This window comes from Cibotium barometz, chromosome 5, assembly GCF_041138505.1.
Source record: "Cibotium barometz isolate CiBa-2024 chromosome 5, ASM4113850v1, whole genome shotgun sequence".
NCBI lineage: Eukaryota > Viridiplantae > Streptophyta > Polypodiopsida > Cyatheales > Cibotiaceae > Cibotium > Cibotium barometz.
In genome coordinates, this window is record NC_141050.1 from 14520804 (window position 1) to 14592892 (window position 72089).

The 72089-nt window shown below is 41.3% G+C and overlaps 2 protein-coding genes across 3 annotated transcripts; both read right to left on the reverse strand.

Moving 5' to 3' along the window:
• Positions 1-8536: 8536 nt before the first annotated feature.
• On the reverse strand, positions 8537-35891 carry LOC147638095 (putative protein phosphatase 2C 59). Of its 2 annotated transcripts, none has more exons than XM_086797993.1 (9): positions 35621-35891; positions 35060-35260; positions 32695-32822; positions 32500-32598; positions 32249-32407; positions 31589-31675; positions 31395-31486; positions 9163-9237; positions 8537-9077 (listed from the first exon to the last, which is right to left on the reverse strand). In XM_086797993.1, the coding sequence occupies exons 2-9, from the start codon at positions 35113-35115 to the stop codon at positions 8943-8945; spliced, it is 831 nt and encodes a 276-aa protein (XP_086654119.1). In that variant the 5' UTR covers positions 35116-35260; positions 35621-35891; the 3' UTR covers positions 8537-8942. The 2 variants fall into 2 exon arrangements, with proteins under 2 accessions (XP_086654119.1, XP_086654120.1); XM_086797994.1 differs by having other exon boundaries at positions 32695-34502; positions 35621-35759.
• Positions 35892-50536: 14645 nt separating this feature from the next.
• On the reverse strand, positions 50537-52709 carry LOC147638096 (aquaporin NIP1-1-like). The gene is made up of 5 exons (XM_086794878.1): positions 52405-52709; positions 52094-52321; positions 51456-51656; positions 51040-51104; positions 50537-50899 (listed from the first exon to the last, which is right to left on the reverse strand). The coding sequence occupies exons 1-5, from the start codon at positions 52534-52536 to the stop codon at positions 50674-50676; spliced, it is 852 nt and encodes a 283-aa protein (XP_086651004.1). The 5' UTR covers positions 52537-52709; the 3' UTR covers positions 50537-50673.
• Between the last annotated feature and the right edge of the window lie 19380 nt (positions 52710-72089).

Consider the following 72089-nt stretch of genomic DNA (forward strand, 5'->3'; position numbering starts at 1 on the left):
TTTTGACACCTGAAAACGATGTTGGAATCTACACCCATCTTGAAGCAACCCAAATATGAGCTAATCTTTCATGTCTTTGTGGATACATCACATGTGGCCATTGGCAGTGCATTGATGCAAGAAGGACAAAAAGGTTGGTATCAGCAGCGAGTATAATACGTAGCAAAATATTGGCAAAGGTAGAGAGAAACTACTTCACCACAGCTCTAGAAGGAAGCATCGGAGATCAACTACTCCATCAAGAAGTTCAGGCATTTATTACCTGTTGGTGGGAAAGCTGTTTGAAGTTCATGTGGATCACAAGGCACTACTAGACCTTGGTGAACAAGCCAAATTTAGTGAGAAAGTTGGCAAGGTGGATGTTGTTATTGTAGGAATTTACTTTCATCATCAAGCACATGTTATGGAAAGAAGATGCGGTGGCAGACTTCCTTTCCAAACTGGAGTCTGGTGAAGCCTCTATGGGAGTAGAAGATGATTTTGTAGATGCACATCTATTCTTAATAGACCAAGATGAGAGCAACTGGTATGATGATGAAATGCTGCAATTCCAGACAAATCTCTGTTTTTTAGAAAAAAAGAAAAGAGATTATAGAAAAAAGATGGTCTTGAGGAGCAAGTCATTTATGAGGATAGTAGGTTCACTGTACAAAATGGTCATAGACCAAATATTAATAAGATGGTTCGGGATCATAGTAGTAAGTAGTCCTAGCCAAATCACATCAAGGAATAAGTGGGAGTCACTTCTTTGGAGACATAATAGGAAAGATAGTATTTCAAGCTAGACTGCGGTGGCCCACCGCCCTTAAGGATGCTCACAAATTCATAAAGAAATGTGACGTGCCTGAGAGTGGGACAGCCCAATGTGATTAATCGATAGGATGCCTCACCAACCCATCTTGCCTCTAGAACGATTCCAAAAGTGGGGCTTAGACTTTGTGGGACTATTCAAACCTGCAGTCGGCCACCAAGTTGGGAAAAGAAGCTCATGGAGTGATCCAGATTATGCAAGAACGATCATACCACTCATATCAAGCTAGCAATATTGCCAATGATAGAGCTAGAAGAAAAAATAACTAACTTCACTAGTGTAGAGAAGGTGACAAACTATGAAACATCAATTTCAAAAGTTATGGTAAAGCTAAGAGGCCAAACCATACCACATGTCATTCTAGATGGAGGATCCAAAGTGAATATACTGTCGAAAAGTTGAATTGTGAGAGGAGAGGAGATAGAAATAGTAGGATGTGTCTTCCTTGTGGTATTTATGGTACTCAAAATGGAAGAAATATCTAGAGCTTACCTAATGTTTTTGGGAAGACCCTAGCTAAGGAGTGAAAAGATTAAGCATAACTGGGAGATAGGCCGGATCACCATTTGAAAGGGCAAAAAGAAGATGAGAGTCTCTATCAAAGGCAAGGATAGACTGAACGTGGCAACTAGACCCCTCTATGCTGAAAGATTAAATTGCTTGGAAGATGTGGAGGATGATGAAGAAGACCAAATCCTTTAAACCGGATCCATTATCACTATTTGAAGTAGATGTGGAAAATCTGGATCCCTTATCACTATTTGAGGTAGAGTGCATAGGATCATTCAAAAGAATGATGCCAAGGTATTGACAGTATAGCCTTGGCACAAGGAAACAAAGATAAAAGTTAAAGGGGAGAAGCCCAAAGACTTGCTACTAGAGGAAGAAGAGGCCAGGCTGGTAGTCCCGGAAGAAGAAAACAAAGACAAAAAACAAAAATAATGAACTCATTGAAATCAATCTAGGTGATAAGAATGAGCCCAAGATTATCAAATTAAGTGCAAACCTAGGGCAAAGATAAATTGACAAAACTACTTACAACATATAAGGAAGTATTTGCCTAGAACTACACAAGTATAAAGGGCATTGATCCAAGCTTCTATCAACACAAGATCAACCTTAAAGAAGATGTAATATCTATCAAGAAAAATAGGTACATGATGAACCCAAATCATACAAGACAAGGAGGCAATGGACAAGTTACTCAAGGTGGGGTTCATTTATCCCATTGACAAAGCAGAATGGTTATCACCCATTGTAATAGTACCAAAGAAGAATGGGAAGCTAAGAGTTTGTATTGATTATAGAAAATTAAATGCAGCCACAAATGTAGATCCCTTTTTGCTACCATTTATAGGGACTCACTGTGCTGGATGGGCTTGGCGGAAAGACCGGGACAAAGTGGAAGTGATTGTAAAGTTACAAGCACCAAGGAGCATCAAGGCTTAGTCCATATTTTTGGGGCAAATCAAGTAGCATAGTAGGTTCCTGAGATTTATAGCATGTGTTGCAACACCATTGTACTACCTAACTATAAGGAATATGGATTATACATGGTCTAGAGGATGTTAGGAAGTATTTTGAAATCTGAAGAAGATGTTGGAATCTGCACCCATCCTGTAGCAACCCAACTATGAGCTAATCTTTCATATATTTGTGGATGCATCAATGCATTGATGTGAGAAGCACAAAAAAGGTTGGTTTCGGCGAGTGTATTATGCAGCAAAAGACTAGCAAAGGTAAAGAGGAACTACTCCACCGCGGCTCTAGAAGGAAGCATTAGGGATCATCTACTCCATCAAGAAGTTCATGCATTTATTACCTATTGGGAAAGCTGTTTGAATTTCATGTGGATCACAAGTTACTACTATACCATTCCATAAGTGGTGCTTGGACTTTGTGGGACCATTCAAACCTACAACCTAGAAAATAGGAAAACAAATACATCTTGGTGGCCATAGATTATTGCACCAAATGGTTGCAGGCAAAGGCAATGAGGGATTACAAGGTAGAATTAGTGTTGCTGAGTTCCTATATGAGATCATCATGACAATTTTTGGATGCCCAATTGAGCTAGTAAGTGATCAAGGCACCCACTTCCTAAATGAGGTGATGATGGAGAACTTAATAGAACATCACATGATCACGCACAAAAATTCCATAGTATACTATCCATAGACAAATGGCAAGGCTGAGTCAACCAACAAGATCCTAAAAGGAATTATGATCAAGACAATGAATGAGAACATGACTTACTAGGACAGAAAACTACACTCTACATTATGGGCAATTTATGGAAGGCAGCATACTATTGTAAGCACATGTCTTGTGCAAATATACCTATGTGGATAAGAGGCCTGAAGCATGGAAAAACATTATGGGATGTGCATAGCTCTTGGTGGATAGAATTTGATATGACTAATTGTGTTTTTAAAGAGTGAACTGGTTATGAGAGGAGAATTTGATATGACTAATTGTGTTTTTAAAGAGTGAATTGGTTATGAGGAGGATTTTATGTTGGGGCTTGCAGGATGTTAAATAGTACTTGTTACTATACGAGGCCATTACATGATAAGGAGAGATTATTGCAAACTATAAATTTTGTAGGAAGAACCAATAAAATGTGGTGCGATTGGTTTGATTATCACCAAAAGGATGATAATGAGAATCATGATAAATATAGTAAACTGCAAAAGAAGCACTCCTCTAAGAACAAGCCTCAATGTCATGACATTTAAGAAGCTTGTTGGTCAAGCTTAATATGGTTAAATTAATCATTTTCTCACAAAGCTTTTTAGGTCAAAAATTTAACATGTCACCATATTATTTGTATTATTTTAAAATTTCATAAAATCCTTGTACAAAGCCAATATTCCATGGTTTTGTTGTTGATGGAGAAGATAAAATTTCATAAAATCCTTGTACTACAAAGCCAATATTCCATGGTTTTGATGTTGATGGAGAAGATAAAATTGAGAAAAGATGTTCTACTTTTCACTAACTTGAATACCACACATTAGGCACAATTTAGACTTTAAAAAAGGCCCTCCAAGAAGATCCATGCCATCAACTTCCTAGAAAAAAGGAGACCATGGTGAATCTTATATATCTTACATCAAAATTCCCACATGTGACGTATTGTTGGAAAGACCATGGTGAATCTTATATCTCTTACATCAAAATTCCCACATGTGACGTATTGTTGCAATCTAGATTCTTAATCTACCACCCTTGACAAATTTGGAGTTGATATGCTCAAGTTATGCCTTCCTCAAACAACAGACTGTAGATTCTAACAATTGTGCTATCCATGTAGCATGGATGTCATAATAGTTGGAATTTGAGTGGGGAAGCGGTAACTTGAGCATGTCAACTCCAGATTTGTCAGAGATGGTAGATTTAGAATCTACATTTCAAGGGCTTTCCAACTGTATGTCACATGTGGGGTTTTGACATAAGATACAAAAGGTTCACTATGGTCCCCTTTTTCCTAGCAAAGTGATAACATAGCTCTTCTTAGAGGGCCCTTTTTTAGCCTAAATTTTGCCTAACAGATCTCTCAATGTATGGACCATAATAATAACCCAAAGAAAGAGAGAGATCTAAATCAAGAGCAAGGAAGGAGATGAGTTAGAGAATGACATTGCATACACACTACATACATAAATACACACATACACATATATATACATACATACGTATAAATATGCATATGTACACACACACACACACACATATATATATACATACATACATGCATACGTGTGTATATACATATGTACATTGTACATGTGTGTGTATGTGCGTCTGTAACATATGTATGTATATATGAATGTATGTACATATACATGCATATACATACATATGTATGTGTGTGTGTGTGTGTGTATGCAGATATATATATATATATATATATTATACATATGTATGTGTGTGTGTGTGTGTGTGTGTGTGTGTAAATTTGTATATAGATATATGTATATATATATATGTGTGTTTAAATATACATATTTATATGCACACACATATATATACATATTTACATGTGTGTGTGTTATACACACACACACACACATAAGATCCTTCTTTCCATACCCTAATGTAACTGAGGCATTATTATGTGAAGTGCACTTTCTGGTGAGAGAATATAATTTTTCAAGAAGAAGTGCATTTAATAAGAGACACTTGGGAGTCTGAGGAAAGTAATAATTAAAAAATTCAAACTTAAGCTAATGGTCAAGTTTCCATTATTTACTGCTTATCCATGTGCACGTGCACTCCCCTGGCACATTGGAGTTACAAAGAGAAAAAAAATGTTAGAAAAACTTCTTTAAAATATAATTGAGTTATTTCTAAGAGATTTAAAATAATAATAATAATAATTCATAAAATATGCTAGGGTGAGTGAGCATTAACCTTGGCAAAAAAATGTACGTAGAGAAAAGTGCACACTTTAATTGAACTAAGGTTGAATGGATAAAAATCTAAAGTCTAGGGTTAGATGGTAAAATGCAAACGTTAGGAGTAAAATGCAAACCTTAGGAGCAATTTATGGGAAATAACATAAATATTAAATGAAGAGGTAAGCAACTAATAGATAACTGCAGCCGTGCATAAATGTAGATAACTGCATGCGTGCATAAATGTAGGAGTTAACTTGTTGTATGAGTAGATGCATGTGGGAGTGGTTGGGGTGCATGGAAAATGAGAGTATGCATAAAGTCTAAGGTTAAGTTGTGTGGGATATTGTGGACTACCAACCTTGAGTTAACTAGGGGAGCTTGTGGAGCGGTTAGTCATCATTTTCAACTATATAAAAGCCCCTCTTCCATGAGAAAACCATTAATTTTTCTCTTGAGAAAAGCGAGTACTTTTGTATAGATTTCAATGTTACACATACGCTTTAGTCATATGATTGCAATACCTAGGCTTCAAGTACATATTTAGGCTAAAAAAAGGTGACAATTGGGACTTGTACAAGCTTTTGGGATCATTAAGAAAACTCATGGGCTTTTGTGGAGGAGAAGGCTTCAATTTTCTGCATATAAGATATTGCATCACCCTTAAAAGATCTTTTTAAAGGTACAAATAGACCTTTAGGTTAAATTTTGTAATTTCTTTCATTTCTTACAATTTTAATTGTTAATTCGATGAGAAATTCATTATAGATTAAATCAAATTCATAGGCCCTCATTTTTTGCACATCCCCCAAAAACAAAGTGCTCTAAGACCCAAAAATTGAGCTTCTAGCATAAGGAAAATTAAATATATGCCTAACCATGTGGATATCTTAATAAATTAAAAAAAATTGTTGCATAGTATAATAGTGAAAATAAAGATTATAATGAGTTGACCCAAGATCTAGGGAGAATTAATATTTAATTAATTTGTGAATAGCCTTAGGTTAAATAATCCTAGAGAAAATTAGCTTAGGTGCACTAGTATGCATAAATGAGATGTACTCAAGTTTGAGATAAATTTAGGATTAGTATGTGGGAGATTAGAGCAGTTAGATATAATTTAGAAATACCCCATAAATAGACAAAGATAAGGAGTGCTTAATGGTGGAGAGAGAGAGAGAGAGAGAGAGAGTAGTAGAGAGATAGAGAAGGAGTGATTAATGGTGTAGAGAGAGATAAAGTATCACTCAAACTTATTAGTAGCATTTAAAATTGTTAGGTTTGAAAATTTAGAATCTCTCTTATGAAAATTTAAGGTGTAATTTACATAGATAGGTTAGAATTCTAGAGAAAGCATATTCTAGAAGTGATGTAGAGAGAGACTACTTATTTACATGCATTAGATGTGCATGAGTAAATTAGAGGCAATGCTAATCTACAACCTTAGCATAAAATTAAAAAGAATAAAAGTCAATTTATGGGAAGTAGGATGGATATTTAATGAATGGATAAACCTCTACAAAGACTATATATTTTTAGAGAGACAATTCTAATTGCTCCATAAATCAAGGGCATTAGAAGCACATTATCTATACCACGAAAGCGCTTTCATAAATCAAGGGCATTAGAAGCACATTATCTATACCACGAAAGCGCAAGCCATATCCTAATTCTTTTTTAGAAAAGAAATTATAAAGAAAAAACCCTATGTGCATTAATGTGCATGAATTAGAATAGGAATTGGAATATTAAGACCAAATCTATAAAGTAAGGATCATAAGTGTTCAAATTAAAGAGACAAAATCCTTAAGCTTGTGGAAGAATTGTCAATTTACCGACTAGAAGAAATGAACCCAATCAAATGAGAAATCTGAAGTTGGGATTGGTCTAGATATTCTAAGAAGATGAAAAAGGCTCCTAACTCTATGTATATAAGTGTGCACTAAAGAATGATTAAAAGGTCTTCAAAATCACGATAAAACCCCAGATAAGAGAAATAAGTCGATGACCTAAGAAAGACCCTCTTTGTACACGCGAAGGATTCTACTTTAAAGGTCAGTTAAATGATTTAGAACTCATAATCTCCTAAAAGTAAAAACTGTAATTTTTTAGAGAGAAATTCCTAAATGCTCCATAAATCAAAGGCATTGAAAACACATTATCTAGTCCAATAAGTGAGCCAAATCCTAATTCTTTTTTAAAAGAGAAAACCCTATGTGTGTTAACATGCATAAATTAAATACTCCTAAGTGATTAGTCTCAAGTCATAGAATAGGAATTTGAAAGATTAATACCAAATCCAGAGAACGTAAAGATAAGTATCCAGATATCCTCAAAAGTTGATGTTAATCCATCAAGAGTTCTAGTGAAGATTGCAATTTATACCATAGAAAGTTAGCTCAACACCAAATGCTCATTGTAATAGGGCTTTATATAGATGTTTAAATTGGTGTTTACATTTAAGTTTATTATTCTATTCACACACACACATACATATATAAAAACACACATGTGGCGCCCGCATACCTACATATTTAGCTAGTATGACGAGCATTCTAGTAACAGTTCCAAGTTCCAACAAGCACTTTGGTGCTGTCGATAATTAAATTACCACATTGAATTAGAGCATGCACTTTCCAAAATTAGCTTTGCAACATAATATGGATCCATCAAAAGTAGCAACGAAGATTGCCATTTATACCATAGAAAATTAGCGGCCACATGCCCATGATTAGCACCATGTAAAGTATCCAAGAAAAAGTGTAACATATGTTATTGTGTTCTTGGGAAGGGAATCCAGCAAATAAAATAAATCATGCCTTTTTACGAAGACACAGAAAATACCCGCGGTAGGGTCGTTGATAGCTGGGGCTGACTGCTACCTTTCAATGAGCTCATTGACTTTGCCTTATTTACCACTATTTCGAATTTGTTATGTACATGCGATGCTGCCCGTCTGGGGGTGTGCGCGGGGGGGTAAACGGGAAACGTGATCGAAATTCCCTCAAACTAGGTCACACAGACGTGTGAAAATTGGCTTGCAAATGTCACTGACAACCGGAGAGTCGACACTTGGAAGGGTGGCTTGTTATGTCCCCACTGGGATTAATGGAAAAATAGGCCACCACTTGTTTTAGCTGCAATTTGTTTTCCAGACACTCTGCGAAAGCACACACAGCTGAAGAAGAGAGTCAAGGAGGGTTTCTTTTATTTTGACCCTCGGAAAGACTAAATGCAAGAAAACTAGTCCAAGAGATCAACCCCATGCCATCACAAGTGATGTACAACGTCGCATGTGAAGCGTCACAGACTTCTGAGGCCCCACTTCGGCACATAAATACGTGACTTTACTCCAATAAGCCATGCCAACATTGGAAGGCTACAAGTAAAACAAAGAATCTGTACCTATACAATGATAATTTGCCAAGTCCCCCTGACAGCACAAAAAAAGTGCAATGCCATACAGTTTAAAGCGCACAATGCTGGACTCCTGCCCAGCTTTTATGATAACCAACACATGAAGATGAAATTTTGGTTGACATCAATCCCGGACAAGAACCTCCCTTATACTTTGCATTGAAAACACTAACTAGTTAATTATGATGGTCAGCTAAGTGATCGACTACAATAACTGGCAAATCCTTTCCCATTCTCAGAAAAGGCAGGTCTAAATATTCCAGTAAACTGTCTGATAACAGACAATTCGGCACGTATGAATGTTTCCTCAATCTTCAAGCCACATCATTACGGAAACGTACAACCACACAAGTAATGTTATCTGCACTTCCCCTGCTCAAGGCCTCAGCCGTCAATCTTATCGCTGCCTCTTCAGCATTTGGAATGGATTGAACCATGGAAACGGCATCCTGAATGAGCAACGGTGATGTATGAGAAAAAAATTTCCAAAACACTGCATTGTTACTCAAATGAACCCACTAGTGTTACTCGTACCTGATTGGATATAACATCCCACAAACCATCACTAGCAAGTACTAGAAATTCAACCTCTTCATTGATAGTCTCCTCCTTCAGTACAATTGATCCTGAGTTAGCCTTTTAACTATTTAAATGTAAAGTTTCTTCAATCTGATCAGTAATATAAACCTATTTCTCTGCAATGATGCATGTGCAAGCACTTGAACGACCACCCTTATGAGGATTCATTTTGTGTGTGGCAAGAAAGACTGCACAAAGGTAAAGTTACAGCTACATTCACAGAGAAAAAATGAATTGATTCTTCTTTTTAAAACAAACCTACATTTCCTGCAGCTTCGCTGAAGACTGATTTGGGTTGGCCAGATTTCAATCCCCTCCCATCACCCTCCAATGAATGAAAATTTGTCTGCTGGTTATATTCATTGCAAGGGATGGAGCCCCGAGTATGCCCACGGCAGGGCTAGAGCAAAGTGGGCCTTCATTGAGGGCAGGATCAGTGAGCACCTGGCTTGCATTCGGCCACACACGGATTGCGGCTACTCTCCTTCCAAAAACCCTCAGTGGAGAGGGTACATCGAGCAGCTCACACTCTTCCCGTGCATATTTATGCAGATTCTCTCTTGGAACGCTGCCCCACTTCCGTGCCAGAGGAGGGGTTCTTCTCCAGGAGATTCAGAGAGCCTGTATCAGGGGATCAGTGGCTCCTACAGGAGCACATACTATGCAGCAATGCAGGAATATCTTGCTGGGCCACAGCCTCACTTGGCCCAGCCTCAATTTTTGGTCGCCCGCTTTTGGTCCAGAGGGGAACCACGGGGGTGTTTCCATCTCAATCAATGAGCAGTTGCTCCCTTCAGTTCTGAACACGGGCATCATGGTTGCTCACTTTTTGGTCGCCCGCTTTAGGTCCAGAGGGGAACCGGGGGGTGTTTCCATCTCAATCAATGAGCGGTTGCTCCCTTCAGTTCTGAACATAGGCATCATGGTTCAGGGTCTCTCAGTGGGAGGACTGGGTGGGCCTCCTAAATATTTATGCCCCCAACAAGGCTGAGAGCAAGAGATGAACCTGCACACAAGCCTAGCCTCAGGCTACAGGAGCAGACCCCAGATAGCTCGAGGCTGGAGTCCCACATGGAGACTGCCACACAGAGATACGCTCAACAGAGAAGCAGAGGGTGGAGTTCATGTACCCCGCCCATGCTTCCTTCTCTCGTCCAAGGCATACAACACCATCACGCAGGATTCCTTCAAGCTTACAGGCCCCCACCACTGCCATTATGAGGTCAACAGGCTGAAGAGTCTAGATGGCACCATTGAGTCAGATCCCCCTCAACTGTGGGCCATTGCCACATATTTCTGCAGAGAGCTTCTCAGTCACCTCATCCCCAGATCTTGGCTGCAAGAGAGAGTGGGCAGCACACACGAGAGGTGGTGCTCCAGCGGACTGCAGAGATTTTAGAGCTCCCCTTTCTTGAGAGAGGAGCTGAGCGACGCCCTCCAAGCCCTACCTCACGGCGAATGCCCCGACCTGCCTACAAAATCCTCACCAAAGGCATCGGCCGCTGCCTGCAGCCTCACCTCTCAGATCTGATTCATGGCAGGCTTTATCCAGGATATACGCATTTTGGATAACATCTTCATTTTTTCAGAGGCAACCACCACTGCCCGCTTTTGCAAGAGGATTTGGTTGGACTACTCTTAAACCTTGAGAAAGCCTACGACAAGAGGATTGGGCTTTCCTCGAGGGCACCATTTTTAGGATGGGATTACCAGCCTTCCTGCCCAGAGATTGCAAATGATACCACCACCTACCTCTCTGGAAAGGAGGGGAATCTTCAGAGATTTGTGCACGCCATCGACGTCTGCAGCATGACGTCAGGAGCTCAGATCAACTGGCACAAGTCATGTGGTTTTTGGGTTGGAACCTCACCCAACGGATGGACTCTCAATCTCCCTCTTCCTTCATCACTGGGACCATAAAGAAGCTTCTTCCGAATGCTCAGAAGAAGAGGGGCAAGCTGCTATTCTATAATCCCTACCTGACATCGCAAATATCTGACCGGGTGCCGTTGGGAATCCACTGAAAAGAACTCAGCTGGTCTGTCGAATCAAAGAATGGTCCCGTGTGAGGTTTCCACAGTTTTCTCCATTGTCCATTCCCATTTTTCTCAGTCCTGGGGGTGCTGTTTTTCCCTGGCCGACTTGTAGGCCAGGAGGGGCCACATTTATTGTAAAGCTTTTATAGCTTTATTAACATGATTAAGACTTAATTAATAAACATAAGACAAATGCTGATAGAAAGATTGAGTTGTTTGCATTGAGACAGGGGCCTTTCTTAAATAGAGGCCGAAAGGTTACAATTGAAGAGACACATCCCTGGGAAGGGGTGTGGCTCTTGAGTCAACGGTTATGTCCTTTGGACTTAGGGGTGTGTCTTTTAATGAATAGACATGTCCTTTGTTAGTGACTCATGCAGGTGTCCTTTCACTTAATAAGGGATTAAGGAGTAATTAAGGAGAGTTTAAGAGAGTTAGTCACAATCGTGACATTCCCTCCCACTTAAAATAAGCCTCAGGAGTAGTTGTTGAGACTCTAGAAGAAGGGAAATTATTGAATTGCTTCTGCATCCAAAGCTCTCCATGTCATGGCATTATTGTTGACCATAACAATCTTGCATATACCAAACTGAATATTAACTGCATCTGCAACTTGTCTCATCTTTACCAAAAGCATGAGAATCATATCTGTAACTTGAGTAGAACTTTTGTTAACATCATTGGTAACTTCGAGCTTTGTCCAAGAAAAGACTAAATCTTTATTTGCCTTTAGAGAAACCATAAGCAAACTGTCTTGAATCTCCAATATCAAGGATTGTGTCACCAAACTTTGCATTTGGTTAGTGACCATCATTTGGAAATCTCAAAGGGATTCCATTGGCTTGTCTAGAACACGGATGTCTTCAAGGGTTGTCGTAGATGAAGAAGAAATATCTTCCATATGCTTTTCTTTGCTTAGAAAGTTGTTCTCGGAACAAGTTACGTCCAAAGATTCATTTGCAGCGATTGAAGTCATGCTGCAAGAGTCTGCGTCTGATTTATCCTTTGCACCATTGAAGGTAAGGACTGGAGTCTTCATTTTTGAAAAAGAATCATCATTCACCACGGCATCAGGTATCTGGTCAGAGGCAAAGACTCCATTTTGCACGGGCGGTGACGAGGGTATCGCTTCTGCCTGGGTCACGGCAAGAAAAGGAGTTGTGGACATTGTATTTGTCACACATGTACAAGAATCTTCTGAATCTTCAACTTTCTCGGCAAGTATTAAGGCTTCCAATGTAGAAGGGGGAGGTTGAGGTTGTTTGCGCCTCTTAGACCTCTCTTGCACAACGTGAGAATGAGTAAGTCTTCAACACTGCCACCAAGAGCTTGCAAGGACTTGAATGTAGGGCATTGCTCGCGAGGGGAAACTTGTCCAATGTCGCGACATTCACGACCGAGTACTTGACTAGGGTCGGACACACGTGCCACTAAGTAAGTCCATCTTGATATGGTTGATTTCTTTCCAAGATGTGATCCTTTGGAAGCTTCATGTTGCTGCTTCTGTTGATAGTGATTCAAAGATGGATCTTTCTCATAACTGTTGTAATGCCGAGAATGTTTGCGACGAGCATGCAGAGGCTCGAACGAAGGTATTTCATGTCTGGTGGTCTCTACAGAACTGTGCTGAGGACAAGAAACCTGTTGTGGGTGTTGTACGCCGAGAAGTTGCTTGCCGAGAGCTTGAGGAGGCTTTGGCTCACCATGGATCAAGTGTGACGAAAAGGTTGCTAGAGAAGGCTTCAAGAGTAGTTGAAATGCCTTCATTTTGATTGCGCTAGTAAGAACCATTCAATGGAACATGTGCTACCACGAGCATACGCGCCAAAGAAACCTCGGAAATAGACAAGGTAGCCGGAGAAGTGTGAAAGGTAGTCAACATGCATGCCAAGAAAGCCATTGCCGGAGACAAGAGGGGCGTACATGAAGAGGGCGGCCTCTTGACAGCGGGGGGGGGGGGGGGGGGGGGGGGGGGGGGTGGTTGCCGAATCTTCAACGGAAAGGGGTGCCGGTTCACACTAGCGCACGCTTGTTTGTTTTTTTTTTTATTAGAGAGAGACCCACGTGTCAATATGATGTAATAATAATACTGTGTTTTTTGATGGTGTAAAGGTGACGGCCTGGATCGCGTAGCCGACTGGAGGAAAAGGTGCCCCGTTTCAAAGGGGTGCCGCCAGCGACTAAGCGAAGAGGTGAAGGGCGCTACTCTAAGCAAGCAAGGGCTCACGCCTGCCAACACTGCCATGCTGACCCTCCAAGACATTAAGTGAGTGCCCGTAGGTGTACCGCCGCGGGTGGAACTCGTCTGTAGGGCGGCCAGGCACAGAGGTCGAAGGGCAACAAGGACCCGTCTAGGCACGAGGCGCGAGGGCAGTGACTTCGGGTGCGCGAGGCGCGTTCACGGGAGGGGGACGGCTGCAGGAACTCCATCGGGTTGGGACAGGGAAAAAAAAATTCAACGAGGCTTAATCTTTAGGCATCTGCTGCGGATGAGAAGATCTTTCCTCCGCCTCCATACAACACCGGGGGTGAGGGTGCGTAGAGTTGACGCCGGTAGCGTAGCACGCACTACATAACCGGCTGGTCCAAAAAAAACTTTGCTCTGATACCACTGTAAAGCTTTTATAGCTTTATTAACATGATTAAGACTTAATTAATAAACATAAGACAAATACTGATAGAAAGATTGAGTTGTTTGCATTGAGACAGGGGCCTTTCTTAAATAGAGGCCGAAAGGGTACAAGTGAAGAGACACATCCTTGGGAAGGGGTGTGGCTCTTGAGTCAACGGTTATGTCCTTTGGACTTAGGGGTGTATCTTTTAATGAATAGACATGTCCTTTGATAGTGACCCATGTGTAAGGGTGTGACCCTTCATAGGTGTCCTTTCAGTTAATAAGGGATTAAGGAGTAATTAAGGAGAGTTTAAGAGAGTTAGTCACAATCGTGACATTTATTGCTGGCCGAACAGGTATTTTTCTGGTCGTGGGCAGGCCGACTGGATTTATTCCTAGTCGTGGGCCATATTGGGGCTGTCAACCTGTTTTAGACAGGGCTGACTGCAGCCCCAGCCCATATATATTGGGGCCCTTGCACCCCCCCCCCCCCCCAGTTTTGTACTGGATATACTTGCGTACATAGCAAAGTTTCCAGTGCTTATCTCTTGTACAGCACTTCTGCGTTGTAACGTGCGGAAGCTCTGGGTAGTCTTCTTTCAACCCTAAACACTCTTGAAAACCTTCTGATGCAAAACGCACCATCTGCTGATGCAAAAACGCAGGTAGAGAGAGAGTAGAGAGAGAGAGAGAGAGAGAGAGAAGTGCTGGAATTTCAATATATACTATGGTACAAAAAGGTACATATCCTTGCAGCATGGCTGCCTTCATAAAAAGGTTGCTAACCCTAAATTCTGTCCCCTATGGGACCTCTAAGTGACTCACACCCCTAGTGGGAGTGAATGACTCAAACATTGAGCAAGGGGCCCTTTTATAGGCCTTGGGATAAATGATGAATTGGCCGACTGCTGGTCGGCCAGTTACAGCTTCATAAAAGTCCCTAAAATGCAGCCGACTGGATCTGGTTGTTGTCTTTGATGCGCCTGCTGCCAGCACCTTCTGTCCTGCAGCCGACAGTCCTTTGGTCATGCTGATGTCAGCCTCCATGCAGCCGACAGCCTTCTGATCCATGCTATGCTCCATTTTCACCTCAGATGAGTCACCTGAAGCTCCTACCTTCTGGTTCTACTGGTTCATAATCTTTTCTGCTTGCCTCTTCTGGATCTAGCCCTAGAAATGTCCATGGCATCTGTGATGCACATGACATCCCCCTCTGCTAAACTTGATGACGGGAATCCAACCTGCTCTTGGATGACTGTCATCATCCCAATCCTCTTCCGAAGTCCCTCTGTCATCATCCATCCCTGGCAAACCTTTTTTCTCTGAAAATCCGGTCTGTTCTCCAAACCACTCTGTCTCTGATGAAGATCTATGCATCTGGTCTTCCTCTAGTCCACAATCCATTCCTGCCCTGACTCTGAACACCGTCTTGGTCTTCGTTCCTGGAACTGATTCTGGCACTCTCACATCACCCTTGGAGGATCAACCTCCCTTGGGACCGTTCCCTTAGAACCCATCTGGCTCACGGAACTGCCATCCCCATCTGGCACTGTGGAACACCACCAACAAACCTCCTGGGAGTTCTTCCCGATCTGTGTTCCCGCCTTGGGCTTCGAATCCGTGTACTTTCCTGTACCTTGGACATGTACACCATCATCTGGGACTGAATCAGTGTTTAGCTTGGCTGGGCCTGATGCTCTGATACCAATGGAACGCGCGGAAGCTCTGGGTAGTCTTCTTTCAGCCCTAAACACTCTTGAAAACCTTCTGATGCAAAACGCACCATCTGCTGATGCAAAAACGCAGGTAGAGAGAGAGTAGAGAGAGAGAGAGAGAGAGAGAAGTGCTGGAATTTCAGTATATACTATGGTACAAAAAGGTACATATCCTTGCAGCCATGGGCTGCCTTCATAAAAAGGTTGCTAACCCTAAATTCTGTCCCCTATGGGACCTCTAAGTGACTCACACCCCTAGTGGGAGTGAATGACTCAAACATTGAGCAAGGGGGCCCTTTTATAGGCCTTGGGATAAATGATGAACTGGCCGACTGCTGGTCGGCCAGTTACAGCTTCATAAAAGTCCCTAAAATGCAGCCGACTGGATCTGGTTGTTGTCTTTGATGCGCCTGCTGCCAGCACCTTCTGTCCTGCAGCCGACAGTCCTTTGGTCATGCTGATGTCAGCCTCCATGCAGCCGACAGCCTTCTGATCCATGCTATGCTCCATTTTCACCTCAGATGAGTCACCTGAAGCTCCTACCTTCTGGTTCTACTGGTTCATAATCTTTTTCTGCTTGCCTCTTCTGGATCTAGCCCTAGAAATGTCCATGGCATCTGTGATGCACATGACATCCCCCTCTGCTAAACTTGATGACGGGAATCCAACCTGCTCTTGGATGACTGTCATCATCCCAATCCTCTTCCGAAGTCCCTCTGTCATCATCCATCCCTGGCAAACCTTTTTTCTCTGAAAATCCGGTCTGTTCTCCAAACCACTCTGTCTCTGATGAAGATCTATGCATCTGGTCTTCCTCTAGTCCACAATCCATTTCCTGCCCTGACTCTGAACACCGTCTTGGTCTTCGTTCCTGGAACTGATTCTGGCACTCTCACATCACCCTTGGAGGATCAACCTCCCTTGGGACCGTTCCCTTAGAACCCATCTGGCTCACGGAACTGCCATCCCCATCTGGCACTGTGGAACACCACCAACAAACCTCCTGGGAGTTCTTCCCGATCTGTGTTCCCGCCTTGGGCTTCGAATCCGTGTACTTTCCTGTACCTTGGACATGTACACCATCATCTGGGACTGAATCAGTGTTTAGCTTGGCTGGGCCTGATGCTCTGATACCAATGTAACGCGCGGAAGCTCTGGGTAGTCTTCTTTCAGCCCTAAACACTCTTGAAAACCTTCTGATGCAAAACGCACCATCTGCTGATGCAAAAACGCAGGTAGAGAGAGAGTAGAGAGAGAGAGAGAGAGAGAGAGAGAAGTGCTGGAATTTCAGTATATACTATGGTACAAAAAGGTACATATCCTTGCAGCCATGGGCTGCCTTCATAAAAAGGTTGCTAACCCTAAATTCTGTCCCCTATGGGACCTCTAAGTGACTCACACCCCTAGTGGGAGTGAATGACTCAAACATTGAGCAAGGGGGCCCTTTTATAGGCCTTGGGATAAATGATGAACTGGCCGACTGCTGGTCGGCCAGTTACAGCTTCATAAAAGTCCCTAAAATGCAGCCGACTGGATCTGGTTGTTGTCTTTGATGCGCCTGCTGCCAGCACCTTCTGTCCTGCAGCCGACAGTCCTTTGGTCATGCTGATGTCAGCCTCCATGCAGCCGACAGCCTTCTGATCCATGCTATGCTCCATTTTCACCTCAGATGAGTCACCTGAAGCTCCTACCTTCTGGTTCTACTGGTTCATAATCTTTTTCTGCTTGCCTCTTCTGGATCTAGCCCTAGAAATGTCCATGGCATCTGTGATGCACATGACATCCCCCTCTGCTAAACTTGATGACGGGAATCCAACCTGCTCTTGGATGACTGTCATCATCCCAATCCTCTTCCGAAGTCCCTCTGTCATCATCCATCCCTGGCAAACCTTTTTTCTCTGAAAATCCGGTCTGTTCTCCAAACCACTCTGTCTCTGATGAAGATCTATGCATCTGGTCTTCCTCTAGTCCACAATCCATTCCTGCCCTGACTCTGAACACCGTCTTGGTCTTCGTTCCTGGAACTGATTCTGGCACTCTCACATCACCCTTGGAGGATCAACCTCCCTTGGGACCGTTCCCTTAGAACCCATCTGGCTCACGGAACTGCCATCCCCATCTGGCACTGTGGAACACCACCAACAAACCTCCTGGGAGTTCTTCCCGATCTGTGTTCCCGCCTTGGGCTTCGAATCCGTGTACTTTCCTGTACCTTGGACATGTACACCATCATCTGGGACTGAATCAATGTTTAGCTTGGCTGGGCCTGATGCTCTGATACCAATGTAACGCGCGGAAGCTCTGGGTAGTCGTCTTTCAGCCCTAAACACTCTTGAAAACCTTCTGATGCAAAACGCACCATCTGATGCAAAAACGCAGGTAGAGAGAGAGTAGAGAGAGAGAGAGAGAGAGAGAGAAGTGCTGGAATTTCAGTATATACTATGGTACAAAAAGGTACATATCCTTGCAGCCATGGGCTGCCTTCATAAAAAGGTTGCTAACCCTAAATTCTGTCCCCTATGGGACCTCTAAGTGACTCACACCCCTAGTGGGAGTGAATGACTCAAACATTGAGCAAGGGGGCCCTTTTATAGGCCTTGGGATAAATGATGAACTGGCCGACTGCTGGTCGGCCAGTTACAGCTTCATAAAAGTCCCTAAAATGCAGCCGACTGGATCTGGTTGTTGTCTTTGATGCGCCTGCTGCCAGCACCTTCTGTCCTGCAGCCGACAGTCCTTTGGTCATGCTGATGTCAGCCTCCATGCAGCCGACAGCCTTCTGATCCATGCTATGCTCCATTTTCACCTCAGATGAGTCACCTGAAGCTCCTACCTTCTGGTTCTACTGGTTCATAATCTTTTTCTGCTTGCCTCTTCTGGATCTAGCCCTAGAAATGTCCATGGCATCTGTGATGCACATGACATCCCCCTCTGCTAAACTTGATGACGGGAATCCAACCTGCTCTTGGATGACTGTCATCATCCCAATCCTCTTCCGAAGTCCCTCTGTCATCATCCATCCCTGGCAAACCTTTTTTCTCTGAAAATCCGGTCTGTTCTCCAAACCACTCTGTCTCTGATGAAGATCTATGCATCTGGTCTTCCTCTAGTCCACAATCCATTCCTGCCCTGACTCTGAACACCGTCTTGGTCTTCGTTCCTGGAACTGATTCTGGCACTCTCACATCACCCTTGGAGGATCAACCTCCCTTGGGACCGTTCCCTTAGAACCCATCTGGCTCACGGAACTGCCATCCCCATCTGGCACTGTGGAACACCACCAACAAACCTCCTGGGAGTTCTTCCCGATCTGTGTTCCCGCCTTGGGCTTCGAATCCGTACTTTCCTGTACCTTGGACATGTACACCATCATCTGGGACTGAATCAGTGTTTAGCTTGGCTGGGCCTGATGCTCTGATACCAATGTAACGCGCGGAAGCTCTGGGTAGTCTTCTTTCAGCCCTAAACACTCTTGAAAACCTTCTGATGCAAAACGCACCATCTGATGCAAAAACGCAGGTAGAGAGAGAGTAGAGAGAGAGAGAGAGAGAGAGAGAGAGAGAGAGAGAGAGAGAAGTGCTGGAATTTCAGTATATACTATGGTACAAAAAGGTACATATCCTTGCAGCCATGGGCTGCCTTCATAAAAAGGTTGCTAACCCTAAATTCTGTCCCCTATGGGACCTCTAAGTGACTCACACCCCTAGTGGGAGTGAATGACTCAAACATTGAGCAAGGGGGCCCTTTTATAGGCCTTGGGATAAATGATGAACTGGCCGACTGCTGGTCGGCCAGTTACAGCTTCATAAAAGTCCCTAAAATGCAGCCGACTGGATCTGGTTGTTGTCTTTGATGTGCCTGCTGCCAGCACCTTCTGTCCTGCAGCCGACAGTCCTTTGGTCATGCTGATGTCAGCCTCCATGCAGCCGACAGCCTTCTGATCCATGCTATGCTCCATTTCCACCTCAGATGAGTCACCTGAAGCTCCTACCTTCTGGTTCTACTGGTTCATAATCTTTTTCTGCTTGCCTCTTCTGGATCTAGCCCTAGAAATGTCCATGGCATCTGTGATGCACATGACATGCGTTTTCTGCTCTCTGTGCTGAGTCTCATTTTCCCTGCTCATTCCAACATGGTATCAAGATTCAGAGCCCCAGGTGGCTTGAAGGTTTGGAGACCGTGAGAGCTTGCAGGGTTGCTGATTGGAGAGTACTTGGGCTGTACGGGATGTGGATAATCAGGTAGAAGGCGGGCGTCATTGTTGGACAGCCACCTTGCAAGAGAACGCAACCTCTTCTTCATTTTTTTAATCCCCACCCACCCTCCCTTCACAAGACCACATGAACCCCCAAGATGACAAAGAAACATGGGAAGATCCCCACCCTCCTGACGTTCCTAGTGGACCGACACTTGGACGGGAACAACAATGGCATCTGGAAGGTAATGATGGAGTCTATTTTGGAGTCTTCTGATTTGGCTGATTTCATCATGGTTGGAGTTCCAAGGCCAGATTCAGAGGAGGAGAAATTTTCAGTGTCAACTAAGAAAGAGCAAGAGATCCAAGCAAAGATGTGGGATCGTGTCAATGCCCGTGTGCGTTCTTTCATCTTCCTCAATTGGACACCCCAAGTGATCAATCATATCAAACACACGACACTGGCTCGAGGGATTTGGCAGCACTTGCCTCTTTGTACAATCGGGTATCACCCATGAAGAGAATTTCCTTGGAAGTGCACATAAAGTGATGAATCATGCAAAGTCTTTGACGATGCGAGAGCACATCAACGAGCTCCATGCTCTTCAGCACGAGGCTCTTCAAACACGGAAGAAGATACCATCAGAGGACATGGCCATCACCCTGTTGTCTCATCTATCCCCTCAGTACTCAACTTTCTATTCTTCTTTGATCACCAGTGGGAGGCTCAGGACCATTACTTGGGAGAAGCTTGTGCCGATGGTTTTGGACCAGAAGGAGCAGTTTTTGAACCCTCCACAAGGCGGAGGTTCTGAGGCTTTGACTGGCCAACAGTTGAAAGGCAACAACAACACCACCACCAAAGGGAAGTCTTCACAATCGAAGTCTTTTGAGAAGGAGCCTGACTCGGATCGCGATGCCTTGAAGGCCAAACAGACCTGTAACCATTGTGGCCAGTAGGGTCATTATTGGAAGAAATGTCCTTGGCGGAGCACAAAGAAAGGTGAAGATTCCTCAGCCCGCCCGTGTGAGGTTTCTATAGTTTTCTCCATTGTCCATTCCCATTTTTCTCAGTCGTGGGGGTGTTGTTTTTCTCTGGCCGACTTGTAGGCCAAGAGGGGCCACATTTATTGCTGGCCGACTAGGTATTTTTCTCGTCATGGGCTAGCCAACTTGCCTACTGCTGGCCAATTGGCTTTATTCCTAGTCGTGGGCCATATTGGGGCTGTCAGCCTGTTTTAGACAAGGCCAACTGCAGCCCCAACCCATATATATTGGGGCCCTTGCCCCCCCCCCACAGTTTTGTACCAGCTATACATGTGTATATAGCAAAGTTTCCAGTGCTCATCTCTTGTACAGCACTTCTGCATTTTCTGCTCTGTGTGTTCAGTCTCATTTCCGCTGCTCATTGTGACACTCCTTTGGTACGAGGCCAATCTCCATGAGGTCCTAGTGATGAACGAAGAGGGAAATCGAGAGTGTTCGATCCTCCTCCCTGTTTGGCCACAGGGTCCTCTAGCATGTTAAAGTCCCCTTCCATGCACCAAAAATCTGTCTGAGGGAGCTCCCACCACGCTTGAATCCATAAACCCATCCCCCTTAATGCCTTGTTGGGGGCATAAATGTTGAGGAGGCCCACCCAATCCTCCCAGTGAGAGACCCTGAACCATGGTGCCTATGTCAGAATTGAAGGGAGCAACCGCTCATTGATTGAGATGGAAACACCCCTTGGTTCCCTCTTCCTTCATCACTGGGACCTCATGGAGACTGGCCTCGTTCCAAAGGTGGTCTTAGAGGGGCTCATTCACTTGGCCCCCCACCACGATCTTTGGCAACGCCTACAAAATCCTCACCAAAGGCATCAATTGCTGCCTGCAACCTCACCTCTCAGATCTGATTCATGGCAGGCTTTATCCAGGTTATGCGCATCTTGGATAGCATCTTCATTTTTTGAGAGGCAACCACCACGGCCCGCTTTTGCAGGAGGATTTGGTTGGACTACCCTTGAACCTTGAGAAGGCCTACAACAAGAGGATTGGGCTTTCCTCAAGGGCACCATGCTTAGGATGGGATTGCCGGCCTTCCTGTTCAAAGATTGCAAATGATACCACCACCTACCTCTCTAGAAAGGAGGGGAATCTTCAGAGATTTGCACACGCCATCGAGGTCTTCAACATGACGTCGGGAGCTCAGATCAACTGGCACAAGTCATGTGGTTTTTAGGTTGGAACTTCACCCACCCTGACTTGGAGACCAGCTGAGTTCTTTTCAGTGGATTCCCAACGACAACCCAATCAGATATTTGGGATGTCAGGTAGGGATTATAGAATAGCAGCTTGCCCCTCTTCTTCTGAGCATTCGGAAGAAGCTTCTTTACTAGAGCACCACACGTCTCTCCCCTCGCTTCCAAGTGGTGATGCCTCACATAGGTGCAAAGGCTAATCCAGAACTCTCTCGTCAAGGAAAAATGCCCGTCCTACGAAGGCCAATGTGGGTTGGAGAGTTAATATTCAGCCCCATCATCATGGTGGGTTGAGCAGTCCAGCTATTCAGTGCAAAGCCCTCTTGGGCAAGTTGATCTTAGAGGCCTTCAGCAAGGGGGTGGGCCTTGGAAGGCTTTCCTCATCGCTCGGATATCACCCTGCGCGCCACTCTTGGTGGACCCTAGACCCCCTAGTGTGCAGTGGATCTTCACAGAGGCCCAAGCCCGCGGACTCAGCTCCACCTTCGAAGACCACTTCGCTACCAGTTTGATCGGAGGTTGGGGTCACCTCAAGCTAGCCCTCACCCAGTCCTCGGACGAGGAGAGACTTCACCAGCCCTTGATTTGGAACCCCCTCTTCACGGTGCTCACTCACACATTGCATGGGGGCCCCTCAGCACTGGTTCCACTTAGTCGATGGGCGAGTGGGACAAATTCAAGAGGCTCCCCCCAAAGACTCAAGACACATGCTTCACAGTGATCCAAGGTCACGATCAAATTACCCTCGTCATCGACTCTCCCGGAGTGGCTCGGTGCTTTCACTTCACATTATTTCCCTCTAGCAGTTCTCAATTCTCATGGGAGGCCAACACTTATCTTCTCGGTTGGTTCTCAGGGCCAACTAACCCTCTCCCTCACAGAGGACTACAATGGTGGCTCTCTTTAGTAGGTGTGGATTCTTGGTTTTGATGATCAACAGTGGCACATTGACCCTCCTCCAGCCAAGGTGACCCACGATGGGTCTTAACGTTGGAGAGCCGACTTCTAACTGGAGTCCAATGGGGATCCAAGCAAGTGGGAGTGGCAAGACCCCTTCAACCCAGAGAGCCCAATCACACCCTTCTTCGATTACTCGGCGAGGATGGGTCATGGGATCCAGATCCACATACATGAGATTGATGGCACCTTGGCAACAACAGACCATTGGGCATCCAAGGGCATCTCTTCCACTTGGCATTATAGGCCCCGCCGGTTTGGCTCTCCTCCCCCCCCCCCCCCCCCCCTCCCTTGTATGAGATAGTTTCCCTCTAAGAGCAACCAGCCGCAAAGGGAAACACCCCTCCCCCAACTGTATTTTTCCCCTTTGAGGGTGCTGAGCATATACATCTAGCCTTGGGGCTGCCATTTTTTTAACTCATAGAAGGATCTTTTTCTTCGCGGGGGGGTGGAGGCGGGGGCGGGGGAGATGTTAACAAGCATGTATCCTCTTTTAAGCTTTCTCCATATGCCTACAAATGCAGCTTCACCATGAAAGAGTGCACAGAGCGGAAGCAAGATAAGCACTAGAGTGTACTGATCTAAGATGTGCGAGAGAGAGAGAGAGAGAGAGAGAGAGAGAGAGAGAGTAACTAAGCTGAATATACTGCAATGAAAGCAATCCTGAGCAAGAGACATAGAGTCTCATAAGTGAGGGATACGAAAGATGACAAAACTATTGAAAAGTGAAGAGGCTAGCCCACCTATATATAGGACATGAGGGGCGAGGGGCTGGCCGACTCGAACAAAAGAACTGGCTGACTGGAGGAGCATCACCCGACCTAGGAAAAACACCAAGAAAATGGGAAAAAATAGGGTGAAAATAGGACAACCAAGGGCCATAAAAGGAATCAAATGTGGACACAATACATGGACAAAATATGGGGATGAATATGCTAACACCCCCTCTCAGCACCATACGCTGAACAAACTCCGAGAAGCTGAAGATAAGGAGCCAAGGAAGCCTGAGACACCGGCTTGGTGAACAAATCTACTGCATTCTCTACTAAAGGACAATACTCCAAACGCAAATCTCCAACAAAAACCCGTTCACGAACATAGTGATACTGAATCTCAATGTATTTCGTACGAGCATGAAACACAAGGTTCTTGGCAATGGCGATGCAACTCTGATTGTCACACCAAAGTGTTAGCACATTCATCCCCAGTTTCTGCCCATTTCTGGTGTCCTTTTGGTCCCATTTGTATGGCTTTTGATTGTGGGCTGGCCACCCCTATTTTACATATTTTTCTGGGATTTTTCCTAGCCCTTTTGGTATTTTACCAGTCGGCCAGCTCATATGCTCCAGTCGGCCAGCATATGCAGCTCCAGTCGGCCAGCCCTCCTCACCTATAAATAGGTGGGGCTGGCCTCTCATTTCTCATTATTCAGTCGTGTACATATTTTGCTCCCTCACTTATGAGACTAACAGTGTCTCTTGCTTGGGACTTTTGGTTCAGTATATTCAGCATAGTTTGCTCCATATCTCTCTCTCTTGCACTCTCTGTTCAGCACATTCTAGTGCCACTCTGCTTCCGCTCTGTGCACTCTTTCATGGTATCATCGCTCCCGGTTTAGCAACCTTACTGCTGCCCCAGATTCAGCCCTGTTTTCAGCACCTACTCCTCTGCGTTTTCTTCCAGATTCATAGCTTTTGCTGCTGCGTTTTCTGGACAGCACCCTGCAGGTCGCTTTTCCTTCAGATTGGCTTCACCAATTCAGCCATCTGGCTCTTGTTGATCAGCGTTTCACTGCCCACTTGGAGATTGGACTGCAGGCGGCCTGTTTTCTACAGGACAGCACTTGCTCACTACTGTGTTTTCCTCTCCAGTGGCCCTTTCCCTTTGCAGAGGGGGCTTGTGGTGTTGCAGGCTTTGGTGGCACTCTTGGTACCTGTGGAGGACACCTTTTCTTCAGAGATCGTGCATTTTCTTGAGGAGAGCCCAAGCTACTGTCTTTGTTGTTGCCTTTCCCTCTTGCACCCTCTTACAGCATATTCTCGGGTGCTGTCCAGCCTCTTAGGGCTGCGTTTTGGTGGACGGAAAGACCCTATATCAGCGTTTTCTGATTTGGACAGTTTTATCTTATGAGGGTTAGTTCTCTTGATTGGATCAATGATGACAACTTCAGATTTGGCTCCCGTACCACTCTCTTGTTATTTCCTTGATGAGGCAGACAAGTTGGATGGTGGTAACTTTCAGTCATGGAAGTTGCAGGTTACTTCTATTCTCAGGGAGTATGGTTTGATGGAGTTTCTCTCGCAAGAATCGGTGCTTGCCGGACCTTGCCTCTGTGGAGGATGTGTGTCGGTGGAGGAAGACTGACGGACAGATCTATGGCTTTCTCCTCCTGAATTGTCAAGATTCGGTTCTTCGACACTTCATCTATGCTCTTGATGAAGCTTCTACCTTCTATGTGTGGCAGTTGCTTTGTGACTTGTATGGTGATGCCACTGATCGGCAGATGCTTTCTGCTTTTGGGTGTTGTGCAACCAGTGATTTTGTGGATACTTCTTTTGGAGATGTTCCTGCAGCGAAGGATATTGGGCCAGTTTTGCTCATTGCATCTGAGGAGTTTGTTTCTCCTCTTGCCCTACCTTCAGTTTCTGTGCATACTTCTCCTTGCCAGGATGATATCTCTGGTAATGTTTTTGAGGAAGACAGTGGGCTATCTTTGCTCACAATTTCTGAGGGGGATTTTTCTCCTATTGCTTCGTCTCCGATTCTTTCGTCAACCAGTGACCAGGATGTGTTGCTGGTGACTGGTCCTTTTGCCTTCTATGGAGGAGCCGGGTACTACTACTTCAATTACCACTATAGTGAATGTTCCTACTTCCCTTACTCTCTGTGTGAGGATTTTGGATTGTGGTCAGGTGTGTCCGTGACCGTGCCTGGGGCACAGTGGTACTTCCAGGGATTGAAGGATTGGGATTTGGATTTGGTTGGGCCTGTGGAGTCCCGACATCAGTTTTCAGAGGGGCAGTTGAGTTCTTACATCTGGCGATGCCGACCTTCGAGGAGGGTGCTATTATACAGCATTTGACTACTCTTGGTACAGAGTTAGAGCAGATGGACTCTAATTCTTTTGAGGGTATTATCTTCTTGGAGCTACAGGCTTCTAGGGATTCCTGTGACACTGTGTTTATATTTGGGTTTGGCACCGATATTTGGAGCAGCACGATGCAACCTTCATGGTTGATTTCTTCTAGAAGAACATTGTACCTCGCAGCTTGTTCTGTTACTTCTGTAGCTGAGTTGCTGTGGAGATTGCTTGTGGAGCTTTCCTGGTACCTGTTGTTGCTGCTTTCTTTTGTCTTTGACAGAGGACGACTTCTTCGGCTTCTCGGAGTTATGTTCACCATCTGGTGCTAAGAGGGGGTGTTAGCACATTCATCCCCAGTTTCTACCCATTTCTGGTGTCCTTTTAGTCCCATTCGTATGGCCCTTGATTGTGAGCTGGCCACCCCTAATTTACATATTTTTCTCGGATTTTTCCTAGCCCTTTTGGTATTTTACCAGTCGGCCAACTCATATGCTCCAGTCGGCCAGCATATTCAGCTCAAGTCGGTCAGCCCTCCTCACCTATAAATAGGTGGGGCTGGCCTCTCATTTCTCATTATTCAGTCTTGTACATATTTTGCTCCCTCACTTATGAGACTAGCAGTGTCTCTTGCTTGGGATTGTTTTGGTTCAGTATATTCAGCATAGTTTGCTCCATATCTCTCTCTCTCTCTCTCTCTCTCTCTCTCTCTCTCTCTCTCTCTCTCTCTCTCTTGCACTCTCTGTTCAGCACATTCTAGTGCCGCTCTGCTTCCGCTCTGCGCACTCTTTCACAAAGAAGAGTAGATCTGGTAGGAGGAAAGCCAAGTTCTCCCAATAATCTCAGCAACCAAATCGCCTCACATGCAACATAACGAACTGCATGATACTCCGCCTCTGTAGGAGGAAAGCCAAGTTCTCCCAATAATCTCAGCAACCAAATCGCCTCACATGCAACATAACGAACTGCATGATACTCCGCCTCTGTAGAGGAAAGTGCCACAGTAGTCTGTATTTTACTGCTCCATAAAATGGCTCTTGACCCAAGTGAAAAAAACACAACCAGTGGTCGAACGCTGAGTATATCTAGATCTCTAGCCCAATCTAAATCAAACCATCCAAGAAGAGTGCACCCTTGGCCATCGAAGATGCCAAAGTCCAAAGTACCACACAAACACTGAAGCACTCTAAGATCACACCGCCAATGCTACTGACAGGGTTTGGATGTGAAAGAACTCAATAAGCTGACTCCAAAACAAATGTCCGATCAGGAGTAGGTCAACCATACCAAACAACCGACGAGAACCCAATATTGTCCCTGATCAATCCCTGAAGAAGTATCAAGAAGAGAAAGCTTCTCACTAGTATCCATAGGAGAAGATACTAGTCTACACCCAGTCATCTGAAACCTGTCAAGAATCTCCCGTATGTACTTCTGCTGAGAGAAAAAAATACCCTGAGGGATCTGCCAAATCTTAAAGCCAAGAAAATAGTGCAGAAGGCCAAGATACAGCCGTCATCTCAAACTTTGTCTCCAAAGCATCCATGACTGAACGGATCCTCCCAGAATAAGAACCTATAAAGATGAGGTCATCAACATAGACCACAATGATAACAATTAACCCCTTCTCAAGGAGGATATAAAGGTTCAAATCTGCATGAGAACAACGCATGCCAAGCTTCTGAAAGAACTTATCAATCCGCTGGTGCCAAGCCCGCGAAGCTTGCTTCAAACCATACAAAGCTTTCTTCAGCCAGTACACTTGGTCATGTCTGCCTGGAGACTGGAACCTCAAATCCCGATGGCTGATCAACATACACTCCTTGTGTAAGCTCTCCATCCAGGAAAGCTGACTTGACGTCCATCTGGAATACGGGCCATCTATGATGTCTTGCAAGAGCAAGAACGGTTCGAATGGTAGTCATCTGGGCCGTCTGAGCGAAAGTCTCATCAAACTCAACTCCAGGGCGCTGAGCATAGCCCTTGGCAACCAACCTCGCCTTGTGCTTGTCCAAGCTGCTATCAACTCGGTACTTCATTTTGAAGATCCACTGCACACCAATCACCTTACGTTGCTGTGGCCTAGGCACCAAAATCCAAGTGCCATCCCTTTCAATAGCATCTAGCTCTGCCTGCATAGCACGACGCCAAGGCTCGTGTGAAAGAGCCTCGTCCACAGAAGTGGCATCAGAAGGACCATGAATAATAGGACATACCCCTCATGAATTTGTTTTCCTGAAACTCTGGAAGATCGCCTGAGAGAACCAAGCGGAGGAGCAAAAGGAAACTCTCATAACCCAAAATCACGAACTGTCTGAACATACCATCCAAGCACCGGTCTGCTCGAACTCACTAGAGGAGGAGTAGAGTCATCATCATCCGACTGAGAATCCACAACTGGAGGTGTAACAGAAGTAGGGGGAAGAGAAGGAGGAGGCAGAGGAGGAGGAGGAGGAGGAGGAGGTGGTGGACCTCAGATGATGCAGGAGTCTCGTCGAACACCACATCACGGCTCACAACAACTTTGTCGGCCTGCTGATCATATAGACGATATGCCTTGGACACAAAACTATATCCGAGAAAAGTCATGTGCGGAGACTTCAAGTCCAACTTGGAGCAATGCTCGCCTAACAGCCAAATACCCGCAAATGATCAACAGAGAGCTTCTCACCATGAAAAGCCTCATAAGGAGTTTTATCTAGAAGAGCAACAATAGGAGACCTATTCTGAATATAGACAACAGTGAATGCCGCCTCAGTCCAGAAACGTCGAGGTAAAGAAGAATGCTCAAGCATAGCATGGGTGATCTCCATGATGGTCCTATTCTTCCTCTCCGCAACTCCATTTTGTGGAGTATATACTGTAGTAAGCTATCTCCGAATACCATGATCCTTGCAATATTGCTGAAACTCCTAGGATGTAAACTCATCCCCTCTGTCAGTCCTGAGAATCTTGACCGAAGAACCGGTCTCTTTTTCCACCTCAACCCTCCAATCACAAAAGTGCTGAAAAGCCTCATCCTTGGACTTCAAAAAGAAAAACCAAGTAAATCTGAAGAAGTCATCCACCATCACGAGCATGTACAACGCCTTTCTCAAAGACACAGCACTCATAGGACCACATAAGTCTACATGAACAAGACCAAGTGATGTCGAAAATCTACATCGCCTCCTTCAGAAAGGCGACTTGGTGTTGCTTCCCTTGTAAACAAGAGGAACAAACAGAAGATGGAGCCTTGATGGTCGGTAAACCCTCAACCAAAACATCCTTCGAAGCTCGCTGTAGAAGATGATAACTCAAATGGCCAAACCAAGCATACCAAAGAGCTGAAGAAGAATTGGTAGAGAGTAAAGCGGTCAACTTATACAAGCCACTATCCTCGACTCCATGAGCCAAGATACTACCAGTCTCCTTATCACAAATAGTAATCTCATAACAAGAGAAGATCACCTCCGCACCCTGAGCTGTAAGAGCACTCACTTACAAAAGATTAAATGCCAAATCTGGAATGTATAGAACGTCAGAGAAGTACCTCTTGTCATCGGAGGAGTGGAAGATGAGGATGGTGCCACATCCATGAATTGGCATGGAAGAAGAATCGGCCAAAGTGATATTGCTTGTCCTGGCAGTAAAGCCGTCAAACCAATCTCGAACGAGCACCGGATAATAGAAGAATACCATCTTCCTTCTTGGTCTGAGACACCGCTGTAGAGGTAGAGTCCTTTGCTTCTTCATCCCGCTTCTTCTTGTAACATTGGAGCTGTTTATGACCCTTCTTGCCACAGTAGTGACACTCCACGTCCTTGTTTTTAGAAGATTTTTTTTTGTCTTTGTCTTTATCTTTGTCGTTATCCTTTAAGTTCTTGTCAGAACCCCCTTTCCCTTCCATCAGAACCACCAGAGGTGCCAGTCCGCTCCTCAAAGCAAGACTCAATCTACATAATGGAGGAAAGAACTTCCTCCCAAGTGACTGGAATAGAACGAGGAGAAGAAACAAGAGATTGAAAGAAAGTATCAAACCTCTCTGGAAGCTTGGAGAGGAGCCGAATAGCCATATCCTATGTAGAGATATCCTTGCCACATACAGCAAGCTCGTCCCGGAGATCTTTCATCTTCGAGATGAATGTAGATAAAGGTGGAAAGGCAGAAACTTACAAATTCATAAGGTGCTTTTCCAAAGCCAAAATCCGACCCGAAGACTTAATCTCGTAAAGATCTGCAAATGCCTTCCAAACTTCATGTGCAACATCTATTGTACGCACATGAGAGAACAGAATCTTGACAATTCAACATCAGAAAGGAGAAAACACGACGATCATTCGCCTACCAAACATTAACCTGTGCTTGAGTCACACCAACGGTAGAAAGGGTGGGAGGGGTGGCATTGGCAACTGTAACAAGCCAGTCCTAGAGATCCACTCCACGTAAGACTGATTTCACCTTCACCTTCCATAAAGTATAGTTGGAGCCATCCAACTTTGCAGACTCATAGAACATATGAAGAGTAGTTGGGGCAGCCATCACTAAAACTCGGGCTCAATCTCAGAAGAAAAAATGCACACCTCAGAAGAAGGAAGTGTTCTCCACAGGTACCGGATGCCACCAAGCCTCAAATCAGCAAACCGACTGCTGCAAATAACCTGTAGATGAAGAAACGCAGCACAAACAGTACTGCTGCCCTGAAACAGAGCAGGCTGACAACTGTACATGAGTCCCAAGGGTCAAATCTGACGAAGATTGACCACAAACCTGCAATGGTGAAGCGCCTAGAAGACCAGCAACAGAACTGAGAAAGAAGAGAAGATGATGAAAACAGGGCAGAAACTGGGGGAGCAAAGTAAACTCTGAACCTAGAGCTCTGATACCATGAAAGAGTGCTCAGAGTGGAAGTAAGATAAGCACTAGAGTGTGCTGATCTGAGATGTGCAAGAGAGAGAGAGACATGAAGCAACTAAGCTGAATATACAGCAATGAAAGCAATCCCGAGCAAGAGACATAAGGGTCTCATAAGTGAGGGATACAAAAGATGACAAAACTACTGAAAAGTGAAGAGGCTAGCCCACCTATATATAGGTCAATCAGGGGCTGGCAGACTGGAACAAAAGAACTGGCCGACTCGACAAAAGGACCCGGCTGACTGGAGGAGCATCACCCGACCTGGGAAAAATACCAAGAAAATGAGGAAAAATAGGGTGAAAATAGGAGTGGCCAGCCCACAACCAAGGGCCATAAAAGGGATCAAATGTGGACACAATACATGGGCAGAATATGGGGATGAATATGCTAACACACCATTCTCGTTGCATTCAGTAATTTGGCACTCTAAGAATTGGATATCCCAATTCTTACCTGGAGTTCCGGATCTGCTACTATGTATTGCTTTAATAATCTATCTCCAAAAGCACGTGATACAGCCAAGACCCCTCCAACTCTCCAAGTGCCTGCACTCAACTACGGTGTAAGGCTGATGCTTGAATGTAATGCCTGTACCATGACTAAGATGGACGAAATAAATTCAACACTGAATATAAAACACAGAATACCTGCCCACATCACAACTCCTCCAGCTTTTTCAATGCGCTGCCGTTCATCCTTCCTGTTAGGTTTGTGATCACTGGACAGGGCGACAGCTGCAAGGACAACAAAAATTGTAAGGCTTTGACTCCACCTCCCTAAGCCGTCCATTGTGCATCTGCTGCAGAAATGATGTATACAAAATAGCCTACCTAAATACAAATTCATTTTGAAACCTCTCATTACAACATGTGGCAACAGCATAAAAAAACAAATCTACGAAATCCGTTGCAGATAGGCCTGGCTTAAGCAATAATTTGGTCCTGAATACACAGCTCTAATTCTAATATTAACCAGCTGGCTGGCAACATTAAGTGAAATCATCTTACCTGTTTATACACAACTCTAATCTAATATTTACCGAGTTGGATTTGCCCTCTCTTTAATTACTGAAATTTGCATTCGTAAAACTAGGATCACAGAAAGACATTCTGTCCTTGTTCTAAACTTTTTTGCACGCTTCATGCCACATTACATCACTAGCACCCAAGAAAACAAAGAAATACATAGAAAAGCCGAAGAAGCACAACTAATCTTCACTATTAGAGCTAAAGTTTTAAGAAAAACTTCACATTTCATCCAAAAACAATCAGGCAAAGAAATCATCCTGCTAAAAGATTTTCTGTTACCTTTGCCAGCCCTGCAAATAACAGCTCTGGAATCACCCACATTGGCAACGATTAAACGGTCTCCCACTAAAACAGCAGTCGATGCCGTCGATCCGGCATCTCTCTGCTGACTATTCTCAGCTTTCAAAAACTCAGAGTCCGTTTGTTGATAAGTTTCAACTACAAGAATAAACTTTGTTAGAGCAACAGGAGCAGCAGAGTTTGGATGACATGACGCGAGAGTAATTCAAACTTCTTTCACGATGACCTACTTATAGCACTTCTTGTGTCGGTAATAAACAAAGGATGCTTTATCAGATTTTTCAGAAGGTTACTTCGCACATAGTCTGCAGCACGAGAGCCACCATGACCTGAAAGGCAGGACATGCACTTATACATCAGACTAGACAATGCCACTGAAATTGAAAAGTTTCTCTCTAGATGCAAATTTGTGCACCGCTGCATACCATCAAAAACACCAAAAAGGCCAACAGTATGATCGCCAACTTGAGCAAATCGAGCCTCATAAAAATCTTCCATGGAAGCCCTCTTTCCACGCAAGCTTGAATATCCATAGCTACACTTTACATCCTCACTGATGAAATAACAGAAAACCTTGAATTAAACCATTCCTTAAAACCCTACAAGCAATAAATTTCTTGCATTGGATGGAGACCGAGGACTGAAAAGCTATAAACAAACAATGTTTTCTGGTTTTCTTTATTCAAGCTCACTTCAGTGCAAACATTACAATATTTCAATTCACCAATAAAGAGGCCCATGAATCCATGGGGAAGATACCCATGTGTGTATCAAGAATTATTTAAAAGGGTATCGTTATCAAATAGCCACAAAAGAAAAATAAAAAAGCTTGTGCATACAAAAATTTCTTTGAAAACAAGTACAAGGCTTGAAGCACAAATTACATGGTAAGAGAATAACAATAAAAACGAAATTGATACAACACGTGGTTTTAAACTCCAAACTGCTGTGCGGTGGCTGGACTTAAACCACAAGGATGAAGGCTCTATGCTAAAAGGAGCTACAATGCAGCTCTCATTGTAGGTGGAAAACTAACTGATAGATGGTTTAAGCTCTCCAAATAGCCTCTAAAAGCTATTGCCAGTCACTAAGCACAACAAATTCAGAACGACCATTCCACGATCGACATGTTCCACCATGTAGACCTCTATGAACCTAATCAGCTCATACGCTATGATCCTGGATCTCAATGTGTCTTGTGCACCAATTTTTTGCAGCACCCATGCACCCTAGTCATCCCACACTACAACACCATTGACTACTAATCTGCTACTTGATGTTCGATCTTCTTAAAATCCATCTCAACCACAATACCTTGCAAGCTGCAAGGCATTTTGTCTTGACTCCATCTTCTTAAACGAGAGTGCCACATTAGGTTGTTTCTCACTAATTCAAGATCTACATGCTAAACTAAGTGTGAAAAATCTTCCATCTCTTGGCCCTTAATAAAGAGACTAATCAAAACACGAACTACAAAGACATCTCACATGCAAATGCACATATCAAAATGCAATTTGTTAACGAGAGCGTGGCCCAGAGCTCTCACACACATAACACCAATCTTTTAGTCCACATATGGAAGTATAAGGTTAGTTGCATGCCCACACACCCCTCTTTGAGATTTTCCAGCATCCTCGAAATCCGCATACATTTTCATATGCATGAATCCAAACAATATGCTCAAGCATAAAAAAATTCCACAGTGACAATGTTTCATTTCCAAGCAACACACAAACGCAACATACATCATGGCAGATAATTTTATCAAGGAAAATCTCCAACTTTCAAAAAGCTTTGGGACGTGAGAAACTTCTTAGATGCACACATCTGGTGACATTCCAACTCGTAACCTTCCATAAGAACATAGCTAAGTCGCCCTATTGAGATGGGGCCGGCAATCTCAGCCCCACTCCAATTGGTTCCATGAAGTTTCATTTCTCAGGGCGTTATCAAAGTCCTAGTCCTCCAAGTTTGTTGCTCAGAACGTAGCCCCAACAGACCATATAAAATACCAATAAACATAGATGAGGCATGCCCGAGGTATCTCCCTATTCGCCAACCACACAAGAGTGCTCTTATCCTAGGATGAAGTCCCGATACAAACTTTTGCAACAAACTTTTGCATTCATTCTCGAATTGAAATCTCCAAGAAGGAAATCTCCAAAGCTTGGCAGCATAAGAAGATAGCGATTCCCTCATTTAAAGTGAGCCAACCACTCCTTCAAGCTTCCACCTGTTCCTTTGAAATTGATTGACAAGGATTAAGGATTATTGATCAAAGTAAAACAAATTCAACAATATTTCAAGGCATAGAGAGAAGGCTAAGTCAAAAACCTCCAGCCTCTTACTACATGATTGAAAAAAAAAAAACTAAAGATGCATTGAAAATAAACATTGATCCTTGTATTGCCCACCATATTATTAAGTATTATATTTTGCTTACTTTACTTGGTCATGGTCCTCCATGCATTATGCATCACTGCCAAACCATAATCAAAGTTTCCAAAGAATGACATTATATGGCAAAGTATTGAGACAAAGGGAATTTGCTTGAAGTGTCATCAGGCATTACAAGTCTTTGAAGATTAAGGCATGTAGGACAGCCACCAAATATAAGGTAAGATTACAAGTTCCTCCCATGCCATGTCTGGAATTCCTAGAAAGAGTTCTTTGCACATTCTTTATGGACAAAGTACTTTGTTTTATCATGAGTGGCACTATCACGTTTTATGAGTACCTCATAAGTCAACAGTTCAAAGCCAAGAAAGTTGTTAAAAAGATCAAGTGTACCTCTGACCCCCACCGCTTGCCTCGCTGTTTCGCTGGTCACTGGCGTAAGCACTCATTGTGCTGTTGAAAATGCAACTACAGAAAATGGCACAACAGCATTTCACAGCCGGCTGACAAGTGTAGCCTCAGTTTCAGATGCTGAGGAGTGAACAATGCCTACTATTCTGCAATGTTGTAGGCTCAAAATGGTTCATATGTGATCTGAAAAGTTTCACATGCTTTTTATATTAGATTTTACAGAACTGAATGCAAGGAAAATTGGTAGAGCACGGAACACTGCAAGGAAGGTTCAGCTAGCCAGATCACAGGCACCGAGCTGCAGTAAAGTGAAGGTAAGGCCATAAAGTAGATCAAACAGAGAACAGATGAAGTGATGAAGATCGCAATGCTGGGAATAACAAAAAGGCATTGAAAAGCTTCAGATCCATGAAGAAGCCTAGGAAAGAAGGCATCCTGAGAAAGACAGTAGACAACTGCAAACCCAAGCACGCTCCCTCCGACAGCCACAGGAATTCTGGAAGTTTGGAGAGCAAAAGAGAGAAGGAAGCCTTGAGGACGTACCTGACAAAGGGCCAGCGGTCCGAGAAACCTTATCCCTAACCCTAAATTTTGCTTGTGCACAGAGCTGCGGCCTGCAGGAACGATTCACAGCTGTGAACGCCGAGAAAGTGTTGAGACTATGCTAAGTAGGGACCCTCCTATCCGTCCGATCTCACGCCATCCAACGGCTCGCGCCGAGCAAAGTTCTGCCGTTCATCTGCCGGAGATTCTACGGTCAACACCGTGAGCTGTTCACATGTTGCTCCATTTTCTGTCAACAACTTTTGACACAAGAAAAGTTTCCACCTCTCCCTTTTAACGCAAGAAAAGTTTCCACCTCTCCCTTTTAACACAAGAAAAGTTCCACCTCGTGGATATGCATAGTTGGGGCAACATGGATGGCACATGTGGTGTGGTCTTCCTCCCTCTAGCTCTCCCTTTTAACACAAGAAAAGTTCCACCTCGTGGATATGCATAGTTGGGGCAAGCATAGTTATGCACGGTCAACATGGATGGCACATGTGGTGTGGTCTTCCTCCCTCTAGCATGGACAGCAAAACACGAGCCAAATGTTGAGCATCATCCCTCTCCCTTCCCCCTCTGTTTTTCTTAAGTTAAATTGGCTCTAGGTTGAAGCTAACCTATCTTTTCTAGAACCACATGGACCTCCAACCCTATTCAATTGCATCAAAAAGTTGATAGAGAACACATTTCAATCAAAAAATCCAAGCTCTCCACGTGAAATTGCTTAAGGGGGCTTTACACATCTCGTGGGTGGAAACTACTTCATGAATCATCTTCCATGAAAAATACATCTTTTCGGCTTGTATTTCATAGTTTCCTTATAAAAGACTACCCTATAAAACTTTTAATCTCGGTTTGTATTTCATGGTTGCCTTATAAGTTTTATATAAGACTAGCCCATAAAACTTTAATCTCGGTTTGTATTTCATGGTTTCCTTATAAGTTTTCTACAAGACTAGCCCATAAAACTTTCTATCTCGACGTGCTACCCTTAAAGCAACGTTCAATCAAAATGTTATGGTTTGTCAAATGGTGCTTTTTTATTCGAGTGTGCTTTCTCAATAATGAAAAGTGATTCTTTGGGCAAGGTTGTCCAATAATGAAAATTGATTCTTTGGGCTCAACACTTGACTTGTTGGCAAAGCCGCTCTTGTGTGTAAAGACTAGGATGAAGTTCCACCCATTCCTATAGAGTTCGTCTCAAGTCAAGGTGGCCATTTTCCCTTCAACGAGATGGTGTGTAAACACATGCAAATTAGCTATTTTTTATCATTTAGGATCCCTAAGACGCACTTCTATTGGCTCTTTTATAGTAAATCGATTTAAATATTATATTTTATTTGCATAACGAGTAGTCAAGTACATTGCGCATTTGTAGTAAAACCGATTTAAATATTCTCTTGTATGTACATAACGAGTAGTCAAGTACATTGCACATTTGAGCATATGCTAATAAGACTCAACCATTATAGTTATTTCATCAATGAAAAATGCAACCATCACCACATCCCCTTTGTTATGTGCTCCATCCATGCTTTGCATCGATGGCTTCCATCTTCACTCTTCATCTTCTTGAATCTCGCCGCTTAGAATTCTCCACTCTTCATCTTCTTGAATCTTAGCCGCCAATTCTTCATGAAAATGTTCTAAACCGGGTCTATCATCCAATGTTACTTTAAAGTTTGACTCACTGGGTATGCTCATGGAGACGAGAAAAGTTTCCATAACAGCACGATAATCCATGTTGTCAAATTTAGATGCTAGCTCATGGACATTTTCACTCAAGATTCTTATTGCCTCCTTCACAAACAAGCCTGCATAATGGAATGGTTAGCGGTGGCTTCCTTGTCTTCACTGTGAAATTGTGAAGAACACCCCAAAAAATATTTGTCTTTATCTCTTTTCCAAATTGATTCACGTCCATTCACGTCCATCTCCTTGCTTAGTGAGGTACCTCCTCCTCATCTTCATTTTCCCTTACCTCGTTATGTTGTCTTAGGTTGCCCATGCTATCCAAACGTGTCACAATAGATGCGACTTCAATGGCTTTACCCACCTTTGTTCTTCAATATTCTTTGTCCAATCCAACTATCAAAGACTATATTGGGATATCTACCACCTTTATGCTTCAATCTTCTTTTTAGTCCAACTATGAGATGGTATTGGGATATCTACTAGAAGTTGACATCCTAGCAAACGGAAGTAGCACTTCTTGCACGGGGCAGGGTCCCTCACTCGAGGCCTCGCCCACGGATATCCAGACAAGAGACTAATCCCTCGGTTCTTCCAAAACCAAACACGGAAAAACTTCCCTCACCCGGAAAGCACAGGCGATTCCTCCAGGATATTTTTACTCTAACGCAAACAATAAACAAACATAAGGATGGAGTAATCATTTTTTGAGCTTTGCTTAAGGCTATAATCGTCATGCTTATAGGAAGTATTATTAGTAAGAATGAGACCTTAGTCCTTGTTTGTCCCCATCTAGATACAGTATATATGACTCAAATGTGTACACATCCCTATACATACATGTCCCATGCATGCCACCATTGTTGGCCATTATCAATATTCCATATAACTGTACATCTAGGTGAGAATTGGTTGGATGAGGGGATAGTTTCATTGGCCTAACTACCCCCACAATTAGCAACGATGTGAGGTTGTCGTGGTTCATGTTATTGAGATATTGGTTCTATTAAGATGATGATGGTGATGATGATGACCAGAAGGTCGAGTAGCACACTAATGCTAACTAACCACTTATAGCTAACAACACAACTCCACTAGTGCCAACTAATCACTTATAGCTAACCAATGTAACTCCACCACACCCAAGATTTATTATGTGGAGATGGCATCTCCACGAACCTTATCATCCCAAGACTTACAACCAATGCAATAGTCGCCCAAGACCACCCATCCTCCCTAGGTGCGTGGATAAAGGGGGCAACTTTGAATGTTTGCATGTCTAGTTTTTATTAACATTTGTCACTTGAATGGATCATCACGTGAAAGTTATTACAAGCTGAATTTCTAGAGACCAAGCGCTTCTCTGCTACATTAACTACCCCAAAAAAAAGTCCCATTAATTGTTGGGGTCTTCTTTACTCCATCAACTGGTGAAAAAAAATAGCATGTCCGTGTAGCAAGCTTGATGTATAGGGAGAATGAACATTACAACTCTTCTAGGTGCAAGCCATTGGTATGAAGTTTGGACGGATGGGAGAGTCCCTATTCATCACAGTCAACAACCAAACTCAATACTCTCACATCTCTACTTCTCAGTGGTTCATGTAGGCTGCAGCTCTGTGTAGAAGCAAAATTCAAGGTTAGGGATAGGATTTTGTGGACCAAAAGTTAGGGTTAGGGATAGGATTTCATGGGGACCAAACTATGGTGTTAGCCCTTTCTCAAGTAAGTCCTCATGGCTTCCTTCTCTCTTTTCCTCTCCAAACTTCCAAAATTCCAGAGTCACCTTAGTGCCATTGGCACGACCTTATACTATATTATAGCCTTTAAGGCTTGCGTCTTAGGTACTTAGCTACTTTCTTTGAGGTTGAAGCTTGAGCTTCCTACTTGGTAGTCTTGGATGTTCCCTTAGCTGCTACCCTTGTCTTGGCTTGGAGAGCCTTGTGATGTTGTGATGGTATTAAGGGCAACTATATGAATAAGTCCTCTTTATACATTCAACAAGTTAAGGCTCGTCGAAGTGGTCATTGATGCTTCTACCATTTGTTACTCTATTGGGACAATCCTTTATAGCATGGTCAAATCTACACCATAAACATAAAGAATAACATTGGGATTTGGCATGGAATTTGGAATGCTTGGAGCACTCTTGGGATTTGGTGCAAGGTCTTTATGAGGACACTGTGCAATATGGTATGGGCCTTTGTATCAAAAGCATTGCATCAGGGCTTATGTGTATTATGAAGTTCTCTTGCTCTGTCTTGCACCATAGCTTAAAACAGAGAGGCATAGTCTATCACTAGAGCCTGTTCATGATACCCACAAGGATCACACTGATACTTGTACAAGTCTTGCTTTCTTAATACTCGTAGCTCTCTTATCCTTGGGTTTTTGTTTCTACAGGTAGTGTTATTGAGTATTGATACATTGGTGTGGTTGTTAGAGGAACCAGCTAAGGTGGTAGTACCACAAGTGGATATGGCGATAGTGGAAGTTTATACATACCTCTCAATAAAGGCTTTTAGTAAGCAGGCAATAGAGCTTGTGTTGGTTGAGGAATGATTAGTGGATTGGCAACGCTAGTGGTTAATGGTTGCCTTGGCATGGGAAGCATCTGTCGTGGTACACTATAGTCTACCTTGTTGGGTTTCCTTGGTACCGACAATGAGTTGTTGTATCATGGATCCAAGGTGCTAGCAATGAGCATAATACTGTTGTTGCATAAGCCTCAACCGATAATGAGCTATTGTATCATGGATCCAAGGTGCTAGCAATGAGCATAATACTGTTGTTGCATAAGCCTCAACCGATAATGAGCTATTGTATCATGGATCCAAGGTGCTATGAATGAGCACAATACTATTGCTGCATAGGCCTTAGCCATGGACATGCATACTTGTATTGTTTTGGTAACAAAACAATACAATGAGCACAATACTATTGTTGCATAGGCCTCAACCAATGGACACGCATACTTGTATTGTTTCGGCAACAAATCGTACACCAAACCATATCTCTTCATGGAAATAAGTGAGGATCTCTAGCTTGATGAGCTGGCATGGGATGGCTCTACTACTGCTTGCCTATCATATTTTACCAACTCATCCATGCTCATGTCCTTGACTAGGATATGAGCATGGACGGGCAAAGAGAAATAGGGAATGCAAGGAAGGGGAAAGAGTCAACGATAAGGACTACTCATTGTTGACCGTCCAACGAAATCTGTGGGCACTATAGTGGGGCCTAAAGAACTGCCTGCGTCGGATGCAGCCACACGACACAATGGATGACAACGCACATGCGCATACATTGTAATCATATGTACTTTCTTGTAACAGTCTTGCAACAGAATATTCTTATATAACAGAAAGGCCAATGGCGGGACAAGAAAGAGATTCCCTCTGACTTAATAAAGTAGGAAGTAGATAGGAGTAAGGAGACAAATATAGTAGAATTATACGAGTTTAAAAAGCACAGTAATACATAATGCCTGAGTATTATTCATTGTGTATTTTGTGAGTGAGCAAGTGAGAGAGTAAGCATCTGTGTTTTTTGTGTGTTATCTGATTAGTGTGTGAGTCTGTGAGTTCCAAACCCATTGGGCTTAGGCATTGATAGATCTATTTTTAATCAATAAGCGATTGTGTTGTTTGTCGGATTAACCACCGACACTTTGGCAATCCTGCTGCATTGACTCTCACCATTTTTTCACTAAGGCAGAATTATGGCGCAGCACTCCAACAAGGGAGAGGCACTTCTTGTAGAATCTATAGCAAGGAAACTTCTTTCCAACTCAATGCATCATCCACTGCTGCTGCACAGCAACACCCCCCGCTTGGCTTGGCAAATGCTTCCCCTCTCCCCAACATCAATTAGAACCGAATGGCTAACCAAGTAGGAAACAAGTACCCCACCTACAAGGGTAAGAAGGCTAAAGACCCTAACACACGCCACAAAGTTCGAGGCTGTGTGGAAAGTGAATCACACTCGCACAAATGCTTCGGATGAAAGAAAGAGCAGGCCACATTCGACGGAGACATGCGAACTATATGGGTATCCCAGTGTGAAGCGGACCACTTCCTCACAATCCAGGCTACATTCGAAGATATACTGACTGAATGGGTGTCCCACTATGAACCGGACCACTTACTCACCTTCCAAAAGCTGAAGGAGGCATTCCTTCATAAGATTTCGAATTGTCAAAACTAACTTTGAACTTCAAAATAAGCTAAGAAGTATGAAACAGAAGATGCTGCCAGTTGAAGACTATGTAGCCAAGTTTTGCACTCTCCATGTAAGGCTATCTCTAGCAAATAGACCATCAGAAACAGTTCTTGCAGACTGGTTCCTACATGGTCTAAACAAGAAATTGAGGCCAACAGTAGTCGCCAACCAACATCGGCACCAAAGGGTTCGACGAGCTTGTGGAAGCAGTCAAGCGTGAGTAGAACGAAATATGGGCTTGGAGAAGAAGTTCAAGAAAAAAAAGGCAAGAAGTATGACTGTTTAGATAGTGACGAAGCGAGTCCAAATCAGAAGACTCAGAATTTGAGTCAAAAGCTAAGGAGGAGACCAAGCGGTGTAGTAAGAAGGGCAAATGCAAGGGCAAAGTGGACGAAGTAGATGTCCTAGCTAAGAAGGTTATGGAGAATCTCGTCGTGGGCTCTAGAAAGGCCTCCAACTCATCTGACTACAGAACATGTGTTTAAAGAGCTGAATCAGTAAACAAGAAGCAATAATGAGGCGGAGTCCTCATGCTTGATGGAAAAGAGACAACAGCAAAAGACAAAAGAATCTTCTCAATGAAACAACAAGCCACAAGAGAAGGTGGAAAAATATGACATGGAAGGATCTGAAAGGTTTAAAACTGAACATATCACTTAATAGACTCCTGTCCTTAGTGCTCAACTACAGGAGGAAGTTGTTGAGCAATCTACTAGGTCTCAAGAAACAAGACAACAGCTTGTCTGATTCCTCCAGCCGTGAGTCAAAAGTCGATTGTAAGTTAGTCGAGACAATAGAAATACCAGGAATGATGATGATGTACCCCAAATAATAGTGTGATGAGATAAAGGGGAAGCGGATCCAAGAAGCAATATTGGATGGTAGCTCAGGAGTCAATATATTGTTAGAATCTATAACAATAGAACTACGCCTCACAAAATATGACCCAACTCCATTTGCTGTGAAGATGGTGAATCAAAGCCGACCCTTAGGATTTTTCCGAGGGAAACACATTCAGGTTACTGGCTATGAATTCCCAATTATATTTCCAGTTCTCCAAATGGAGAATGAGGGATCATATCCAATGCTACTCTAGCAATCCATTAGACTGTAAGAGGAGGAGCTCATGGAGCTTAATTTGGGAACTAAGGCACACCTTAGATGGTAAAGATCAATGCAAAACTAGAACAGACAATGAAAAAGAAACTTTAAGAACTCTTGACCTAGTACAAACATGTCTTTGCTAGGAGTTGTACATATATGCTTGGCATTGACCCAAGTTTCTATCGGCACAAGATAAATCTGAAAGAGATGTAGACTTGATCATGCAGTAAAGGTACATAATGAATCCCAACTATGCCAAGCAAGTCAAGGAGGAGACTAACAAATTATAAGCGTTAGGATTCATCCACCCAATTGAGAAAGCAACTTGGTTGAGCCCAATAGTGATTATGCTAAAGAAAAATGGGAAGCTAAGAGTATGTGTAGATTATAGAAAACTAAATACACCTACCATACCCAATCCATTTCCATTGCCTTTAATGTCCCCTTGCATTTTTCTGAGAGCAAACCCTCAACAAGGAGGACTGGTAATAAATATATCCTTGTATCAACAAACTACTACACTAAATGGGTGGAGGCAAAAGCTCTCAGGGATAATTCAGCCTCAATTCACGCATAGCCAAATTCTTGTATGAGAATGTCATGACAAGGTTTGGATGTCCAGTGGTGGAGAGTGGAGCTAGTAAGTGATCAAGGAGGACACTTCGTCGCGGTGAAGTGATTTAGAAGTTGACTCAGTAACATATGCATTAGGCAACTCTCATTTTTTCCCCTCAAGGATTTCCACACCTTCTCTCTCTAGAAAAATGGGCTCATTGTGAAATTTTTCCAAATCAATTCAAAGTTGCAAAGAATGCACATTTGGAATCTACTCATCGAGACCTTTCCAATGATATATAGCATGATGGGAAATCTTGATTATTCAAGAAGTCCCCAAATAGTGAGAGGAAACTGTTTGAACCGACCAATGTGAGAGGAAATTGTTTGAACCCACCAATGTGAGAAAAATTAAGTTTGGCTATTTTTAGATAGGCTCTTGTCCTTCCTTCAAGGTTTCTACTTCTCAATTCTCCAACACATTAGCTTTCTTCCTTATGCTTTTTGCTTCAATTTTGGCTCCATCACTAGTCTGCTTTCTTAGCCATTTATATGCTTTCATCAACATTTGTGGAGTAACTCTAGCTTGACTACAATCTTTGATATTGCTTTTCTCTCAACTTCTACTCATCACTATTCCATTGTTTTTGCATTCCCCTGTATATACACTATGTATACTTGGGCTTTGAATGCTACGTTACAATATATATATATATATATATATATATATATATATATATATATAATATGTATGTATATTTGGGATCTTTTGTATTCGTGTGCGTGTGTGCTTTCATGCCGCCGCCGCCATCAATAGCCAAAGCAGGTTTTGAACCCAGCACCTCATGCTTGGGACTTCAACACCTTATTGCTAGGCTATGTCGCCCCATTGGCAATATTTCTATTATTTTTTTGCATTCCCCTAGATACACTATTTCTATTGTTTTTTTACATTCCCCTATATACACTATGAATACTGTAGCATTATATGGTAGTGATGTGGTGAATACACTTGGGACCGCCGAGGCACTTTTTCCCTCACTAGGAGGTTTTTTCCCTCGTGCGTATGTACACCCTCTTATCTACTCATTTTGGGGTGTGTACTTATCTTTTGTATCTGGCACACATTTGTTCATTCTAATCTAGTGAGTTTGTGTGCTCTCAAGCTTCTCTATCTTGTGTGTGTGCATTGCTGCAACCCTAACCCTAATTCCAACAATTGGTATCAGAGCTAGCTTCCTTGACACTTGATCTAGTAGTCTGCCTCCCTCCTCTCACGACCTTATTTTTTTTGTCTCCGATTGAGATACCATCTTAGGAGAAGAAGGTGTATATTGTAGTGTTATGTATACAAAGTATATTAAAATTTTAGGGTGGTCCGCGGCGGGATTCAGGCACGTTTTGGGCACCGTAAGGTTTTTACAGACGTTCTAGAGATGCGTCATTTTGGATTGATTTTGCTCGATTTTGGGTGTTTGGGCTGTGTAGCGGCAAAGATTTGGTGTGCAGCAGCATCTGGCAGTGTCTTCAACAACATCAACTATCATACTTTTGCCAGTAACACTCTATTCTCTACTTTTTCATACACTTTACAGGTGATTTAGTCAGTTGGCAACCATCCAAGGTTGCTTTTAGTGAATACTGTGAGTACTTACAATGTGTTGAAAGATTTTGTATTTGGTAGAAAGTCATGGCTGGCAGTAGTGATGTATTCAACATATTGTCTGTTGTGAGGACAAACTTGATGCCAGACTAACCATCCATTGTGCTCCTATATGATGAGGCATGTTTTGGTTTGCTAAAGGCCTTTGAAATGTGGTCAGTGGTAGTGAAACTCGTCCTAACTCACAACTACCAGTGAAACCTAGTGATGTAGGTACATCTGAAGTAGAATCTGATACAAATGTGGCTCCTCCACATGCACCACCAGTACCTCCCACTACTGCTCAAACGAGATGGGATGGAAGAGATGCATAGACACATGCATTGCTTGCACTTTCTGTGAAAAACGAAGAATTATTCCTCATATTCGGTCATGTAAGGCTTCAAAATAGGCATGGGATGCACTTGCTGCATTATACCAAGTGCGCAACAATGAAGTACGTGTTGCATATCTCCACAAACAGTTGAAGTCTGAGCACATGAATGAGAGAGACTCAATGGACAACTTCTTGACCAAGATCAAAGATTTTAAGGAGTAGCTTGCTAGTGTGGATGAGATATATCCTGATAGTACATTGGTGCGCCCACAGTTCTCAATGCATTCCCAGATTCTTATCAGAGTTTTGCCTCTACCCTTAGACTCATGATGAAGGGAAATCCAAATGCCCTTACATTTGATGAGCTACTTTCAATACTCTTGCAAGAAGAGCAGTCTAGGCAAAACATATCTAATATGCGAGTTGGTGACCAAGCTTTTTTTGCCAATCAGAAAGGCAAAGGTAAAGCTTTTTCGCATGGTGGCTATAAGCCAAAATCAAAATCCTCAGATAAGGATGTAGAGAAAGAAGGTGATAAGCTGAGTATAGGCTAGCTTTTACAGCTACAGTTGAGTGTGTGTGGCTCATACGTCTTATGGTGGTTGATTTGGGTATTGGACAATTAGCACTACGATTTTCACTGACAGCCAGAGCGCATTAGTAGTTATGAGGAACCCAGTGTTTCATGCTCACACTAAGCACATTGATGTGCATTACCACTTTATCAGGGAAAGACTCTCTGCAGCCGGCGGGTAGAGATCAGCTTGGCCTATGTGCCTACACATGAGAACATGGCAGATTTATTCATGAAGGCTCTTCCTCGTGAAAAGTTCAAAGCTTTTCGTAAAGCTTTGGGCACTGCCTTTTCAGGAATGATCGGCCATACCCTATACATGTTCACATTATCACTCTAGGGGGGATTTGTAGCATTATATGGTAGTGATGTGTGTGAACACACTTAGGACCGCTGGGGCACTTTTTCCCTCACTAGGAGGTTTTCCCCCCCATGCGTATGTACACCCTCTTATCTACTCATTTTGGGGTATGTACTTATCTTTTGTATCTGGCACATATTTGTTCATTCTAATCTAGTGAGTTTGTGTGTTCTCAAGCTTCTTTATCTTGTGTGTGTGCATTGTTGCAACCCTAACTCTAATTCCAACAAATACTTGGGTTTTGAATTCTACATTATAATATTTTTATCTAGTTAAAGATAAATGACATTTGGGGTGCCCACCCATCTTAGGGGGAGGTGATGATCTTAGGAGTTAAAGGCTTTGTAAGCTATAGCAAAGGAACAACTTTCTCAACCCTAACAACACCTTGGAGGCTAGTGGGTTGCCTTGACTAGTGGTTGAATGGAGAGAGCCTTTTCCTTCCAACAACTGGCAAGTTGATGCTATGGCATCATAAGAGCATTTGTTCAAACTTAGGGTTTTAAATAGTACTTTGATCAATTCAAGAGAAGGTTATAAGTGTAGTAGCATCCTAGAAACTCCACCTTGTGGCTCCTTAGAGGGGGGTTTTTGGGGCCATCAAAATCTTGGTAGATTTCGCCACCTTTCTATTAGGATTAGCTAGATAACTTATGGTGCTTTTTATGCCTTCGTCTTGGATGGTTTAGCCAAAGATGAAATCCTTAATATCAACTCCCATCTTAGTTAGTGGTATTGTCTATGCTTTTTATTGGACTTAGGGCATGGAGCAAACACTTTTTCTTGGGAAAACATATCCATAAATTGCCTTTATAGAATCCTTGAGCTCTAAGAAGTCTTTTGGGAATGCAGTGGGAGCCCTATGTTACATAGGGATTTAATCTTATGGGGCCCTACTCAGAGCTGTTTTTCTTCTTTTGTGGGCACGTTTTTGGTAAGTAGCCCTTGGTGATGGGATTATACTCTTCTTAGGTTCTAAGCACACTCTTGGGTATCGAATTTTTAGTGAGAAAGACTACCCCAACACTCATCCTTTGATGATTGGAAGATACATTGGTGTGCTAGGGAGGCCCATGTTTCACATGAGAATAGATTAGAATGGTGCTAGTGTCAACTAGATCTAATCACATTTGTTGTGTGTTCCTTTTGAGAAAATTCCAACTTGAGGTGTCAGCTAGGTTAACTATTGTTTTGGTCTTGGGTATTTCTTAAAGGTTGTCTTTGTGCACAAATATCTACACACTTGGGTCTCTATGGCCCCTTTAAGCCTTTCTTCGGCAAGTAGCACCTCGAGGCCAACCTTGCATTTCTTAGCTTTCGGTGCTATTTTCTCTCTTGTTTCTTATTGATTTGAAAAAGTATATCCTAATCTATAGGTTTGTAGTAGCATCTAAGTTTTCAACCATTGATGTAACCTTCCATTTTAACTATATCTAGGTTTTTAATCCTTACAATTCCTATCTCAGACACTCTGAAAAGGAACCAAGGCCTATGCACTAAAGCTTTTGTTTGTTAATTTTGATAATGTATATGAGTACCATATACATTATCTGTGAGTTTCAATGATAATGTATATAAGTACCATATACATTATCTGTTAGTTTCAATGATAATGTATATGAGTAGTTTTGATAAACTTTATGATATCTCCAAAGAGTATAGAGGCCACCATAATATTGCTTGAAGACCCTTGCAAGTAGTATAATCTATTGTAAAGTGTCGTCTTGGCATTCTAGAGAAGAATGCTAAATGAAAATGACAAGAAATTCATTATGAACACACTTTCTTAGGATATTGTCTTAGCCTCTATTGTAAAGCATTCTAGCTATTAACTCATAAGGGGTGGCCTTTTTAGAATCAAGGAGTCCAATTCGATCCCCTTTTAAGAACAAATCTAGCTCAAAACCAACTCATATGACATATCATTTTAAGCTTTTGTCAAAACCAGCTCATATGACATATCATTAGAAAGCTCTTGAAGAGTATGTTCTAAATCCACATTCTCCGACAACTTTGGATTTGGTATGCTAAAGATACACCCAAAAATATATTCAAAAGAAAAGTTCCAAAGTAACAGGATTTTCCCAAACTCCCTAATATGTTCTACCTAAGAATGTATTCCATCCTTGTTTATGGAAAGGAAAGCACCATTAGCAAGGTAGTGGGTGATTTTTTTTCTCTACCTAAGTACATAGTCAAGGTTAAATAATGGAGAATCGAGCATATCCTCTAAACCCAAGGGAATTTTCTTGTTGGATATTTTTGAACAATATTCTTGAAAGGTAGTGATCTATGTGTACATGCACAAATCCTTTACTAACAATGATCAAGAAGTCGAATTCCATAAGAATTAGCAACAATCTAATGATACACCCTATTATGCTTCTTTACAAAGTAGAGAAATGCTAGATGGCTAGAAAGATTAAAAATTTGGCTAAAGGTAATGATAATACTTCTTAATAACTAAACCTTTTTTTTAAATAGTTGTGTAGTTACATTCAATGTCTGGCAAATCTCATTGGGAATACAAGTTCTTCTCACCAAGCTACACTAGCATGCATCCAATAGTAAAAGATGAATTGTGAATGTGGATGTGAAATGCTATGTCCTGTCTAGGTGTCATTAAAATAGGTGTGCTTTCTAATACCTTCTTTAGTTTACCATGTTCCCATTGGTATTATTTGTTTAAAATATTAAGTGATGTTGGGAGGAGTGCTACGTGACCCTCAAACGATGTATGAGCTGCATAAAATATAAACTAGTTTTCAAAGGTTGAAAGGAAGCCCAAATATGAAGACACATGTACCTGAAATGAAGGCTAAAAGAAGGCACCTAGAAGAAAGGTGACAAATGGCCCAAGTGGGTGGGAGGTGGTCTTCAAATCTAGGCATGATTAGGGGATGTCTTAATCAAAATTAGGAGTCACAATTGGTGGCTAATGGAGATGTACTCAAACCTATATAAAGACCCTCTATCTAATGGATTATCATATGAGATTTTTGCTAAATGTCTTCTTGTTATGCTCTAGTTTTGTCATTAGTTTTATCATTAGTCTTAATCTCTTTCTTGCATTTCTATTATGTCAAGGTGTTGATGCTAACCTATTTCTACACACCCTAATCCTATCTATATAGGTATGAAATTCAACTTGATATCAGAGCCACCCAACATCCCTTGATCATCTATACATCCTAGGACAACCCTAGTTACCAAAATCATTAGCATCCTAATTAGCCATGAATCCAAATTTTTTCCTCTTTTCCCAAGCTAACAAATCATTAAAAATCAAGGTGCTTGGGCACATCTACTATAAAAGGAGATGTATCTACATCATCTTCAGTAGCTCTAAGGCATCAAAGGAGGGAAGCATTGAGCAAGTTGAAGCTTCCAAAACCATCCTAGAAAGCGGAAGTGAAAATTAGCAATAGAGGGCAAAATTCTTGATTTTCTCATCTTGCAAGGTTTTGACTCATGAGTTCATCATATATGATGTGGACAATATACATGTTGATTTGTTGAGCACAAACAACAAGTATTTGAGCTTTAATCTTTAAAGCATTTGGTCTATTAACAAAAAATTAACTCTTAAATAGTGTGAGCAAGTGCTAATGACAATCAATTTTCTGAGCCATTTAGGGTTTAAATCATCTGGTCTATTAACAAAAAATTAACTCTATTAACACAGTGTGAGCATTACTAATGACAATCAATTTTTTGAACCATTAAGGGATTAAATCTACCATTGGGGTGTTGCTAAAGCCTCGTGCATTATCGAATTCATTTCCCCCCTGGTTTGAATTTGCTTACAACTAGATGTACAATGATGTGTAGCTAGCATAATAATATAAGCATGTGCTTATGCACATATTTAACAACATATGTTCAAGCGACTCATCTAGTTAGAGATAAAGTTGGGCATGTATTAATTCATCAATGATGTCAATGCTCACTTGAGAATGTAAATAATTGGTTAAAGAAGCTTTGGGTTGATGATGGTGTGCCATTATAAATTTTGTATGGACAAATGGTGTTGTAGGTTAATCCCTGGAATGTTGCTCCAACTATTGGTCCAATCACAAAGATATATAATGAATCAAATTTTGCTACCACCATAGTAGGTCCAATTGATCTACTAGGATTCATTGAGAGCCCATGACACAATGGCCTACACAATGGATAATAAGGTATCACAATTGATCGAACCTATTTTTCTTTTGACTTTATTATACCCATTTTAGCTATACCTCAACTACATAATGATAATTAATGCATGCCATTTTGTAGATGTTTTTTAAATGCAATAGATGTTGCTTACCTAGCATAAATTCCAAGCAAAGTAATGGTCACTCCAATTACGATGATACCTGCATGCATACTAAGTTGCCATTCCTTACAAAAGTAGATGTACACTGATAAGGTTTCCTTACAACTAGATGTACAATGATGTGTTATTTCGCATAAAAATATAAGCATGTTCTCATGCACATATTTGAAACCATATGTATAGTTGACTCTTACTATTTTGAGATAAAGTTGGGCATGTATGCATTCATTAATGATGTCACGAATGCTCACTTGAGAATGTAAATAATTGGTTGAAGAAGCTTTGGGTTGATGATGGTGTGTCATTAATTTTATATGGACGAATGGTGTTGTAGGTTAATCCACCCAATGTAGCTCCAACTATTGGTCCAATCACAAAGATATATAATGAATCAAATTTTGCTGCCACCACAGCAGGTCCAATTGATCTAGCAGGGTTCATTGAGAGTCCACCGCATAATGGCCTACACAATTGATAACAAGTTATCGCAAATTGAATGAACCTCTTCTTCTTATACAAATTTTAGCTATGCTTTAACTACATAATGATAATTAATGCATGCCATTCTCTAGACAATGTTTAAATGCAATAGATGTTGCTTACCCAGCATAAATTCCAAGCAAAGTAATGGTCACTCCAATTATGATGTTCCCTGCTAGCTCTCCAACCTATTCAATCTCAATGCATAACAAAGTGAGAGAGAAGAGTTAAATGCACTCTTATTTAAGTGCACAATGGATCAATTAGAAAAATTATGTTAATTATAGCAAGTGAAATCTTGTTTGATATATTGCTACAATGTATGTAAGAAAAATTTAGAATGGATCCAATGATATGTTTTCTTCTTTATTTCTTAAACAAACAAAGAAAGAAAGAATGGATCCAATTAAATTTTTTCTTCTTTATTTCTTTAAGGAAAAAATTAGAATGGATCCAATCATATGTTTCCTTCTTTATTACTTGAACAAATAAACCTTTAAATAGATCAAATAAATCTTGAACATAGGGTGTCTTCTTACACGTCCAAGATCACATGTAACTTTCAAGATGACAAACATGAGGATAAAAGTGGCAATGATCTCCATTAGAAGAGATTGGACTTCATGATGCAATGGTTGGCTAACAATAGAAGGAAAGAGTGTTGCATTATGTAGGATCATTTGTAAAAATAGCGAAGCCAATAGAGAACCGGCAATTTGAGCTAGAAAGTAAGGCACAACCTGCCCAAAAGAAAGAAACATTAGCCCCTTAGAGTATCAACAATTTGAGCTAGAAAGTAAGGCACAACCTGCCCAAAAGAAAGAAACATTAGCCTCTTAGAATATCAACAATTCTCATTTATGTATCTCTACTTGGCCCTTGTATCAATCATTTAATAATCTAAAATGGCAGCTAGCTTACCTTTTATACACTAATGTTCCAATGATTGTTTAAAAACAAGGCTAAAGTATCTCCATGATATTCCTAGTATAAATGCTCAATAATATAAACCAAACTTTCCTTAAACTTGCATATATCTAGCTACATGTTATGTTATATCAAAAGGAAAGGGTGAGAGCAACTTAAATTTCAAATATAAATTCTTGATAGTGCTTACTTAGGATATAAGTTTTTGTTGGTACTTAAATGCACATTTTATCTACGAATAATTTAGTACCCGAGTCCATCGAAACAGTCCAACCATTGCGAAACCCAAAGTAACTGCAGGATTAAGGTGTGCTTCAGAGATGTGCCCAGTTGCAAAAATCATGATTATCACCGATAATCCACCCGCTACGGCTATGGCTACATGTAGATCATCGCCTTTTTCCTTTGACGCAACTAGAATGCAACCGGCACATCCCACAAAAACGATAAAGAAGGTCCCAACCAATTCAGCGACAACCTGCTGATACAGATAATAATGGATTAACAGTAGTCCGTGTTAGAGTACGATTAACTTGATAAACGCCGGTTAATGCACGGTACCTTCTGAACGAGGCTGGGTTTAGGGGGCTTGATGGGCGAGTTTACGCTGGGTTTGCCAGCGTCCACCACTGATAAGCTTGCGATTGTGAGACTGGAATCCTCCTGCAAATGGTGGGTTCTGATTTCGTCCATGTGAATCAAGCTGGCGATAATTAAAGCAAGAGCAGCTGGCGATAATTAAAGCAAGAGATTAGTGCATGCAAATAGCTACAGGGAGGGTAAGGATTGAGCAATTGATATTGTACTGGGTAGAGCTCGTAACAGCGAGCAAGCATGAATAATACTGATTAGGGCAAATATCTAATTAGCAGTGCCTGGACTCATGCAATATTGCTGAAGAGGTTGAGAAGCATCAATGCTTATGATGGCGCTGAGGGCTTTTAAGCACGTCAAATCTACGTAAAAAGCTCGCATTATTGTGTGTGTGTGTGTGTGTGTGTGAGAGAGAGAGAGAGAGAGAGAGAGAGAGAGATGAACATGAAAATAATGCAAGTCACGCCCCCTGCGTGCCCCCATTTTTATAATCACAATAAAAGATTATTTAATCTCACTTAATGCAAGCTCTCCATGGTTAGGTTGCCCATAATTATTGATTCTGTGCATCACATACTAACTAGCCCCTTATAGCCCTACACTCCTTGATTTTGCAAGACATTAAAATTTAGTAAAACATCCTAAGGTGGCCGTTGAATTAATTGGTGTGTTAAGATGGTACTGTATGTAGTTGGTCATGGGAGTCTTGCTCTCTCTTCTAGATGTCCAAACGTTTTTTTTTGTTCTTGAAAACCACCTTGGCCCTAGCACTCTAGCATTGTCAATTGTAGAGCTTCTCCTACTAAGAAACACAAATTTTATTGGTTTTGAACCGATCGAATCCTAACTCCCTCTCATGCAAAGTAAGAAAGCCATAATTAGAAGTTCTAGAATACAAAACCTTATAAGGAAGGAGAGAGAGAGAGAGAGAGAGAGAGAGAGAGAGAGAGAGAGAGAGAGAGAGAGAGAGAGAGAGAGAGAGAGAGAGAGAGAGAGAACAATGCTAAGAAGCTCAAAGAACATAAGAGAATGAACCTTAATGATCAATTTGAACAACAAATTGGACCTACTATCTTTAGAAATGTAAACACCACAAGTTGCTTAGATAATATGTAGATTTCTTTCTTCCACTAGCTTGGGATTAAAACACCTAGCTATAAGATGAAGCAAACTTACAGGTTCCCTAGCCTAGGGTTGTCGTACACTAGTTGGTACACCCATGCTACACATGATATTCCATTTGCTCTTTATACTAGTCAATAATTGGCCTTTGGGTTTGAGAGTTTTGGATTCTCTTGTCAGCCTACATAATAGAAGACTTCATCCTTCCTAGTAGTGTAAACCAATATCTTTGGCAATGTCTTTTCTTTAATGTTTATATTAGCTCATGATATGCTCATGGAAATAACTAATGTTTTCTTGCATTCGTGCTTTTCTTATGGATGCTTGAGAACTATTCACACCAAACAATTTACAAAAGTTGGCCTTTGTAAAGGGTGAAATTATCTTTTAAAAAGACCTCATGTAATCATTCTTTTTGTGTGTCTAATGGAGACATAATCATTGCCAAGATTTACTACATCACATTTGAATCACATTGATTACTAAAAAAATTTCCTTGTGAGTTTCAACTATTATATTTGGAACATTCTACACTTGTAGTAAACTACATGTATTTGATAGTTTTATCCTTTTGCCCAGCTATGATTGTTAGAAGAGAACATACGAGTTAGGACCAAGGTAGAATTTAAGACGTGGTACCCTATATAAAAGTTTTAGACAACTTATAAACTACCTTAAAGTGTATTAAAAAAGTGTTGATAATGGATGAGTGCCATCACATATAAATATGTAAATACTATAAGCCTATCTAAAAGTTACAGATATTTCTACATAGTAGATACATATAAAAAAAGCCTCTATGTAGGCATTTAATCTATTGAAATATAAAATATTAAATTAAAGACCTTTTTATATGGCCTGTAATTTATTATTTAGGTACTTCATTAGGCTAAAATAATTAGACCATTATGTCTTGAAGTTATGTACACTTTTAGGTAAATCATTTTCTAAGAGGACATGAAAAATTAATGCCTATCCATTTTGAAACCCCTTTTAGATTAGCCCTTGTGCTCAAATAAGCCCCTAGTTTAAGCTTGCGACACAGAGTGTGAGTTACACTTCAATACTAAATTCACGCTTCCTTATTATTAACAATATATACCATTTTGAAATCTTATATAAGATAATATCATCAAGGGTTGAATAATAGTAAAACCATATTAAAATATTAGAGAAGAATTCCATCAAGGGTTGAATAATAGTAAAACCATATCAAAATATTATCTTATATAAGATAATATCTATTAGAGAAGAATTCCATCAAGGGTTGAACAATAGTAAAACCATATCAAAATATTACGCTGACTATAATTTTTTATAATCACTCATGGTATCAATGACATAATGGCATGATCACAAGGAGTTTTACCTAGTCACTTGTAAAATGTATCCAATGACATAATGGCATGATCACAAGGAGTTTTACCTAGTCACTTACATAAAATGTATCCAATGAATTTAAAATTAATATCGATGAATTATAGTTATCAATTAGCATGATGACTTTCTATTATCACTATTTACTAGTGTAAATATCACCATTTACAAGTGTAAGTATCTAGCTATCGACAATATAATTTTTGAATGGGTTTAGCAACATCAAAATTTCAGTGGGGTGTTTTTCCAATATAAAGAAGGGGCTAGTAAGGTCACTGATTAATAAAAAACTGCTTGTGATCTTTTGCTATTATATCTTGGCCATTTTGCACTTGCACTAACTATACAGTATGAATGCTCCACCAAAACTTGTTACATTCCCGTAACGCCGCTACGGGCATTACCACAAGAGGGGACGGCCTCTGGCTCACCACCCAGCCATAGAGGAAGAATGAGGATTGCCCCTCATCCCCCAGGCTATATAGTGTGTGGCCTGCCGTCCACACTAGCCTGGCCGCCCATATTGACTCCGCATGGGCGTCCTCTCCCACTGAACCCCGGACATGGCCATCCGGTCTGCCGTCGGTCATCACAGGCATTACAGCCTACGTGACATTACCCCCCCCTTAAGAAGAGTTTTCGTCCTCGAAAACAAACTAGGGAAACCTTTTGGAAATTGCACTACGGCATTCTTAGGTTGCTATTCCTCATCCCTATCTGTCCATTTAACAAGTACCTCCTGGTACACTTTATGTCGGGTTTGTCTGTGACGATACTATAGAATCTTTTCAGATTCATGTGGTATCTTTGGTGGCTCTATCAAGTCCACTAAATCTTTGGAGAAACTGCGTTCTCTAACCCGTGAACTGATTTCTTCAGTTTACTGACATGGAAGACAGGATGGACTTGAGAACTCTCCGGTAACTCAAGTTTATATGCTACGTCCCCAATCTTCTTAAGGATTTTAAAAGGACCACAATATCTCGGAGAAAGTTTATCACACTTTCCCGTTTTCATGGTTTCTGACTGCGCAGGAACCTTGAGGAATACAAAGTCACCTTCTGCAAAGGTCACCTTTCTTTGTCCTTTATCCGCATAAGTTTTAGCGCGATCCTGAGCGCTACGAATTCTCTCTCGTGCGGCTCCGAGCATATCACTGATATCTTCAAGGAAATCCTTGACAGATTGAATCTTCTCCTTTTCTAGGCCTACAGCCATCGGAGATTTCGGCTGGAATCCATACATTAACATGAATGGTGTAAATCCAGTCGTCCCTGACTGCTTGGAGTTGTTATAAGCAAACTCCAATATGGGCAATATTCTTCCCAATTTGATTGCTTCTTACTTACATAAGAACGCAACATATCCCCGAGTATTTGGTTAACTTTTTCAGTTTGACCATCAGACTCCGGATGATCTACCATACTCATACTCAGAGTAGTATCCAATTTTTTTTTTTTGAAGACTTCCCTCCAAAAATGACTGTTGAACTTTCTATCTCTATCCGACACTATATCTGCGGACAGGTCATATAGCTTGTAGAGATGTTCAATAAAGAGTTTTGCCAACTCTGGCGTTTTTACAGTTTTCTTCGTGGTAATAAACTTTGCCAGTTTAGTTGTCCACTACTACCCACACCGAGTCATTCCCTCGACTCGTCTTGGGTAAACCTGTAATGAAATCCATGGAAAATCTTTCCCGTTTCCCTTGAGGAATCTCCAGCGGATGGAGTAGTCCTCCAACTTTAAGACGTTCTGTTTATTGACTTGGCACTTACTGCATTTCAGCACATAAATCTGGACGTTCTTAAACAAACTAGGCCAATAAAACTGTCTTTTTACTAGTGCATAGGTCTTCTGAATCCCAGGATGACCCGCACTTGGACTATCAAAACTATACCTCGAAGACTCGGCTAGCCTCTCCGGACTAACTCTCGCCTCGCTACCCGCCGCACCTACGGCCAGTCTCTCCGGACTAGCATTATGTGCCGGCGAGGAAGGTGGGCGCCGCTGTGATAAAGTGCGTACGCATACAGCACGCCAGACCTCTGTAAAGACAGGATCATGCTCACACAAGCCGATTTGGTATTTCAACCAAAATCTTAAGGCAAATTTCATGCCTTTATTTTGCATCATGTCATTAGCACAGAAGCTAATGTACTGGAGAGCATTCTAGTAGCGCAAGTTCTCAGACCATGCTACTAGATATTTGTAGACTACGCTACCATGTTGCATCACCAACTTGTTAAAACTTCTCCTTGGAAAGCCCTACGGCCATAGGAGAAATAAACTAGAGCCAATCTAATCATGCATCACAAGGATTAGTTCCAAAGCTGAGAGATACTTTCTCTCTTAGAGTAACATCTTTGCACAAGCATATGCTCTAGAATTTTGTTGAGTTTCTAACTACCATCAATCTACGGATGGTTAAACTCCACTCCAACTTAGAGTAAATGTAAGTTTTGAAGATTTCCCTTCAAATATAACAATCAAACTTCCTATCTCTTATGCGATGTTTGATAAAGATTCTTGCACCACTACGGGTGTCTGGAGTTACATCCAATCACTTACAACTCTTTGTCTGGACTCACACAACTATTCCAGTTTATGTGGTATTTGAGGATATCCCTCCTTTCCTTCAAGAAAGGTTTTTGTCCTCAAAAACTCTACTCTCAAGCAGACTACGCGCTAGTGTCATAGGTCCAAGAACAAATCTAGACCGTGTTTAATATTATATGTTAATTCTTGAGCCCTTCCAAGAAACTTTTAAACATCTTGCAACGAAGATGTGGTATAGTGTCTACGCACATATGGTGGTACTATTTTGCAACAGATCAGTGGTTTCACACTTGTAACAAAGTGCTTCATTGTTGCATATTATTACCCTTCATAAGCGGTTACACACTTATGAATCATTTGGGTGGGTCGTACCATCTATCAAGAAAAATTTCAAACTACTAATAACCATATTATCAATCCACATATAATGACTGAGCTTGCTGCGAAGCCATAGGTTGCTAGATAATTGATGGTAATTACACAAGCTCAATGTCTCATTACATCATACATTCAATATAAATGCAAACATCACAGTACTTCGTGATGATGAATTTAGGAATTTCATCCTATCCCTGTTTGGTGTTGGTATGAAGTATAACTATGAGAACATTATTTGCTGCCTCCTCATTATAGCGGCAAAGCTACCTACCCATCACAGGTGGCAATCTCTACCAAGCTATAACCAATGACAAGCAAATAAATGAGTACTCTTGTAAGTTCTTCATAACCATATCTCGCACCAAACTCATAATCACTACGGATTAAATGCCAGGTCTTGCAAAATTGAATGTTATCTGATAGGTAGAGGGGATCATCAAACTACGAATGACCTTGACAACTCACTAAGACTAGTGATGTGTAACTTTTAAGTTACTCCACTCTCCTTGCTTATTCCATACCATCGAACAAATCGGTCCCTCGATTTGAGCAACGTCAACATATTTATGAGTACCTCGATACTCATGGATTGTGGTTCGGTAATTTAAAATGTTGATCTAGAGTATCTTTCACTCAAGGATCTTAATGGTATTAGCAGTTATGTATTAGTAGTGAGTAACTACGTACCCACTATCATCACACTAGTAGCTCCATACTAGTCTGTGAGTAACTCCGTACCCAATGGCGTACCTCCCCCGAGTGGGAGTACCATATACAACCATCTATAACAAGATGCTTAAGTCACCTGTGTGCTAAGAAGTGACTACACAAATTGACCCCTACATTGCACATTGCAGTACAATTTCTGGTATTACAACACGAAATTTTGGACGTCCTTATCATAGAGGTCAACTTAAAAACTAGTGCATAGGTCTTGTGGAGTCTCGGCTGACCTAACCACACCACTGGTGACTTCCTACAAAAAATGTGGCGCCGAAGTCACCACCTATGTACTTTAACTCCGTAAAGTACATGGTCTTCATCTATCATCTATGGAAAGTTGAAAAACATTCCTGCGATGGATTTTTATCACCCTAAAATCATTGTGCACTATTTCAGTGTGAAGAGCTTTTTTCCTGGGTACCATGGTTCACCCCAAGCTCATCTGTTGCTAAATTCTCCGATTTAACAAAAGATATGTCTGCCTCCGAACACTCCGGTTCAGCCCCAGACTTTGAGTTTACTTCTTAACACTCCGATTAAGTCAAAACTCACCAGATACAGTAGGATTTACCACTAAGCTCTCCGGCTTAGCCTTCTATCCTAACTCAGCCCAAGTTTATGTACACTTCATATGTCGGATCCGATACTAACAACAACCAGGCTCATCTGGAGTGAGATACTACTCACTATTGCCATGTCAAACCTTATTAAATCCTAGAAATGCTCCACTCATTCCCAGGGGTCATACGACTCATAGGGTTTACACGCACATGAACTTTGTAAGCAACATAGCCTGTCATGCAATATTACAATTGCTTATGTAGGGTCCCTCCATTCTTCCATGGCTGCCTCCCTCCACACCCTCCATTCGAGATAAGGGTGAGAAGATTGTGGATGAAAACTATCGAGTGGGCTCCGGTCCCCCGTTCACGCGCGGGCTCTCACGATTCCCTCGAACCACGCTCTGATACCAGTGTTACATTCCCGTAACGCCGCTACGGGCATTACCACAAGAGGGGACGGCCTCTGGCTCACCACCCAGCCATAGAGGAAGAATGAGGATTGCCCCTCATCCCCCAGGCTATATAGTGTGTGGCCTGCCGTCCACACTAGCCTGGCCGCCCATGACTCCGCATGGGCGTCCTCTCCCACTGAACCCCGGACATGGCCATCCGGTCTGCCGTCGGTCACAGGCATTACAGCCTACGTGACATTACTACATGTAGTTTTTATCCTTTTTTCCCAAAAGTTTACTATGATTGTTACTCGAGGGGTTCACCTAAACATATGTAAGTGTAGCACCTGAATTCACTAGAAGGGGTATATTAATTCAAAAAAATTACATAATTGCATTTATAGGAGGGGTTTTTTAAACCAATTTTGAAAAAAAACCATAAGTTTATGAAGAAAAAGGGGTCATTTTATTCATAAAAGTATGTAAGTGTAAAGGGTTTTTTAAATACCCCTTAAGCGCACGTGATACATAAAATTTCTTAGAGGTGACCTCCTCGAGGATTGTTAGTTTGACAACATATAAGCTAGGACCAAGGTAAAAATTAAGAAGGGATGAGGAAGGGATACTCTACATGAAAGTTTATGATAGCACCTAAACCATATCAAAGTGTATTTATTAAAGATAAATGTATGAATACCATCTCATATAAATATGTAAACATTAGCCTATTATAAGCTACAGGCATTTCTACATAGTCTAATTTAACTTAGACTCCCCAAAACTTATAAACATAACAAAGTAGATACATTCAAAGGCTTCCCAAAAGCCTCTATATGTGCATTTAATATATTTTAAAATATGAAATAGTTAATTGAAGACCTTTATATTTAGCTTGTTATACTTTTTATTCAAGTACTTGATTGGTCTAAAACTAGGCCATTATGCTAAGAAGAAATGTATATGTTTGGGCATATAATTTTCCAAAAGGACATGAAAATCACCTAACCATTTTAAAATCTCTTTTAGATTAGCCCTTGGCCTTATATTCATCCCCAGTTTTTTCCTTGGTAAGAACACCAAAATAGTAGAAGTTTGTGGCATAGAGTGTGAATTACACTTCAATATTGAATTCATACTTCCTTGTTAATAATAGTACATACCTTTTTAAATCTTCGATGACAATACAATTCTTAATTAATATGATTTTATGTTACAAAAATAATGTGTAGATACATTTGTTTTGATATGTCCAATTTCAAGGAAAATATCCACAAAGGTTGAATAATACTAATGTAACCATATCAAACTTTTATTATCACTTGTAATATCGTTACACGGATCACAAGGACTATTTTACCCATCCATTTGTAAATACTCCCAAAAATCTAATGAATTATGTTAATCAATAATTTTCACTGTGACGACTTTTTATTATCACCATTAACTAGTTTGCCAACATCAAATTCTTAGTGGGGTGTTTTTCTAATAAAAAAGGGGCTAGTAAGGTCATTATATAATGTCTCTAAGAGATACCTTCTCACATATTTTTGGTTTCTTTTTTGGCATGCTTTGTTATGTTTTTGGCACTTTGAGAAAATTTGGCAAAAAATGTCATCAGCCTAGCTCAAGGGTTTGACAAGTTATATCCCTTTGTTCAATGCTAATCTATGTTATGAAGCATCCCTTCATACTTATAGTAGAAAAGTGAAACTTTTAGCGATTAGTGTGATACTTTATTGTTCGTTGGATTAGCATGTTTTCTAAGGTGGTACACATATAAGTAATATTATGTCCATCCCATTTTTACATTTATTCTATCATAGAGTTTCACTCCTTAATAGTATAGTGTATAATAGTAACATAATTTTTAATGCTTTTAATAGTATAGTATATAACAATAACATATTTTATAATGCTTTTAATAGTATAGTATATAATAGTAACATATTTAATATTGCTTTTAATAGTTAAATGATTACATCAGGGTCATTACCTTGGGATTATGCTCACTATTTTCTCTTGGACAAAATACTATGTTTTTTCTCTTGTATATTAAAAACAAGCATAAGCCCAAAGTGTTGTCACTAAACTTATGGTGTAGTAATCTAAGTAGCATCGCGCATAACCATAGTTATTGTCTCTTTGATGCTATATGGCCTTTGGCAAAGTAAATATCCTATCTTTTAGTAACGATATTAAAAATTCTTTAAGTTAATAGGAAGTTATATCTCAACCACTTTCCTCATATGGCACACTAGTTGATGTAGCTTTCTAGCTATAATAGCAATGGAATAAGTATAAGCACAAGCACATGAATAAGTGTTGGGAATCAGATCTCTAGATGTGTTAAAATAGCCTCTTACGGCGATGAGATATTATGTGTGTGTGTGTGTGTGTGTGACATAAGTAGAGATGGCAATGGCTATGAGATATTATGTGTGTGTGAGACATAAGTAGAGATGGCTGTAATGGCTATGCCATGTGTCACTTTTTGCTAGTGATTTTGATAGAGTGAAAAGATAAGGCTCCAAGCCTACAAAAAGAATTGTATTCGACTAATGTAACATATCAATCAATCATCATTTTGAGTCCTGCAAAGCATCTACAGTTTATCATATTTCACTCTCTCTCTCTCTCTCTCTCTCTCTCTCTCTCTCTCTCTCTCTCTATCCCTTTCTTTGTCATTGCAAGCCATGGATTTTCATCTACCATAGCTTGTTAACAAATGATATCAGAGCTACTATCCCATTGTGCCCTAGACGACTTGCGATGCCCTTGCTAGTCTCGCACCCACCAATATATATTATGCCTCAGCATTCACGTCACATACCTCACTCCTCCCTCATCGATTGGGCTAAGGCCTTAGCAGTGCCTGCCTCGCTCCTCCTCTCGTTGGCTCGGCGGACCTAGGGGATAGACATGTGGCTGAGCTGTCCCTCCATAGGGCGAAGCTTTGCTTGAGCTTACCTTCCTAGTGGCATTCCAAATCCCACCTAGCTATTGCGTTTCCTTGCATCAATTCATCTCTATGCGTTGCCTCCTCCCATAATGCCTAGGCATCTCTATCATGGATCCATGCTACTATGGGACGACCCCTCTTCAGCTCCTGCACTTGTCCTATGTGCAACCCTTGCTGCGTCCATTTTCTATCTGCACAACAACTGCCACCCTCTCACCTTGTCATAAAATCTGCCACTACTTGAGTGACACATCTTATCTCTTCTGACCTCTGCCGCTACTTCATTCATTGACAGGTTCATTGATATGACAAACCAAAATGTAATAACTGCCACCCTCTCACCTTGTCATCAAATCTACTATCACTTGAGCACTTATTATATCTCTTCTGACCTTTGCCCTACTACTTCATTCACATTGACATGGCAAACCAAAATTGTAGCTTCTCCTTATGCGGGAAGGAGTTTGGGATAGTTTTTGGCGATGATAAGGAGCCTAAAGCCAATGAACTAGAGAATCTATGGCAAAAACATAACCAGAGAGCTATTGTCATGATTAGCCTCAGCTTGGCAGATTCCTTAGTGCATCACATCGACTTGCCATAACAAAGAAAATTTGGGAGAAATTGGAGAGCTTTTTTGGTAATATAATTAGCAACTCCAAGGTCTTTCTGAAGCAAGTGTGTGATGGTTGGGGAGTCTAAAAAGGAAAAAGCAAGTGTGGAGAAAAAGAGGCCCCCTCCCTCCCTTCCCCCTATTTATTTAAAAATGTGACAGTAAGATTAGTTTGAACCATATTGATTGGCCTCCATTGCCGAGCCATTGCCTTTTCCTTGAATTTAGGCTTAATTTTCTATTTCTACATGCTCTCCACCCTTTTACCTATAATTTTAGCCATTCACATGTAGCCATCCCTTTTTCCAACTTTTATGGACTAGGATGTGCACTACACCACTCTTCTCTAATTCTTCTTCCAAAAATCACTCCCTTTCCTGTTTGAGAACCATATAGATTCAATTTTCCTTTGTTTAGACCATTTAACCATCTAACCTTACAAAAAATAAACATGCATCTCATAAAAGTATAGTTATCATTTATTTGGTTTGTGCACCATCTATACATGTTTTTAATATTATTTCTCATATCTCCTTGCTATTTTTTTTCATTGCTATTTTATTGTTATTTTTCTAATTCATCAAGCCATAACTCTACTTATGTCAATTATTTTTTTGAAGTAATTGTGTGCAATATTATGTGCATTTTCACATGCAATACCACCATGGTATGAGGATGTAGCACACCTCCTCTCAAAAGATACATTTCCTAAGGGTTTGATAGGATAGGAAAAGAGAAACCTCTTGGTGAAAAGTAAACCATTCCAGATCATTAGCAGGACAATTACATAGAAGATGAAAGGATGGGATACTGCATAGGTGTGTACTCCCTAATAAGGTGTAGGACTTGGTAGAAGAGGCATATGTAATAATGGGACATGACTTTCGATAGGTAATAGCAAGGATAATTCTACAAGTAGGCTTGTGGTGGCCTACTCTCTTTAAAGATGGCAGGAAATCAATGGTACAATGTGACCCTTTGGGCCCAACTCGGTGGGACTTTCTGCCCCTACACCACCACTCAGAGCCAGTTTGGCTCCCATTTGAGAGATGGGGGATAGCTTTTATGTGGCTTGTTGAGCCACACACCCAATACACCTCTTGTGCATGCATCATCGTGCCACCAAATGCCAAGGCTACTAGGAACAATGATGTAGCCACAATGGCCAAATTCTTGTATGAGCACATCTTTACCAGGTTTGGATGTCTAATAGAGCTAGTCAATGACATAGAAAAACACTTCATTAATGAACTCATATAAGGAATTATTGGCTAGATATAAAATCTTCCATAGGAAGTTATGTGCTTACTACCCTAGAGCAAATGGGTAGGTGGAAAGCACCAACAAGGTATTGGCCAAAGCTTTGCTTAGAGTCTATAATGAGAATGTCACTAGCATAGTGGGACAAGGCACTCTTAGGCGTGCTATGGGCTTTAAATAGAATGGCATACAAACCCAATGGTGCCTAACCAAGGCTACCTTAGCTTCTTTTGGTGCCCTAACCAATGCACCAAAAGAAACCTACCATAGGCACCCAATGGCGCCTAACCCCTTTAACTCTATTTTCCAACCATTAGATTTCTCCAAGGCGTAAACACCTTCACAACCACATCCACTTCTTATAGATGTACCCAACACCTTTGAACTATAATCATCCTTCTCTCTTCATCTACTTTGCACGCCCACACCCCCCCATGGAGGATGGGAACTCATCTCTAATGAATGATCCATGGAAAGTGCCTTCTTTTATATCTGATTTAATGGAGTTGTTTTTATCTATCATTAGGTGAAAATTAGATTAAAAAAGGGCCCTCTAAGAAGAGCCATGTCATCACTTTGCTAGAAAAAAGGGAGCCTTTGGGTGAACCTTAAGAATCTTACCCATCAAAACCCGCATGTGTGACATACCATTGGAAAGCCCTTGAAATGTAGATCTTTAAATAGTACCACATGCAACAAATTTAGACTTGATATGCTCAAGTTATGCCTTCCCCAAATTATAGATTATTCCAATGATTGTGACATCCTTGTAACATGCTTTCCCCACTATAGACTCCAATGATTGTGGCATCTATTGATATACTCAAATTATGCCTTCCCCACTAAAAGGTAGATTCCAACTATTGTGGATGTCACAATTGTTGGAATCTACCTTTTAGTGGTGGGGAAGGCATAACTTGAGTATATCAAGTCCAAATTGTCGAAGGTGGTAGATTTATAATCTACTTTTCAAGGGATTTGTCACATGTGGAGGTTTTGATGTAAGATACATAAGGTTCATCACGGCCCGCTTTTTTCTACAGCCAGTGACATGGATCTTCTTATAGAGGGCCCTTTTTTAGTCCAAAATTTTCCTAATGATTTTTGCTCTTAGGTGCTATATTACCTTCATAACTTCCCAATTTGTTAAGCTTTTGATTTAGAACTCCCTTGTTGGATGTTCCCATCCTCTTCATTCTTAATCTATAAAAGGTCATAGATACTCTATCCCCCCTTTTATTAATCAAAGGAGCTTTATATAGATGAGTTTTGCTCTAATTATTGCCCTTCCTAGAATTATTCAAAGCTATAAAGTGAGGGATTTTCTTCTACTAATGGTTGTTTGTGATAATGAAGATGAGAATTATGCAATTAGGATTTTAGTAGAGAGGAAGCTTTTTATTCTAGAAAGTTTCCCAGGAAATGATAGGAATAAACTATGCATCCAAGTGTGGTGAGGTCTTTGTGCTTATTACAGGCACACCTTGGATAAGACGATTATGAGCTATTGTATACAAGTCCTCTCTCACTCTTTTACCCTATATCATCTACTGCATGATGCAACAAGTCCTTGAACAACCTCGAATTAGCTTTCCCACCCCTTCTTTTTGCCCTTACACCCTTGCCTCCTTAAGCCCCCTTTTTTTGTTGCACCTCCCCTTCAACACCATGTCCCTCAATCCTTTCATCCCTCTATTGGTGTGTCCATATAATTTGAATTCCCTCCCTCTCTCAAAGATTCCCTTGCACCATGTTGCCTTGTATAAAGAACCTGGAAACCCCACTCCCTAAGCATCCTTCCCATCCACAAGGGAAACCCCCGAAGCCAAAGCGCCAAAAGCCTATGATCTACAAATTCGACTTTGACGTAGAGAAGGATGCACCATCCCCTCTTGAGCTAGTCCAGGACCTAGCAGAGGTAGATACAGAGGTAACTTCTAGAGAGGGGAGATGAGAAAGACCCCACCAAAGATTATGCGGAGGGGTCCAATTCCGTCGAGGACACCTTTGAGCCATAAGAGTGCCCATTGAGGTCCAAGGGGAAGGTAGCAACTTGTGCCACTTCAACTTCAACGAAAAACTAGAAGAAGCCACCATAGGTCACTTTGGAGCTTGTTCTATGGTACAGTGCCCCTACCACTTTTATCTCAGTACTTCAATGATGATCAATTGCATCGTTTATACCTTTTGCACTTCACTCGCATCCATTGGCCTCCTTCTCCCGTGCATGTAGAGGGTTTGCCAGGATTATTTCTACCTTCCACTCCATCCTCCTAAACCCCACAAATCTCACGTGCATATTCAAATCCCCCCCAATGCCACCTCACCACCTTAAAACTTTAATATGATGCTTTAGGAAGCCACCATACTCTCAATCACACATGGGATTCCATCCCCACAAGGAAGGGGCCGCCCACTTTGGTCCATAGCAACACTTGTCCATTTTCTTGGTCCTGTAGCACTTCTTCAACCACCTCATGCCAAGTCGTCTCTGCATGCTCCCAACCAAATCTAGACTAGCCCCACATACTATGACCCATGCTCACACATGCTGCTCCATGGTAAGCCATACCCTCTCCTTCCTCTCCATCCTACACCACTGAAATTCCTTTTTGCCCATTGTCACCCCACCCCTCTACCCTCTCCACACCCATGATCTACCACGTTTTTAGCCAACTTCTCCATAGAAAGATAACTCTCCTTGGGATGCCATGGCTAGCTAGCTCATGGAATTGGCAATCTACATTTGCCCCAGCCCCAGCGGCGGCAGGAGCACCACTGACTTGAAGACTCCACCTGCCCCATGAGTACTGACTTATTACATCTCTCCGTCCTGTGCTTCGCCAGGTACTCGAAGCACATGGCCGCTGGGAGACATAATAGCAACCTTCATTCTGCCGGTGCAGATGGAAAGGTAGTAGTGGTGGGTAGAGAAGAAATACTAGCAAGCCTAATTTGTGGATGTGTGGTAGTCGGAGTGAGAATGGAATAATATTAGCTACGATATTATGGGCTCATATGATGCCATGTGCCCTTGCACTTTTAACTTTTTTTAGTTTTCATTCAGCTCAGATATTTCCATTTGTTGACGTATAACCCTCTAGTCAGATACTTGGATTATTCATATGTGTAATGGGAAATGTTGTGTAGTAGACTTCCACTTCATTTTTTGCTACTAGTCGACATAGTGTAGGTAGGGTGTTTGTCCTTCTTCAACGGTTGTACTTGGAACCTTGCAGTGTGCCATGGCTTTTCTATGCACAACAACAAGAAGTCTGGCACTATGAAGCACTGTGAAGTTGTGCTCGATCAGTTCTTCTTTATTTTTTCATTGCTGGAATGGTGAATGATGGCACCTGAATATTAATAGGGGTTATGGGTGTACTGCCATCAAATCAAGGCAAATAGAATAGGTTGGCAAATCGCACCCCACCCCAAGGTGTAATCGAGGTGCCCATCACATGCTAGGATGCCACCCAGCTCACCAAGCAAGACATGAGGCCCAAGTATGGACTAAATCAAAGTAAGTGCCCAGCCCATATGCCAAAGATAGGCCACAATATAGAGCCTAATCCAAGTGGTAAGCCCAATAGCAAGACACCTCCTAACCACTAATTGGTTCTTATAATAGTTAGAAGCTAGGAGGGAAGAACTCCATCTTCCCCTCTCCTCTTCTTGTTTTACTAGATGTTGCACCCCAGGGGAGCAAAGGGGATATACATTCTTCGACTTATGTTACACACAGGGAAAGGGGAGTAAGCCTTGAGTGTGTACTATGTGTTGGTGCTGAGTAGGCTATGAGCGAGATGAAGTAAGGGTGTTATGCACACCAAGTGGTAAGGGATGTGAGTGAGGTGCAAGAGTGAGAATAAGAAGAGTGAGTCTGGTTCACTATATGCACTATGCACCCAAGTCATCCATAGACTTGGACCAGTAGCCCCATAATAATTAAGGAGTGGATACATAGCAACATCTAGATTATGTTGCTTAACTTTAAAGGTAAGTATGGTGTCATCTATGCCAACTAGACAATCCCTTGGATAATGCAAGCCTTTGATTTAAGAAGAGCTATTCATTCCTTTAACGGCACATGAAAGAGGATGAGTATTACAGGACCTTTTCTCCAAGTACAAGATTTCAACAAATTTTACAAATTACTTTAAATAAGTTAACTACAAGTTAATACATCAACCTTAGAAGAAGAATCAAATGGAAAACTTAAACCAACAAATATTTATAAACACAAGACAAAAGCATTGGGTCCAATTTTCCCCCCCATATGTGAGACCTGTGGTCTCACATATGAGCAGTTCAATGATTTATTAAGGTATAAAGTAATTTGATAGAATCATACATCTTCACATCAGAGGAGAAAAGAAAACAAAGAAAGAAAAGAGAGCTTCATCCAAGGAACCTGCAATTCTTACAAACCATGTTTAATCTCTCTCTCTCTCTCTCTCTCTCTCTCTCTCTCTCTCTCTCTCTCTCATGAAATAATTAAACCATATAAGGAAAACAATAAGAGAATTAATACTCCTTGTAGACGTTTGCCTGTCTCAACCTGTCTTGACTCCCTGTATATAAGTACAGGCCTGCAACTTGTAGCCAGTGTATATCTCTGGTTTTTCGTCTCAGAATATAGTAGAGCTGGTACTTAAAATTATGGGAATAGGCTTGGTCTACAATTTCAAGCGAGCCATTTCACTAAATTCAACCGTATGCAAAAAATGGACCTACTTTTTGGGATCTCTATCACAAAGATGCTATTTTTTCATAAATTTATTTTCTTTATATTTTTCTAATTGTTTAGAGATATTTATATACTCTCATATCTAGCTATAATTTTTATTGAATAAGTATAATTAAATTATCAAGAAAGTTCACACATAACAATCCTCTCCCGGTTAAGAAAGCAACTGTCCTTAGTTGCGTAGCTTGCAAAACCTGGCCTAGAAATTTGACAAAAGAAAAGTCCAACAAACCAGCAAGGTTGTACACATGGTACATTAGATCATACATTACCAAGAAAATGTGTTGGGCAAGTCCTACCAAAACCATCAATAACAAAGTATGCATGTTGTTAAATATATTTCTTTTTTTCTTCAAAAAAATAATAACAGTTGATAAGAAGCATACCCGTCATACCAAAAGCCCGATATTGTTCTTAAGATATCAACCATCTCGATCCATTGTCTTATATTCATGCCATATTCACCTTGGCTAATGAGCAACATATGCTCACTCTCTCTCCAACTATACTAGTTGTCCACCACCATCACACAATGTCAACAGCTCACAACTACTAACACCGACAGCAATCATGAGTACTAACCCATACTCAAGTCCAGTTTTCTCTAAGCCATGGGCATTCCCAAAACAATGACCCCAAAGTTTGATCAAACACATCAAATTAGTGTCTCTTTCCCGAGAAAACAACTATAATCCAGTGTGTGGCTGAGAAAACCCTTCTCGGTAATTACTCACACCATATCACCACCATCACGTCCTAGCCATTCCGGCTTACGAGCACAAAGCCCGTCAATCTCACCAACCTACACAAGGTTGTCCATTCAAACACATTCAAATTAGCAACACATGCTAAAGTTACATGATAGCACATAAGCATTAAATCCAGCACTTAGTTCTAGCCATCCCTAATTTCATATGTCCTACACATGGAATATTTGGAATCACCCAAGTGCCATGCTTTGAACATAGTGGTAATTAGGCATCCCCAATTAACCCACAGAAGGATGAACGGACAAACCGTGATATCCTTCTGCCCGAGATAGCAAATATCCTCAGTTGCATCATATCAACTGGCCCGTGTTTGAAAGTAAGATTGGGTGAGGTCGGGATAGGTGCGGAAAAACCGCTCAAGTATCCATTCATGAATTAACAAATAGAGTATAAATGTTCTTGAAGAGAATGCTTATCTTAAAATGAAAGAAAATTTAAATGACTTTGGTGAAAATGTGAATGGTTGGTTCAACATATATCTCCATCGTTGTGGTGTGATTGAGATTATCTGTCAAAACAATTTAACACTCCAAGTAGATGTGAATCGTTATGGTTTCTATGAATAAGCAATATAAACTTCTTGAACATAATTCGTGAGAAACTTAACATCATAAAAATGAAAGATAAATTGATTATGGATACAAGATAATAGATAATAACCTTAAGTGTTGAAAAGTTATCTGAGAGGATGTGAGATTATAAATAAACAATAGATAAAAATGGCTTTTCAATACATTGAAAGTTTAAATATAAATATAAATATAAATATGAATGACTAGCAACAATTTTAACAATCTTGATTAATAAATAAAAACTTAAATTTAACTATTTAATAATAACTCACTCTTATGAATGAAAAATAACAAAGTTCACGACATAAAAGAAAGATAGGTCAAATTAAGCCCAACAAAATGAGCCGAACAAAATAAACTTGTACAAAATGTAAGGCATAATTTCAATAAGGTTTGTATAAATACCTTTATAAGATATTTATAGTAAGAATCTCTCAAATTTGAGGAAATCAATCCTTAGGTTTGAAATGGCTCAAATCAACAAGTCTAAATATATGTGCTTACCTTACATAGATTGGATTGCAATGATGTGAATCTGCAAAATAGCAAAAGCACTATAGTCCAATTATTAATAGTGTAAGATTCCTCCCTCCAGCTTTTGAGGTGTGCAAGTGTAAGAACCTCAGAACCTCCCCTTCTGATCTTATAATTATTCCCCTCTCTGAAATAAAAGAAAGATCCTGTTTTACGTTGTTTTGGCTTGGAGAAAGAAAATGTCTAGAGGGAGGTAATTCAAAATTGAGATATTTTTGGATATAAAAATCCTCCTAAGGTCTAAAATGGTTTCCCCTGAAATAGAAATTCAAAAAGAACTTTCCAATGTACAATTGGAATTAATTGAAAATAGGTATAAAGGACCTTAGCCTAAGGGTCCAGATTTTCAAAAATTTTTAGATTATGGTCCAATTAAGATTCCTATGGACCAATAAGATTAATCCAAATGTAGGGGAGGAGATAAATTGAAGAATAAAAGAAAAACCCCCCAAAAATGAGTAAATGGTCACATAAGATGAAGACTGGACCCAAAGAAAAGAATTAAAAAATTAATTTTTAACACCTAAGTGTGGGGATCTCCCCTCATGAAGTAGGCACCTTTTTCTCATCATTACTCCCAATTTTTAATCAATAAAATGAGATATTTTCATCTCTCCTCTCTCCTAATTCAAAACTAGATCCAAAAAGTAAGTTAAATTGACCCAAAAATGATCAAAATTTGACCAAACTGATCTAGAAAATTCTAGAATTAGTTTGCTTGGTTAGAGGCTCACTTTTTCCTATAAATAGAAGCCTCCCACTTTGTAAAAGCTTAATGGTGTTTATGCACTGTTACTCTGCTCCTGTCCTGAGCCATCTACATTGAATTTTTTAATAATTCAATTGTTTTTGGCCTAATCCTCTCCAAAGTGAATTGGTGGCCACTCTTGCTTCAAACAAGAGTAGAACCCTCTATCCCTCAAGCCAAAGGAGAGCTTAAAAGCTCCATGTAAGCTAATTTTCTTACTTGTTTAATGAAAAATCCATGGTTTTCTTAATTTTTATGTTTTGCAAATGTTGAATTAAATTCAAATGCTATGCCTTTGATAAAATGGCCACCCCCTTCTCCTCTTTACATTCC

Coding starts and splice junctions, on each gene's coding strand:
- LOC147638095 (XM_086797993.1), bottom strand. CDS start 35,115: ATGAGTGCTTACGCCAGTGACCAGCGAAACAGCGAGGCAAGCGGTGGG. Junction 32,599..32,694: donor CCTTTTTGGTGTTTTTGATG/GTATGCAGCGGT, acceptor CCTGCCTTTCAG/GTCATGGTGGCTCTCGTGCT. Junction 9,078..9,162: donor GGGATGTTATATCCAATCAG/GTACGAGTAACA, acceptor TTGCTCATTCAG/GATGCCGTTTCCATGGTTCA.
- LOC147638096 (XM_086794878.1), bottom strand. CDS start 52,536: ATGGACGAAATCAGAACCCACCATTTGCAGGAGGATTCCAGTCTCACA. Junction 52,322..52,404: donor AACCCAGCCTCGTTCAGAAG/GTACCGTGCATT, acceptor CTGTATCAGCAG/GTTGTCGCTGAATTGGTTGG. Junction 50,900..51,039: donor TTGCTTGGAATTTATGCTGG/GTAAGCAACATC, acceptor TCAATTGTGTAG/GCCATTATGCGGTGGACTCT.